The sequence below is a fragment of the Oncorhynchus mykiss genome, unplaced genomic scaffold, assembly GCF_013265735.2.
Source record: "Oncorhynchus mykiss isolate Arlee unplaced genomic scaffold, USDA_OmykA_1.1 un_scaffold_309, whole genome shotgun sequence".
NCBI lineage: Eukaryota > Metazoa > Chordata > Actinopteri > Salmoniformes > Salmonidae > Oncorhynchus > Oncorhynchus mykiss.
Window position 1 is genome coordinate 71,357 of NW_023493758.1, and position 72,089 is coordinate 143,445.

Here is a 72,089-nt window from a genome sequence, read left to right on the forward strand (position 1 = left end):
GTGCACCTGGTGATTGAAAACGGGCATCTGGTAACCCAAATTGCGGTTCTCGATGCGCTTACTGGTGTTACAGATATACATGTCCGATGATGGCGCACCCTACTACGGACCTTTTTCAATGGGGGCCGGCCTGAATTATTTATGGAAGGTATGATTACTTTCTTTTTCTCCGTGCAACTGGTGATTGAAAACGTGCATCTTGTAACCAAAAAATGATAAAATCGTTTTAAATACTTTTACCGGTCATTCTATTGATATAGCCCGCTAAGGGAGTAACCCACTACGGCCCTGTCTCGGTCAGGGCCGTCCTTGAGTGCTTTATAGACAGTTTAAGAAATTACGATGGATGCAGATTGTGATTGTTTTGCAAAAGACCTGTGTGCATCTGGTAACCCAAAAAGACCCGTGTGCATCTGGTAACCCAAAAATTATAAAACTGTTTTAAATACTTTTACCGGTCATTCTAATATTAAATCCCACTATGGAGCCCCACTACTGGGGAAAATTCACCGGAGGGCGCCAAAGGTAAATGGATTTTAGAATCCTCCATATATTGTAGCTTTGGCGCACTCCAGTGAATTTTTTAAAGTACTGGGGCTTCATAGTGGGAAGTAATATTAGGAGTCCAGGTAAATGTATTTTGAAACACATTTTTAATCATTTTAATGCATAAATGACACAAATACAAGGGTGAATTTCAAACAAATATGCTTTAATTAATCAGTTAATCATTTATTGATTTGTCCCTCAATCAGTGTCCGGGCCCGGCTGGCATTTTTGGGCAAATTATGGTACCGGTAGTGGCGTGCCTGCGTTTCCAGAGAGTGACACATATGGTCAGCCACAGTTCCTCGGTCTGTATCCGAGCCTTGGTTAAAGTTCAATGTGGCAACACTGCGTCGAATTGTACCGAAGGTCACTTTACTTCCAATGCCAAACTCTGCAAAGATTTGCCCCACATACTCACACAGATTACCGTAAGGTTGACCGCAGGATGTGAAAAAGAAGAGTTCTATTTCTGAGGTCATTCCACTCAGATGAGGCCTGATTTGATGGAATCGTTTAAGCCAAGTGTATTCCTCCTGACATAGAACAATTCTGCACTCCCCAAAGCTATAGTTTGTTTTGTGGCTAGCTACGCACATCTGATAACCCCCACCTTCCGGGGTTACTTCATTAAAATCACTCTCACTAAACATGGTGACTGGGGATCATCGAGTGCCATTAAATATGGCCAACCGGCTGGACATGAGAGCTGCAAACCTACGCCTGTCAGAGCAGGTGGCACGGACCTCCATCCTACTGAGAACTGAAGGAATGGCTTGATTGCTTAGCTCAACAAAGCGTTTTAACTCCGCAGCGCTGAGCACCTCGTCCCTGCAGCGTTGGCGGAATTTTGCCCTATGAGTTGCCTGGCTCTGCCGTGAGTCCCTGTCCATCTTCGCCAAGCAGAGTAACATCTTTCGAATTCCAACGACCTTAGCTTGCATACAATTTGGCCGGAACTGAATAAGATAATTCAGGAAACCTCGAACATCGGCCCGTTACATTTTTAACGTGGATGGTGTTAGGGTTAGGGTTTCTAGGGGGGTGTCTACCCGTAATATATTGTTCATATTGAGTCAAAATTGCATGACTCCAAACCTCCATTCTGGACGGGACGCCGCCGTCTTCATCACTCTCGCTCTCAGTGGAAGTCGCCACTACACAGCCTTGCTCCCTCGGATCCGAGCACAGTTCACTACCGACCTGACTGATTGGCTGCACCGCCGCCGACGCACCTGCCGTCTGATCACCCTCGTCCACAGGCTGCTGCTCCACGGACAACTCACTTTCAAAACACTCCAAAATCACAGGGTCCTCCGGCCGCGGTTCAACACCGTTGTCAGGCTGCATATACTGCCCTGATTCGGGCTGCTGTCTCTCACTCGAAAACCGGCTAAATTGCATAGCATTCGTCCACTCCATAGTACCGAACTTAAGTCCATGTACAGCCTTGAAATGTCGGTCTAGCCGCACGATATTCTGTTTACAACAAAGTCCCCAGTCGCGTCTTGGTCTGCTGCTCATAGCTTCTCTCTCCGGCCTTCCTCCGTGTGTCTTTGTTTGCTCCACCAAACAAACTAACCCTAACCCTAACCCCTTACCCTAACCCTAACCCTAACCCTAACCCTAACCCCTAAACCCTAACCCTAACCCTAACCCTAACCCTAACCCCTAACCCTAACCCCCTAACCCTAACCCTAACCCTAACCCTAACCCCCTAACCCTAACCCTAACCCTCTAACCCTAACCCTAACCCTAACCCTCCAACCCTAACCCTAACCCTAACCCCCTAACCCTAACCCCCTAACCCTAACCCTAACCCTCTAACCCTAACCCTAACCCCACGCCTAATCCTAACCTCTCCCCAAACCTCACGCCTAACCTTAACCTTTCCCTTAACCCCACACCTAACCTTAACCTTTCCCTTAACCCCATGCCTAACCTTAACCTCAACCTTTCCCCAAACCCCACGCCTAACCCTAATGTGTACCATTACCCTAACCAGGGTTCTCATCCTATCTCCCTCACTTACCCTAATCCTGACTCCCCTATGGAAAGTGATCTGCACCAATCACTAAACCGAAACACTTCCTCTGTCTCTTCTCCCTTGTCATCAATACTGAATCAACAGACAATTATCATCCCCCTAGTAACCACTTTTTCACATAGAATTAGATCCCTACATCAATCAATCAAACACAACTTCTCTACAGTTCAGCACACTTACATACCACTCAAACCATACAGAATCATTTCAGCATTTAGAAAGAACAAAAATGTAAAGGACCTCCTCACCAAAGCAAGATGCAGTAGTAAGCCATCACAAGACCTCAAACCTCACAATTTCCATTTTCGACAGATAAAGTTCATTACAAATATACACAGCCACACATCAGCACCAGTACAAGAATCCTATTCATTGAACACACATAACACCATTTATATCATTACATGTACACTTTGCAATAAACAATACATTGGAGAAACCAAACACACCATGGAAACCAGACTCAAACAACACCTGTATAACATTAAAAGGGCACACCTACAAACGGAACTCATAACCCACTTCCAGGAGCACCCCATCACTCACCTTACCATATCAGGGTTACAGTCACATATAGGCTGGACCTGTGGACAGTGAAAGAGGGTAGAACGGGAGTGGATCCAGCACCTACAGACAATAACGCCAAATGGCCTGAACGAGAGGTTTTAGAAAATGGGTTTTAACAGACAGGAAAATGGATGGAGAAGAACATGTTTTTTTTCATATTTTATTTATACTCTATATATTTATGTTTTGTTTGGTTTTAGTTTGGGACTTCCTTTTTTAGGTTTTTCCTTTCCTTTAACAAAACAATAAAACCAATTAAATGCAAAATATGGCGTTTATGTTCATATTTAACAACACTATGATTGAATGAATCTCTCACCACATCCACTTCTGCACTGCCACCCAGAAAAAGAGGCAATTTGGAATTTACCTCAGTTGAATTTATGATCCTAGGAGGACATCTATGGGCCTTTTTAAGAACTACACCTAATATATCAGATCATCAGAAATGGGAGGGATAAACAGGAGATAGGCCTGTGCACCGTAAAACTAACTAGTTGAAACGAAACACAATTATATTCAAAACCTAACCCCCTAACCCCTAACCCTAACCCAGAGGCGCCGCACGAGAGGTCTCTTGTCTAGCTGGAGGGTCCATTCGGAATGCCATCAACCGGGAAAAAAGAACCACAACCTCGGCCAGACCACTTGGGTCAGCCGGGTAGGTCCATTTTAAAGACAGGGTTTGAGAATATGTGTCTCTGGCGCCGATGCATTACAGGATTACCATCACCACATGCTTCGCAGCCTGAGTGTGTCACTCCCCGCACCGGAACACCAATGTAGGGCCACTGGGTCAGACGGTTCGGCTGGATCTCGCACGAACGGTGCGCGACTGGAGCGTATCGAAATAGGGGGTCAACCGTCTCCGAAAGGGGCTCCCCCGATAGAGGCAAATCCACGTGGGGCGGGAGGAAACATCCATCAGAACACCAGCCAAAGGCCGGCCGATAGAGGCCCTCCCAGGTGGAAAACAAATGAAAATCAGTCAGAGGAAATTAAACTGGCTGGACAACAGAGGAGAACCATGGAGACGCACCGTGAACCAAGAGTGGGACTGGACTGGAGAGCTAGCCCTCACCGGGGCTAAACAACCACCAATCGGTCGCTGAAGGGACGGGCACCTTCATTGGACCAGAACCATGGTCATTGATGAACCAAACCCACAAGGTAATAGCTGGGATAGAGCACCTGCCCAGGACAAAGGTCAATATCCCCCCACCACCAAGCTGGGAAACATGGATCAAAAGTTAGGACAAATCGGGCGCCGAAGGGGCTGGTCAAACCACTAAATCGGTCGCCGGCGGAAAAGGTCCAAAGTACCATGGTTCCGAGGGGCTCACATCCCTCAAATGTGTCCATTACTCATTTTCTATCCGGGCTGGGCAGTTTGGCAACACCCCTGTCTCTCTAGAGCATGGAAGTCTTGTTGTCAAAAACCAGGTTTCTGATTTCGCGCCGGTACCTGTCTGGTCCATCCACCACTGAGTGTCTCATTTACGGGCAGGCCAAATTATCGACCTAAGCCCTGAACCTCACAGGACTTCTGTGTGCCCCGCCATTGTAGGTCAAATTCCTTTACACCAAAACTTGAGTAACTCAAAAAGTACACCTCCAATCTGGATGAGTTTTTTTTGCACGAAAGGGCACACATAGACGAGCATTTCCATTGAATTAAAACCATTTTTGGATAAAACATTTTAATTGGAAATCGTGTTTTAAGGTTTGGAAAAAAGTGCATGTTACAGGGCGCATAGGTGCCTGTAAATGCAAACTTTTTTAAACATGGTGTAACTGTTGCTCATCACGAGAGAGAGTATGAGCCGAAATTTGGGACCTCTAGCCCTTCGGGATTTTTAATCATTTTTTGAAAATTACAGAAATCGTTCGGAAAAATGAGTTTCCACTTTTCACTGCCGTGCACCGGGTGATTGAAAATAGGCACCTGGTAACCTAAAATGAAACACGGTTCTAAATGCATTTACGGTGTTCCAGATCTCCATGCCCTCTATGGGAGCACCCTACTACGTCCCTTTATCAATTGTGGCCGGTCTGGGTGAGTTTTGGAAGGTTTAAGATATTTTTCGAAATGTGGATTAGTGTTAGCATGAATGCAACTGGTAATCCAAAACGAAAAATACGGTTTTTAAATGCATTTACCTGGGTTCCAGATCTCCATGTCCTTTATGGGAGTAGCCTACTACGGCCCTTTATCAATGGGGGCCGGCCTGAGTGATTTATGGAAGGTTTAACATATTTTTTAAAAAATGGATTAGTATTGACCTCTGTGCACCTGGTGATTGAAAATAGGAACCTGGTAACCCAAAAAGAGAAATCCGGTTCTAGATGCATTGACCTGGCTTCCTAATATTCATGCCTGCTATGGGAGAACTCCACTGCTGGGGAAAAGTCACTGGAGGGCGCCAAAGGTCAATTTATGGAGGTTTCAAAAAAAGTTCAGAAATACTTCTATGTCCACACATCTCAAAAATTGCACTATGTTTTATGTGCAATTGGTGATTGGATATCTGCACCTGGTAACCGAAAATGAATAGCATTTTGAATAATTTTTATGCATAATGACACAAATACAAGGGTGAATTTCAAACAAATATACCTCATTTAATCAGTTAATCATGGATTGATTTGTCCCTCAATCAGTGTCCGGGCCCGGCTGGCGTTTTGGGGCAAATTATGGTACCGGTAGTGCCGTGCCTGCGTTTCCAGAGAGTGACACATATGTTCAGCCACAGTTCCCCGGTCTGTAACCGACCCTTGGTTAAAGTTCAATGTGGCAACACTTCGTTGAATTGTACCGAAGGTCACTTTACTTCCAATTCCGAACTCTGCAAATATCTGGCCCACATACTCAGAGATTACCGTACGGTTGATCGCGGGATGTGAAAAAGAAGAGTTCTGTGTCTGAGGTCATTCCACTCAAATTTTGCCGTGTGATTTGCCTGGCTCTGCCGCGAATCCCTGTCCATCTTTGCCAAGCAGAGTAACATCTTTCGAATTCCACTGACCTTAGCTTGCAGACCATTTGGCCGGAACTGAATAAGATAATTCAGGAAACCTCGAACATCGGCCCGGTACATTTTTAATGTGGATGGTGCCAAACCACGGTCGTCACATTGGCCATACCACTCAGACACACGTCTGTAGTTATCCTTCATCGGCCTTGCCCTCTGACATAATGCGGAGGAATTCCCGTACTCGGGATAGACTGGTGTAACTATTGTCAATTCATTTAACTGAAGGGTTTCTACCCGTAATATAGTGCTCATATTGAGTCAAAATTGCATTACTCCAAACCTCAATTCTGGACGGCACGCCGCCGCCTTCATCACTCTCGCTCTCCGTGGAAGTCGCCACGACGCAGCCTTGCTCCCTCGGTTCCGAGCATGGTTCACTACCGACCTGACTGGTTGGCTGCACCACCGCCGCCGCACCCGCCGCCTGCTCACTCTCGTCCCCCAGCTGCAGATCCAACACCGCTGACTGCTCACCCTCGTCCACCAGCTGCTGATCCACCACCGCTGACTGCTCACCCTCGTCCACCAGCTGCTGATCCACCACCGCTGACTGCTCACCCTCTTCCACCAGCTGCTGCTCCACGGACAACTCACTTTCAAAACACTGCAAAATCCCAGGGTTATCCAGCCGCGGTTCAACACCGTTGAAGGCTGCATATACTGCCCTGATTCGGGCTGCTGTCTCAGTCGAAACCCGGCTAGATTGCATAGCATTCATTCATTCCATAGTACCGGACTTAAGTCCATGTACAGACTTGAAATGTCAGTCTAGCCGCGCGATATTCTGCTTGGAACAAAGCCCACAGTCGCATCTTTGTCTGCTGCTCATAGCTTCTCTCTCCTGCCTTCCTGCGTGTCTCTTTGTTTGCTCCACCAAACAACCTAACCCTAACCCTAACCCAAAACATTAAAACCAATTAAATGCACAATATGGCGTTTATGTTCATATTTAACAACACTATGGTTGAATGAATCTCACCACATCGACTTCTGCACTCAGTTTAATTTTTGATCCTAGGAGGACATCTACGGGCCTTTTTAAGTACTACACCTAATATATCAGATCATCAGAAATGGGAGGGATAAACAGGAGGTAGGCCTGTGCACCGTAAAACTAACTGGTTGAAACGAAACACAATTATATTCAAAACCTAACCCTAACCATTCGTCTGTCATTTATTGAACCTAACCTAGCCAGCGTCTGGCATTTTATACATTATTTGGGTTTCAAAAGACTTTGACTGGATTGTTTTAGTATGTTAATTGTTTTAATTTGTTTATCAAGTAGGTCACAATGATTGAACACCTACCCAAATTGGGACGGTTGATGGGAGGAGAATGGGGGGATGGGGGGGGGGGGGACTAAGCCATGCATATGTCTCGGGAAGAAGGGATCCGCCCCCTCAATTCCCCATATTAACACAGGTGTTGGTGACTACACATTACCTCTGAGGAAAGCTATGATGCTGAAATGTCAGGTCTCTGTTGTCTGTTTTAATTTCTGAAAGTTCCCTTGATAGATGTTTTGCTCTAACAAACTATACAACGATAGTACTATGGAATCTAGCACATGAAGGCCTCTTGGACTGCAAATTCACTCGAAAGGAAGCTCCAGTGAGAACAAACGCCTGGAAAAGGATTAAGGTGAAAGATCTTTTTAACCTTTTGAACATTGCTAAGAACATTGCTAATTCCATGGACAATCTCCTTTGGTTAGTGGATCATTACCAGAGAATGTTTGTGTAGGATAAACTCAAGGGAACCTCATGATTTTAATTGGTTTTATGTCTTGTTGTTTCTTGGTTTTATATCTTGTTTTATGAAAATGTAATTTTTTTCTTACACTATTCTTTTCTTCCCCTATGTCTTTGATTTTTTTTTTAAACAGCCTATGGTGTAGTGAAGACTCAGCTGGGATAACATTTTTGATTGTGGTCATTGTTTGTGGTGGCAGAAGATGACGCTTCCCAGAAGCAACAGGTTTGGGCCTCTGGCTCATTCTATAACTTTGGGGGAGAATACACCCACCTTAAGCTGAGACACTCTTAAAACCTCTTTCGACCCTAAATTGACTAAGCAGTATTTTCAATTATTACAAGGCATCTATCATGTGGAAATTTTAGCAGAATTACAAAGGACTAGGTCTTTCCCACCTGGCATGATGAAACAGGTTGTTAGACTTAAAGCTTTTATCAAACCTTCCTCACCTAACTCAAGCACTCTGGCACTGGTGAAGGAAAATACGGACCACTGGATGGACACCAATATGTGTATCTTGGTGGATCATTATGATTCAGTCCTGGCAGCGGGGTTACTGGAGATGGGGAGATTTGATACCAATTCCTTTGAGCGAGCTGTTGCTTGGGCAAGGACCAGATATAGACGCAAGTTTACTCAGTCATCAGTGGCAACATTAAAGGCTATGCTTCCCAAGGCCAGCACTGGTGCCAGTGAGGTGGTAGGCCCGGGCCAATTGACTATGGAGGACTTTCCGCCCTTGTCGGGGATCCTGTCTCCAGCTCCCAGCAATGTGGAAGGGGTGGGAAATAGCAGTCCGGCAAGTGGGTTAGTCCATGGTGGGCCTAAAAGTGGACCTAAGAGGAGCTCCCTTAGGCCGGGAGACCTCCTATCAGCTCTAGAGCTGGATCCAGTGAAACGGGTGGGGAAAACTATTTCAGTTATGGCTGAAACATATTCCCCTAGACCCCAAGTACTTGCTGGAGATCCATTGACCACAGAGTTAGCGCCAGGGGGGGTTGATATCTGGAAGCAAACACAGGCGAGGTCTGCTCTTGTTCATAGCCCTAAGAGGTCTTTATACAGTAATGTTGTCCTACAATGTAGTAATACTATTACCTCTTTATCTGACTCTGGCCAGGAGGACCCCGGAGTTGGAGGGGAGCGGGAACCGTGGGGGGCTGCCCTTGGGACCCGAGGGGGGGATGAACATATGATAAGTGGCGACAAAATTTAATTTTCCCTGATTACGCCCTTGTCTGAGCCCCCTGGGGGGTCCCGCATTGCTGCCGCTCCGGTCCTCCCGCTGCTACTCTCTTCAGGGACTCCGCCTCTTGGTCAAGGTAAGAGTAAAACAGTGGGATTAGCCCCAGCTGAGGTGCACCCGGGGGTCCCTTCTTCCATCCCAGTGATTAATCTACCTGTCAGGAAGCCTATATCCACCTGCTTTGAACCAGTTAGGCACCCAAATTCTATCAGGAAAATTTGGGATTGGGAACTTACAATTAGAAAACCAATTGTTATAATTGGAGATTCTAATATCTCACGGATACCTAGGTTTGTTGACCCCAGAGTGCAAGCAGATAGCTTCCCTGGGGCCACATTCCACCATCTAAAAGGGGTAGTAGAAAAATTAGAACAACACCCAACAGTGGAGAAGGTGGATCTATCGGGGGGTTTAAACAACTGCCTTTTGAAACAGCTGGCGTTGACCTCCTGGAAACAACTACAACAACTTTTGAAAATGCCGGAAAGTAAATTTCCCAATGCAATACTCTACGTGCCAATTATCAACTACTCAGATAGATTGGAAAAACAGCAACAGATACTCTTGGATCAACTTAATCAAAAGATCCTAGAGCAATGTAACTACTTACCTGAGATGAGCAAACTTAGCAAACTTATGGAACATACACTGCCACGTGGCCCAGTACACTGGACATCTGAAACAGGAAATATCATCTTTAACTATTGGCTGGATAATTTAAACATGTAAGGGGAGAACAGTGCCCTGATACAGCTCCACATTCAAATATCACTAATCTTTCACACTCATATAGGCTTTCTGAGACGGAAAGAAAGGTATTGGAACGGGGATTGTCTTTTATCCTCACCCCCCCGAATACTGGATAGGATGGAGTTTCGCAGGGACCTACACCTATACCATAGGAGACTAAAATTGTTGGATCACTTTAATTATGAAACTGACATTCCTTTTGTACCATTTACAGATCCCTCGCTTTGGGAACCTAGAGTACAATCTATATCTCCATCCATTCAAACATTGATCAGGAAGGATCTGGATGCATTTAGGACGTTCCCGACCTGGTCCAGTCACCAGGGGGAATATTACGCAATTGGAGCTAGATACTATTAAATCGTTTTGGTCCAATCAGAGTATAGTCATTAAACCTGCGGATAAAGGATCACAGATTGTAATCATGGACAGAGTACAGTATTTGTTGGAGGCTAACAGGCAATTGAATAATGTGAAAAATTATGTCCCATTAGACCACTATTCAATCTGAAACTCAAGAAATGATTAAGAGGATATTGGTGGAATTACTTGAAAAGAAGTGTATTACTTCCAAGCAATATACTTACCTGTTGGGCCCCGAGGTACCAAGACCGCGACAATTCTATCTTCTTCCAAAAATTCATAAACCTTTGGAAGAGTGGTCTGTGCCCTTTCAGATCCCTAGTGCCCGCAAAATTGTTAGTGACTGTGGATCAGAATCGTATCGAATTGCTGAATATATTGATTATTTTATTAATCCTTTATCCCAGAAGCATGCTTCTTATGTTAAGGATGCATATGATTTTGTTGACTAACTTAAAGGCCTCGAACTACCACTAGGGGCGTTCTTATTTTCAATAGATATTAACTCGTTATATACAAACATTGAAACCTCTTTGTGACTGCGGGCGATAAAACAGGGATTTGACAGGTTTCCTGACCCTCAGCGCCCGGACAAGGAAATCTTAGATCTGTTGGAGTTGAGTCTCTTAAGGAACGATTTCAATTATAATGATGAGTTTTATCTTCACATCTATGGTACTGCTATGGGTAAGAAATTTGCTCCTGCCTTTGCCAATTTATACATGTGTTTTTGGGAAGAGACAACTTTTCTTAAATGCCAGATCCTTCCTTTTCTATATCTCAGATATTTGGATGACATCTTTGGAATTTGGGTGAGTTCTATGCAGGACTTTGAGTGTTTCTTAGAAACCCTCAATACCATTACAACCTCCCACAATATACAAAGGGAAAAACTAGAGTTTTTGGACACTCAGGTCTTATTTGTACCTTCTGATGGGTTAATTAAATCATTGGCCACTAAAGCCTAACCCTTGCTACATAAGGCAAGTTATCATCCAAAACATACTTTCAGAGGGATTATTAAATCTCAGCTGATCTAGTTCAATAGAATCTGTACATTAGGTGAGCATGTGGAGGAGGCCATAACCATTATTTTTAGAGCCTTGGGGCCACAGGGATATTCCAAACGTTTCCTTAGGGGGATAAAGGCAGAGGTAGGTGAATTATTTGGCAGGGAAGGGGGTTACAATAAAACAGCGGAAACACACAATCTGATACCATTTGTTACAACATACTCTGGGAGTTTGGGTGGATTTAGTAGGAACTTGAGGTCTAATTTCAGGGAAGCTCAACAAGCGGTGGAAGGACTGGTAGATTGTAGAGTAATCTCAGCGTATAGGAGAAACAAAAACCTCGGGGACAGTTTAGTCCACTCTGCCTTCCAGATGAAAGATGCACCTAATAAATTGGATAAATATTTGGGGAGACCAAAGTATATTGTTAATGCCTTTCTCTGGGCTGGGGTCCCTCGTAAGACAGAGGATCGAATTGTCCACTGTAAACTTGATCTATGGAATTAAGTGCAAATTGTGCCAAAAGATTTACATAGGAGAAACAAAGAATGCACTACAGGTCAGACTGAAACAACATCTATACCATATGGCTAAAGGTAATAAGACTATAATACTGTATTTGCATTTTGGCATACATGCAGTGGACGGTTTGAGTATTTTTGGTTTGGAGACAAACGGGAGCTGGTCCAGGACACAACGACAGGGGATGGAAAGAAACCCCTCATGCCTAACCCTAAACCTCTAGACCCTCATACCTGATCTTAATTTATCTTAACTTAACCCTGACCTGTACTTTAATCCTGACCCTAACTATAACCCCAACCCCAACCCGAATTCTGACCTTAACCCCTAGCTTCCATCATTCCCAACCCTACCTTAAATCCCTAGACCCCCATACCTAAGCCGAATCCCTGATTCCCTATATCTGTTTCAACCCCTAGATCCTCATACCTAACCTTTCCTCCTAGACCACCGCTCTGACCTTGGCACCTGGCCTCTATTCTTAGTTGAGAATCTCTGGTTCTTAACCTAAGCCCTATTATAATTTTTGATTTTGGCTTTCTTTTATAGCCCTTTTTTAGTCATCTAAAGTATGTTATACACAAGTCTTACCATTTATCTTAAAGGGGTTGCCTGTGCCAGTGCACATCAGATTCGTCTGTCATTTATTGAACCTAACCCTGAAAAACAATCCTTCATACAGGGATAGACAAACTGAATACCGGCCCACTTGTTATGGGACCAGATACGGTGGGTTGAAACCAAGGAGCTACCCCTACTCCAGGTAACCCGCCACCCCATCACATCCACCGGACACTCCCAAACGCCATGTATACAGGGATGGACATCACACACCCGAAGCTTAACGTTTGGGGCACACGCCTTAAACCAATCTCCAGACACTCTACGGCTCGGACCCAACAAGCAGATCAGGTTGAGCAGCATACCCAACCCAGACTAATACCTTTACCCACACAGCACCATAGAACCGAAACCCCTATACTTGGCACCACTCCTATGAGTACTGAAAGCCTAGCAGAACAGCAGGTCACCATCCCGAACCGCTCGGACAACCTGGTCTCACCAACCAGTTACAAAACCGGGGAACCACAAATCCCCTCCAGCCTTAACACAACAGCACGGACACTCTCCAAGCTCATTAGAGCAAGACACCACCTGGAGACTATCAGCTTCTACCTCTCAGATAATGACCTACCTCCTGGTTACCTCCACAAGGCTAGAACACTCACGGCGGCCTTCACACCAGAAGGAGCATCCGATACCACACTGGCGGCACTCTGCATGGCATCCTCACTCTGGATAAAAATCAGCCATGAGATCCTACAACGGCACTACAGGGAGGAAGTATCCAAAAGATACGCCGCACTCTGCATCACACCATCATGCCCCGACTGGCAGGAAGCCTGGTACCTAGGCATCATTTGGCCCCAAAAGCTACTCAGCGAACCACTCCTGGACCGCCTCCTACAGGACATTAGGGACTCACTCCCCAACTTCTACGGTAATTGGCTAACAAGAGACAACGGCCAATTCAAGCCACCACTTACCCACTGCCAACCTTACAGCGAGGACGAGGATGATGCAGCCACACTAGCTATGCACACCAGGAGGACCTCTCCATCTCCACGGACCAACAGACGCCTTACATCGGAACGATACCCCCGAAGGAGGTTAATACCCTCTTCGGTTAATCCCCTCTTCGGGAATCATCACCCCACACCACTCCAGGGAAAAATATTTCCCCAACCCAACACAAAAAACCAAGGATACTTCCTACAAAAAGCGGCTTACCTCCACCACACCCAGGGACCCAGAGACCCAGCCATACCCTGACCAGGGTGGCACAGGCCCCCCCCCCCCCAGGAAACACAAACCCTCCTAACCCACCCCGAGATCATACCCTGACCAGGGTGATTGAGGGAAAGGAGCAGAGGGAAAGTGCTAAGGTGGCATCTGATCGAAAGATCCCATACCCAAACCAGGGAGGAATGTCATGAAAATCAGCAGGAGCGGGTTACAACTAAGCCACGGAAATCCTCGGCTAGCCACGTACCACACAGACAAGAACCATCCTCCCCAATCAGAGGGGATTAAAGAGACCATAAACAAATGGGCAGCTACGGACAAAAACTTCCCCACCTTCCAGATGCTTACCACCAATCCACCCGCACTCTCAGGACCACCACTCTCACCACTACCACCACCCCCACAGCACCTGTTGGAGATTAACATCATCGAGGACAAGGCACACAAATCAGAGGGTCTGCTGTCCGGACCTCTGGCAGTCTCTATGGGGGTGCCACAGGGTTCAATGCTTGGACCGACTCTCTTCTCTGTATACATCAATGATGTTGCTCTTGCTGCTGGTGAGTCTCTGATCCACCTCTACGCAGACGACACCATTCTGTATACTTCTAGCCCTTCTTTGGACACTGTTAACAACCCTCCAGGCGAGCTTCAATGCCATACAACTCTCCTTCCGTGGTCTCCAATTGCTCTTAAATACAAGTAAAACTAAATGCATGCTCTTCAACCGATTGCTGCCTGCACCTGCCCGCCTGTCCAACATCACTACTCTGGGCGGCTCTGACTTAGAATACCTGGACAACTACAGATACCTAGGTGTCTGGTTAGACTGTAAACTCTCCTTCCAAACCCACATCAAACATCTCCAATCCAAAGTTAAATCTAGAATTGGCTTCCTATTTCGCAACAAAGCATCCTTCACTCAAGCTGCCAAACATACCCTTGTAAAACTGACCATCCTACCAATCCTCGACTTCGGCAATGTCATTTACAAAATAGCCTCCAATAACCTACTCAACAAATTGGATGCAGTCTATCACAGTGCAATCCGTTTTGTCACCAAAGCCCCATATACTACCCACCATTGCAACCTGTACGCTCTCGTTAGCTGGCCTTCGCTTCATACTCGTCGCCAAACCCACTGGCTCCATGTCATCTACAAGATCCTGCTAGGTAAAGTCCCCCCTTATCTCAGCTCGCTGGTCACCATAGCATCACCCACCTGTAGCACGCGCTCCAGCAGGTATATCTCTCTGGTCACCCCCAAAACCAATTATTTATTTGGCCGCCTCTCCTTCCAGTTCTCTGCTGCCAATGACTGGAACGAACTAAAAAAATCTCAAACTGGAAACACTTATCTCACCTCATTTGCTCACATCGTATATAGACTTGTTTATACTGTATTATTGACTGTATGTTTGTTTTATTCTATGTGTAACTCTGTGTCGTTTTATGTGTCGAACTGCTTTGCTTTATCTTGGCCAGGTCGCAATTGAAAATGAGAACTTGTTCTCAACTTGCCTACCTGGTTAAATAAAGGTGAAATAAAATAAAACTTATGGATGCAGCATCTCAGGTGGAAAAACTCAACATCCTCGCAACCACCCCACACCAGAATAACACTCAGATCACTTCCGATCAACGAACCCTCCCACCCCTACAGACAGAGATTCCTTCTCTCCAAACCGCACCACAGGAAAATCCCATGGATTCCAGGGAAAAGACCCCACAAATCCTGCGACCCGATCAAACACGCGACGAAGATGATAAAACTCCTTCTACCCGAAGGATAATTTTGCACGCCCAATTTTTCAGTTTTTGATTTGTTAAAAAAGTTTGAAATATCCAATAAATGTCGTTCCACTTCATGATTGTGTCCCACTTGTTGTTGATTCTTCACAAAAAAATACAGTTTTATATCTTTATGTTTGAAGCCTGAAATGTGGCAAAAGGTCGCAAAGTTCAAGGGGGCCGAATACTTTCGCAAGGCACTGTATATGCTCAACCCCCCCAGCTCCACACAAACGGGACTCGCGTACGACTATCTAGACGACTATCTACCCCAGTTTAGAATTGGATTGGCATTATGTTCAGTAGCGCGTGGCTCTGCCTAGTGAGTTGGGGTACCTTTTGGGTCGGGCGCTGCGGCTGGAGTATCACCTCTGCCTTGTAATCCCTGGGGTGCCCAGATTATGTCTGGTTGAGAACTGGATCACACAGAACAAATTTTCACAAGGGGGACTCCTTACACCCCCGCACTAAGCCTGGACAACCGATCCACCTTTTTACCTGGACTACGAATAAATTCACTGTCTAGGGAGGATATACCTCTGGAAATGTTACGATCCTGGAAGGGAGTAGCTCCACTGGTCACTATCACCCGACCCACTGAATCACCTACGACCAATATGGTGGGGAAGGAACATGGCAATCGACTATGACTCCTGGCAGACGTACGATACAAAAGCCAAATGATGTTTGCCTGATCCTAAAAAAAAAAACGTACACCTACCGAAATGCAGGATGGACCTCCAAGGGCGGATGCATGACAGCCGTGAAGAGGGTTTGCCTTCTGGGTATTTGTCTGCTCAAACCTATGGCAGTTCAATGACTTACCACTCGACAGGGACACATGGCAACCAACTGAGGTCCGGACCTGCACAAGGTATGCAACTCGACGGTTTTGAGTATACCCATACAGACCAGCTGGATTCGACTAGATACTGGTTGATTCAGAGTTAGAATCCTGGAAGGGAATAACCCCTGAATTACACACATGATTGAAAACATCTAGGTCCTAAAGACTGATGTACACAGAAGTAAATACATAGACAACGTGGAGCTAAGAGAGAAGGATCCGATAAGGAATCAACTCCTAGGTTGCACTATGCTTTCCACATCCGTTGACAAGCGGACCCAGACATCACGACTATACCACTCGACAGGGACACATGGCAACCAACCTAGGGCCGGACCTGCACAAGGTATGCAACTCGACGGTTTTGAGTATACCCATACAGACCAGCTGCATTCTAAAAACTATACCTAACCCTAACCCTACGGACAGACGGTCAATAACCCAACCAACGGGTTAATCTAGAAGTTGGCAACCATGGGGTCTACTACTTTGGCTGGTTGCGCCCGGACCCATTCGGGCTGCGCGTATATGATGTGGAGTGCACCCCCTCCCTCCCCCCCTTCGGCTTCCATGTGTCAGAGATGGAAGTGGATCAACCGACTCAACTAGAAACCTAACCCTAACCCATTTAGAAAGCAATATTGTGCTGTTGTTTGTAGACAGCATTACTATGCTGTTGTCTTTCGACAGTAATATTCTGCTATTGTCTATAGACAGTAATATTCTGGTGTTATCTTTAGACTCCGATAATATTCTGCTGTTGTCTTTAGACTCCAGAAATATTCTGTTTTTGTATTTATACAGTCATATTCTGCTGTTGTCTATAGACAGTAATATTCTGATGTTGTCTATATACAGTCATATTCTGCTATTGTCTTTATACAGTCATATTCTGATGTTGTCTATAGACAGTAATATTATGTCTTTAGACAGTACTATTCTGCTGTTGTCTATATACAGTCATTCTGATGTCTATATACAGTCATATTCTGCTATTGTCTATATACAGTAATATTCTGCTGTTGTCTATAGACAGGCATATTCTGCTGTTGTCTATAGACAGGCATATTCTGCTGTTGTCTATAGACAGGCATATTCGGATGTTGTCTATAGACAGTCATATTCGGATGTTGTCTATAGACAGTAATTGTTACGGTTTTCTTCTGTCGAAGGAGAGGAGGACCAAAATGCAGCGTTGTTATCTTTATTAAAGATGATAACGAACAATTACAAAAACAATAAACGTAACGTGAAAAAATGAAACAGCCCTATCTGGTGCAACAAACACAGAGACAGGAACAATCACCCACGAAACACTCAAAGAATATGGCTGCCTAAATATGGTTCCCAATCAGAGACCACGATAAACACCTGCCTCTGATTGAGAACCACTCTAGGCAACCATAGACTTTCCTAGACAACTCCACTAACCACAATCCCATAACCTACAAAAAAAACCTAGACAAAACACACCCCACCACCACCCATGTCACACCCTGGCCTGACCAAAATAATAAAGAAAATATTAAGGCCAGGGCGTGACAGTAATATTGTGATGTCTTTAGACAGTAATATTCTGCTGTTGTGTCTATATACAGTCATATTCTGCTGTTGTGTCTATATACAGTCATATTCTGCTGTTTTCTATATACAGTCATATTCTGCTGTTGTCTATATACAGTCATATTCTGCTGTTGTCTATATACAGTCATATTCTGCTGTTGTGTCTATATACAGTCATATTCTGCTGTTGTGTCTATATACAGTCATATTCTGCTGTTGTGTCTATATACAGTCATATTCTGCTGTTGTGTCTATATACAGTCATATTCTGCTGTTGTCTATATAGAGTCATATTCTGATGTTGACTTTCGACAGTAATGTTCTGCTGTTTTTGACTCCAGTAATATTCTGATTGTGTCTTTAGACTCATTAATAGAGCTCTATCCTAACAAGGAGTGATGGGTAGGAAAGACCAGATAGCTACAGCTTTATTCATGCAGGGAGTGATGGGGAGGACAGACCAGAGAGCTACAACTCTATTCATGCAGGGAGTGATATGGAGGAAAGCTCAGAGATCTACTGGAATGACAACAAAGATTTTCAGGAGAATCATAATGACTTCCAGTAAACAATGCTCTTTAGTGACCAGATGGTCTGGTCTGAACATGAAGAAAAAGAGGCTTGGACTGGCATTCAATTCATAGCACAAAGACATTTTCCCTGACGTTCGTGGAGATTGCATTCACGATAAACATTGTGGAGGTCAGCTCAATCGGCTATTACCTTTTAATGTCAAGCACGCTATAACATATTTAACTAACGCAAATCATACTGAATCCTAGAAGAGGCTTGGTCATATTCAGTGGTAAAGTGGTAGATAAACAATGTCATAAAGAGATGGGGCAACACTAAACCATAGAATTGGGAGTCAAACTCATTACCACACACTTCAACCGTCTATCAGATCCCCTCACAAGAAACAGATGCCTCACAAGCCCTCAACTGGCAGCATCATTAAATAATACCCAACAAAACACTAGTCTCAACGTCAAGAGCAAAGAGGCGTCTCCGGGATGCTGACCTTCTAGGCAGAGCTGCTAAGAAAAAGACATATCTCAGACTGGCCAATAATTTTTTTTTATTTAGATGGGCAAAATAACACCGACACTGGACAGAGGAACTCTGCCTAGAAGGCCAGCATCCCAGAGTCGCCTCTTCACTGTTGACTTTGAGACTGGTGTTTTGAGCATACTATTTAATGACGCTGCCAGTTGAGGACTTGTGAGGTGTCTGTTTCTGAAACTAGACACTCTAATGTACTTGTCCTCTTGCTCAGATGTGCACCAGGGCCTCCCATTCCTCTTTCTATTCTGGTTAAAGCCAGTTTGTGCTGTTCTGTGAAGGGAGTAGTACACAGCGTTGTACGACATCTTCAGTTTCTTGGCAATTTCTCGCATGGAATAGCCTTCATTTCTCAGAACAAAAATAGACTGAGTTTTCAGCTGTGCTAACATAATTGCAAAACGGTTTTCTAATGATCAATTAGCCTTTTAAAATGATCAACTTGGATTAGCTAACACATCATGCCATTGGAACATAGGAGTGATGGTTGCTGATAATGAGCATCTGTACGCCTATGTAGATTTTACATAAAACATCTACAATAGTCATTTACAACATTAACAATGTCTACACTGTATTTCTGATCAATTTGATGTTATTTTTATGGACAAAAACAAGGACATTTCTACGTGACCCCAAACTTTTGAACGGTAGTGTACATGCTTTTCTTTTCCAAGTACACAACAGTTGATTCAAAACTCTTACGTGAAGGACTCAGCTAGGATACTGATATGCTTCCTTAGCGGGAGGAGGTGAGAACACTCCTCGATTCGCCTTCTAACTAATTGAATCTCTCCTCGACCATTTGACCACATTTCTGGGTCAGGGAGGAGAGAGGAGAGGACGTACTTTTGTAAAATTGAGAATCTCCCCATTGCTCCCACTAGAGATCCACTGAGACCTATAACCACACACTGTCTTCCGATGGAGTAAACCACTTATACACTAATGATGTTTGTATAATAATGCTCATTACTGTAATGTTGCTGTTGGTCCTGGGTGCCAGTCAGCCTGAGTGTCCCTACCTCCCCCTCCCTGGGATGTATAACTGTATAACAGTTGTCTCTCTGTAAGACTGAGTTGTAACTGAATTATCACTTTCCACAACAGAAAACTGGTTTCTCATTTCCTCTGTATCTGCTACTCCATGACCTAACATCCTCTAAGTACTGTAGCCAACACACAGCAACTCATTAAGAGGAAATGTCCTTCTGACCACTTGAATCCCGGCCAGAAGGTTGTGTTGTATTCGGACCAGGTCAGAAGGTTGTGTTGTACCCAGCCCAAGCCAGAAGGTTGTGTTGTACTCGGACCAGGTCAGAAGATTGTGTTGTACCCAGCCCAAGCCAGAAGGTTGTGTTGTACCCGGACCAGGTCAGAAGGTTGTGTTGTACCCAGCCCAAGCCAGAAGGTTGTGTTGTACTCGGACCAGGTCAGAAGGTTGTGTTGTACCCAGCCCAAGCCAGAAGGTTGTGTTGTACTCGGACCAGGTCAGAAGGTTGTGTTGTACCCAGCCCAAGCCAGAAGGTTGTGTTGTACTCGGACCAGGTCAGAAGGTTGTGTTGTACTCGGACCAGGTCAGAAGGTTGTGTTGTACCCAGCCCAAGCCAGAAGGTTGTGTTGTACCTGGACCAGGTCAAAAGCTAAGTAGGATAAATACCGGCTGAGCAGAACACCATGTCAACAACCTTACTGTGCTGCAAAGTGCAAAAACTGCCAATCTGTTTTAATGTCCTGTTGGTATTTAGTTTCCTGACACAAAAACAAGCCAGACAATCAGAATAAAAAATGTATCTTTGGCTGGACAGATTTCACAGTTAAATATTTTATGTATTTACTGCATTGCCTTTGTAGGGTAGTTAAGTTAAGTGGAGGACATACAGGGCAACATGCCAAAGACCTAATCATGAGAACACAATATGAGGAGATGTCCCATATCTGATCTGGATATTCAGTGTTGGAGTGTTCTCACCCCTCTGCCAAAGTTAGAACAAAATGTATGTTTAAGACGGCGTTTGCATTGAGATTGATAGTACCAGGATCAGTGTTGCAACATGTTGTGTGCAGCCAAGGGGTAACATGGTACCAGTGGCGCTACCAGGAGGTAATGTGGTACCAGTGGAGCTACCAGGAGGTAATGTGGTGCTACCAGGGGGTAATGTGGTGGCAGGAGGTAATGTGGTGCCAGTGGAGATATCAGGGGGTAATATGATGGAAATGGAGCTACCAGAGGTAATGTGGTGCCAGTGGAGCTACCAGGAGGTAATGTGGTAGCAGTGTAGCTACCAGGGGGTAATTTGTTAGCAGTGGAGCTACCAGGAGGTAATGTGGTAGCAGTGGAGCTACCAGGGGGTAATGTGGTGGCAGTGGAGCTACCAGGGGGTAATGTGGTGGCAGTGGAGTTACCAGGGGGTAATGTGGTGCCAGTGGTGGTACAAGGGGTTAATGTTGCTGCAGTGGTGCTACAAGGGGGGTAATGAGGTGGCAGTAGAGCTACCAGGGGGTAATGAGGTGGCAGTAGAGCTACCAGGGGGTAATGTGGTGCCAGTACAGTTACCAGGGGGTAATATGGTGGCAGTAGAGCTACCAGGGGGTAATGTGGTGCCAGTAGAGTTACCAGGGGGTGATGTGGTGCCAGTAGAGTTACCAGGGGGTGATGTTGTGCCAGGAGAGTTACCAGGGGGTAATGTGGTGCCAGTAGAGCTACCAGGGGGTAATGTGGTGCCAGTAGAGCTACCAGGGGGTGATGTGGTGCCAGTAGAGTTACCAGGGGGTGATGTTGTGCCAGTAGAGTTACCAGGGGGTAATGTGGTGCCAGTAGAGCTACCAGGGGGTAATGTGGTGCCAGTAGAGTTACCAGGGGGTAATGTGGTGCCAGTAGAGTTACCAGGGGGTGATGTGATGCCAGTAGAGTTACCAGGGGGTGATGTGGTGCCAGTAGAGTTACCAGGGGTTATGTGGTGGCAGTGTAGCTGAGAACACACCTGAGACCTGTTAACTACCATAACTAATGCCTAGGCTTTTTCTGAGTGGGCAGATGCAGTTTTGAGTTTCATGGATGACGTCGGTTCAATAGACAGACAGACAGACAGAATGAAGAAACGGGTTAATCTGGTTTAAATACATTACCATATGGTGTGAAGAGGCTGACTGGCTGCTTGACAGACTGACTGACTTTCTGACTGGCTGGCTGTCTTCTTTACTGACAGACTGGCTGACTGGATAGCTGGCTGCTTGAATGGCTGACTGGCTGACTGACTGGCTGCTTGACTCGCTAACTGGCTGGCTGCTTGACTGGTTGACTGACTGACTGGTTGACTGGCTGGCAAAGGGAGGGAGGGGACATCCATAAAGATATTTACAGTAAATTGATGATGCACTCACACACTGGACATCTTGTCTTTTCATTCTTCTTCTCTAGAAGTGTGTGTTGCAGGAGATTATTGACATGGGATTATCTGCTATAATAACAGATGCTGAGGTCATCATCAATTTACTGTAAAGAACTTTATTGATGTTACTGTGTGGTCTCGCTCCCTCCAACAGGCATCATCACTCAACATTATTACAACAAAAACACAGAGAGTCCGAGAAAACATGTGAGAGCGAAAGTGTGTGTGTGTGTGTGTGTGTGTGTGTGTGTGTGAGAGAGAGAGAGAGAGAGAGAGAGAGAGAGGAGTCTGAGTGTATCCCACAGCAGCAGTACTCAGAGGCTGAAGCAGAGCAGCAGGTTCTGTCATCTATCAGGCAATATTCTGCAGGTTACGGTAAGAAACTCTCTGTTTATATGAACAAACCTCTGTATACGGAATGGAATTAAATGAGTTACTTCATATTTACCATTGATTGAGCTGCCCTTCTTGAACAGACAGACAGACAGACAGACAGACAGACAGACAGACAGACAGACAGACAGACAGACAACAAAGATGTGTTCAGATGATGATATCTGATTGGTGGTTTTACAGCAGAGAGCATAACCCTGTTGATATCTAATTGGTGGTTATACAGCAATGTGGCAACGTGTCATTTTACTATCATATGTTGAACAATGTTGAACATACTTTTACTGTCTGTCTATAATGCTGAACTGTGGCCCTTCACACCTATGTACGATACCAAGACTTGTCTGTCTGTCTGTCTGTCTGTCTGTCTGTCTGTCTGTCTGTCTGTCTTATCCTCCCTTATTCTGCTGAACCTCTCTCTTTCTCTCTCTCTCAGCCTCTCTTATCCTCCCTTATTCTGCTGAACCTCTCTCTTTCTCTTTCTCTCTCTCATCCTCCCTTATTTTGCTGAACCTCTCTCTTTCTCTCTTTCTCTCTCTCTCTCTCAGCCTCCCTTATCCTGCTGGACCTCTCAAACTGAACCTCTCTTGAGGAGGGAGAAGAACCATCTTCAGTATTGTTTTGAAAATATAAATCCCTTGTACAACCGGGAAAGGTAGGTCATTGTTCAGGCCATAATGTTCCCTACATAATGATACAAACATGACATGTTCTCCTTGAAATAGAGATAAGTTATTCACAAAGGGGAAAATACACAGGGAGAGAAGATGTGTATTGGGTACGGTCTGCCAAATGCTAGGCATTTGGAATTGGCCTGGTCTTTCATGAGCACACGTCCATACACTAGTGAGCAGAACCCTGCTGATATCTGATTGGTGGTTTTACAGCAGAGAGCAAAACTCTGTTATCAGAGAGCTGGAGCTGAACTCAGACCTTAGAGTGGCAATCAGCAGTTGCTGCATCCATTTTTGGACATAAAAATTAATGATACTGTATATTCCCTTTGATTCTTGAAGAATATAACTTATAAGTGCCTCATGAGCTTAGTTCTACAATCGTACCTCATCAGAACCCAAAATATTAGCTTGTTTTACTCCAATGTTTATAAACAAAAGCAAATGTAAAGACATCTATATAGTCTCAACATATTGTTAAACCTATACTGTTGATATCATGGTCAGTCCTTGCATCCATACCTGTGTCTTTGAATTTGATAGTGATTCCATTTCTCCAGGCCCATCCCCCTGCTTTTTACTGAAACAGTGTTGGGGAGACGGCTTTGTTATTGTTTCAACTAATGATTGGCGCTTTAAGAATGTTACGAAAAATTGTTAGCTTTGCTAGTAAGGTGCTAGGGATCAAGCAGTCAGGTCTGGAGGACATTTATTTAGGTGCTAGGGGGTCAAGCAGTCAGGTCTGGAGGTCATTTATGAAGGTGCTAGGGGTCAAGCAGTCAGGTCTGGAGGTCATTTATGAAGGTGCTAGGGGTCAAACAGTCAGGTCTGGAGGGAATTTTTGATAGAAAAAGCCCACAAGGTATTGATGGAACCAAGACATTCTCTTTACCAGGAGTTGGAGCTAGTCCCTGTAGAGGAACATTCCAGGGTACCAGAGCATAAAATAAATAACATTAACATTGAAGTTAAACTACCAGGAGGACCAGTGCTCTGGACAATAGCTAACATTGTAGTTAAACTACCAGTTGGACCAGTGTTCTGGACTACAGCTAACATTGTAGTTAAACTACCAGGAAGACCAGTGTTCTGGACTACAGCTAACATTGTAGTTAAACTACCAGGAGGACCAGTGTTCTGGACGACAGCTAACATTATAGTTAAACTACCAGGAGGACCAGTGTTCTGGACAATAGATAATATTGTAGTTAAACTACCAGGAAGACCAGTGTTCTGAACTACAGCTAACATTGTAGTTAAACTACCAGTTGGACCAGTGTTCTGGACTACAGCTAACATTGTAGTTAAACTACCAGGAGGACCAGTGTTCTGGACTACAGCTAACATTGTAGTTAAACTACCAGGAGGACCAGTGTTCTGGACTACAGCTAACATTGTAGGTAAACTACCAGGAGAACCAGTGTTCTGGACAACAGCTAACATTGTAGTTAAACTACCAGTTGGACCAGTGTTCTGGACAATAGCTAATATTGTAGTGAAACTACCAGGAAGACCAGTGTTCTGAACTACAGCTAACATTGTAGTTAAACTACCAGTTGGACCAGTGTTCTGGACTACAGCTAACATTGTAGTTAAACTACCAGGAGGACCAGTGTTCTGGACTACAGCTAACATTGTAGTTAAACTACCAGGAGGACCAGTGTTCTGGACTACAGCTAACATTGCAGTTAAACTACCAGGAGAACCATTGTTCTGGACAACAGCTAACATTGTAGTTAAACTACCAGTTGGACCAGTGTTCTGGACTACAGACACATTGTAGTTAAACTACCAGTTGGACCAGTGTTCTGGACTACAGCTAACATTGTAGTTAAACTACCAGGAGGACCAGTGTTCTGGCCTACGGCTAACATTGTAGTTAAACTACCAGAAGGACCAGTGTTCTGGACTACAGACACATTGTAGTTAAACTACCAGGAGGACCAGTGTTCTGGACTACAGCTAACATTGTAGTTAAACTACCAGGAGGACCAGTGTTCTGGACTACAGCTAACATTGCAGTTAAACTACCAGGAGAACCATTGTTCTGGACAACAGCTAACATTGTAGTTAAACTACCAGTTGGACCAGTGTTCTGGACTACAGCTAACATTGTAGTTAAACTACCAGGATGACCAGTGTTCTGGACTCCAGCTAACATTGTAGTTAAACTACCAGTTGGACCAGTGTTCTGGCCTCCAGCTAACATCGTAGTTAAACTACCAGAAGGACCAGTGTTCTGGACTACAGACACATTGTAGTTAAACTACCAGGAGGACCAGTGTTCTGGACTACAGCTAACATTGTAGTTAAACTACCAGGAGGACCAGTGTTCTGGCCTACGGCTAACATTGTAGTTAAACTACCAGAAGGACCAGTGTTCTGGACTACAGACACATTGTAGTTAAACTACCAGGAGGACCAGTGTTCTGGACTACAGCTAACATTGTAGTTGAACTACCAGGAGGACCAGTGTTCTGGACTACAGCTAACATTGAAGTTGACAGTGTTCTGTCGTGTATAGTTCATGTAGTGGACAGATGATCATTGATCTCTCAGTACACTTTCTACAAGTTTTTACAATATTTGTCTTATTATCTTATTTTGTTATTATTATGTTATTATGTTTTCCCTATGAACCCTTGTCAACTGCAACGACTTGGGGAATATTTACAGGGGAGAGGAAGGATAATGAATGAGACAGTTGTAAGCTGGTGATGATTAGGTAGCCATGATCGTATGCGGGCCAGTTTGGGAATTTAGCTAGTACACCAGGGTTAACGCCTCTACTCTTACAATACGTGCCATGGGATCTTTAGTGACCACAGAGAGTCTGGACAACCGCTTAACGCCCATCCGAAAGACTGCACCCTACACAGGGCAATGTCCCCAATCACTGCCCTAGGATATGTTTCTTTAGACCAGAAATAGTACCTCCTACTGGCCCTTCAACACCACTTCCAGCAGCTTCTGGTCTCCCATCTAGAAACTGGCCCTCCAACACCACTTCCAGAAGCTTCTGGTCTCTCATCTAGAAATTGGCGCTCCAACACCACTTCTAGCAGCTTCTGGTCTCTCATCTAGAAATTGGCGCTCCAGCACCACTTCTAGCAGCTTCTGGTCTCCCATCTAGAGACTGGCCCTCCAACACCACTTCCAGAAGCTTCTGGTCTCCCATCTAGAAACGGGCCCTCCAACACCACTTCCAAAAGCTTCTGGTCTCCCATCTAGAAACTGGCCCTCCAACACCACTTCCAGAAGCTTCTGGTCTCCCATCTAGAGTCTGGCCCTCCAACACCACTTCCAGAAGCTTCTGGTCTCCCATCTTGAAACTGGCCCTCCAACACCACTTTCAGCAGCATCTGGTTTCCCATCTAGAGACTGGCCTTCCAACACCACTACCAGCAGCATCTGGTTTCCCATCTAGAGACTGGCCCTTCAACACCACTACCATCAGCATCCGGTCTCCCATCTAGAGACTGTGGTGGAAATATATAGTCAATCATATTTCTCAAATACTGGAGCCTGTGAGTTCAAATAGACTTTTATTACAGCATAATAAAAGTCGAGCTGGTTCAGTCTTGGCACGTACTTGTTATACATTCTTCCTCGTTACGTCACACCAATAGTAACTCCTCTTAATGACTCCTCCCCTCTGGCATTTAGCCACCGTTATCTTATTGCCTTGCATTCATTTTAGTTTGGTTTCATATTAGGGCATGGAAACTGTAGAGCCACACCATTAGTTCAAAAATACAGACATGTACTCGCCTTAAGACAGCTTCATGCATGTAGGACCATAGCAACAGTCCAAATTAGGCCATAACACCATTACAGGAATAACCAGTCGTGTCCACACCCCAGACAGGTGCATGTCTAATGGTGTCTAATGACCCAGAGCACATATAGAGTGCACCCATCTTACTAGCTCTTCTACAATTAATAATTAACATACATGGTCTGGACAATTCTCAATAAGACTGACCAGGACCAAGCCAGCAGTGGTATGGGTGGTATGCTGCTGGGGATAGGGTGCAGATCTAAATACTTGAAGCACTTTCACTTCTCTGACCTGCTGGATATTTGTATAACTTCACTTGGTAACCTTTTTGGCAGAAACTTCAGTCACGAGACGTCATGTTCATACACATATTAGACACACACGCATGGGCGCACACACACACAAACAGGATGTTTGTCAGTGTCTTATATTTCCCAGCCAGTTAGTGACAAGCTTAACTGTAATCTTAGAGGTGAAATCAATTGAAAAGTGAAGTGATGTGTTTGACATAGCTACTAGCAGGATGTTTTTCAGCTGGTACTGACAGAACAGTCCTGACCCAATAACTGATATTGACAGAACGTAAAAGTTCTGACGCAATAGCTGGTACTGTCAGAACAGTCCTGACCCAATAGCTGGTACTGACAGAACAGTCCTGACCCAATAGCTGGTACTGTCAGAACAGTCCTGACCCAATACCTTGTACTGTCAGAACAGTCCTGACCAATAGCTGGTACTGTCAGAACAGTCCTGAACCAATAGCTGGTACTGTCAGAACAGTCCTAACCAATAGCTGGTACTGACAGAACATACAGTTCTGACCCAAATGCTGGTACTGTGAGAACAGTCCTGACCCAATAGCTGGTACTGACAGAACATAACAGTTCTGAACTAATAGCTGGTACTGACAGAACATAACAGTCCTGACCCAATAGCTGGTACTGTCAGAACAGTCCTGACCCAATAGCTGGTACTGACAGAACAGTCCTGACCCAATAGCTGGTACTGCCAGAACAGTCCTGACCCAATAGTTGGTACTGACAGAACAGTCCTGACCCAATAGCTGGTACTGACAGAACATAACAGTTCTGAACCAATAGCTGGTACTGACAGAACATAACAGTCCTGACCCAATAGCTGGTACTAACAGAACATAACAGTCCTGACCCAGTAGCTGGTACTGTCAGAACAGTCCTGACCAATAGCTGGTACTGTCAGAACAGTCCTGAACCAATAGCTGGTACTGTCAGAACAGTCCTAACCAATAGCTGGTACTGACAGAACATACAGTTCTGACCCAAATGCTGGTACTGTGAGAACAGTCCTGACCCAATAGCTGGTACTGACAGAACATAACAGTTCTGAACCAATAGCTGGTACTGACAGAACATAACAGTCCTGACCCAATAGCTGGTTCTGACAGAACATAACAGTCCTGACCCAATAGCTGGTACTAACAGAACATAACAGTCCTGACCCAGTAGCTGGTACTGTCAGAACAGTCCTGACCAATAGCTGGTACTGTCAGAACAGTCCTGAACCAATAGCTGGTACTGTCAGAACAGTCCTAACCAATAGCTGGTACTGACAGAACATACAGTTCTGACCCAAATGCTGGTACTGTGAGAACAGTCCTGACCCAATAGCTGGTACTGACAGAACATAACAGTTCTGAACCAATAGCTGGTACTGACAGAACATAACAGTCCTGACCCAATAGCTGGTTCTGACAGAACATAACAGTCCTGACCCAATAGCTGGTACTGACAGAACATAACAGTCCTGACCCAATAGCTGGTACTGTCAGAACAGTCCTGACCCAATAGCTGGTACTGACAGAACAGTCCTGACCCAATAGCTGGTACTGCCAGAACAGTCCTGACCCAATAGCTGGTACTGACAGAACATAACAGTTCTGAACCAATAGCTGGTACTGACAGAACATAACAGTCCTGACCCAATAGCTGGTTCTGACAGAACATAACAGTCCTGACCCAATAGCTGGTACTAACAGAACATAACAGTCCTGACCCAGTAGCTGGTACTGTCAGAACAGTCCTGACCAATAGCTGGTACTGTCAGAACAGTCCTGAACCAATAGCTGGTATTGTCAGAACAGTCCTAACCAATAGCTGGTACTGACAGAACATACAGTTCTGACCCAAATGCTGGTACTGTGAGAACAGTCCTGACCCAATAGCTGGTACTGACAGAACATAACAGTTCTGAACCAATAGCTGGTACTGACAGAACATAACAGTCCTGACCCAATAGCTGGTTCTGACAGAACATAACAGTCCTGACCCAATAGCTGGTACTAACAGAACATAACAGTCCTGACCCAATTACTGGGACTGTCAGAACAGTCCTGACCCAATAACTGTTATCTTATTGTCTGCAGCAGGGAGGGTTAGGATGTTCTGTGGTATTCTCTGCAGCAGGGAGAGTTAAAGCCAATTTATGCTTTATCCCGGAGCGTAGTTTCAGTGGCTAGGTGTGGATTGTGTGACGCAATTGCGAAGGCCCCAGAGTCATCCTGAGGCTAAATCCAGCTCCATACCGCATCGCCGAGTGCCTCTAAAATTTTGTAACAATGTGGAGGGCTCTGTTGGTGTTCTGTGGAATCTCTTCTCCTGAGAACGGAAGGAAAATCAACAGAAAATTATCAGATTAGTATCTGCTTCATAAACAGCAAAGCTTTACGACAAACAAAGCTTAGATAACACATGTTTTGTAGGTTGCCATCAAAGCAAAAATAAAACTACTCTGTATTACTGTAGTACTGGAAGGCTTCCTGGTTCTGCCCTAGTACGGGATTCCTTGAAAACTCCTCCAATGTTCTTTTCTTTCATGCAGGGGCGTACCTGAACTCTGTAGAAAAGTGTTTTCTTTCATGTAGTGCAGAGGCGTACCTGAACTCTGTAGAAATGTGTTTTCTTCTCTTCTCATACTTTCTGGCTGTTTTCCTCTCTTTTTATACTGTCTGTCTGTCTTCCTCTCTTTTTATACTGTCTGTCTGTGTGTTCCAGACATGCATCTAGCGGAGTTTGACAACGTGACTCTGAGGGACAACACTACCAACTGTCTGTCTATCGATGACTTCCGTAACCAGGTAACCATATCTGTCTGTCTGCCTGCCTGTCTGCCCCCCGCTCCCCCTTTCGTCCATGCATCACGCAAAGGGTGGATGCCCGCTCATTGATATACTTCTATGCTATGGGAAAGCTGTGCAATGAGAGAGATTGATTGGTTAGTGGTATCTAACAGAAGCAGTGTGTTACAAGGTACAGCATAGTACAGGGAGAGCTCTGCAGTGCTGATTTATGACATCTGAATGTGCGTCAAATGGCAACAAGATCATATTGTACAGCAATTTCAACAGGTAACATGTTTGAAGTAACCCTGGATCAACCCTGGATTGTAAACTGTCATGGTCAAAACATATTGATACAACAGTAGCTAAAATGGGGAGAAGTCTGTCCATAATAAAGCGTTGCTATACCTTCTTAACAGCACAATACACACGGTAGGTCCTACAGGCCCTAGTTTTGTCTCACCTGGACTACTGTTCAGTCGTGTGGTCAGGTGCCTCAAAGAGGGACTTAGGAAAACTGCAATTTGCTCAGAACAGGGCAGCTAGGCTGGCCCTTGGATGTACACAGAGAGCTAATATTAATAATATGCATGTCAATTTCTCCTGGCTCAAAGTGGAGGAGAGATTGACTTCATCACTACTTGTATTTATGAGAGGTATTGACATGTTGAATGCACCAAGCTGTCTGTTTGAGCTGCTGGCGTACAGCTTGGACACCCATGCATACCCCACAAGACATGTCACCAGAGGTCTCTTCACAGTCCCCAAGTCCAGAACAGACTATGGGAGGTGCACAGTACTACATAGAGCCATGACTACATGGAACTCTATTCCACATCAAATAACTGATGCAAGCAGTAGAATCAGATTTTAAAAAACAGATACAAATACCTTCTGAACAGCAGGGACTGTGAAGAAACACAAACGTAGGCACAGACACATGTATACACACACACGATAACATATGCACTATACACACATGTACACACAGATTTTGTTGTGTAGATATGTGGTAGTGGTGGAGTAGGAGCCTGAGGACACACAGTGTGTTATGAAATCTGTGAATGTACTGTAATGTTTTGGAAAAACAACTTTAATTTTGCTGGACCCCAGGAAGAGTAATGGGGATCTTATGGGGATCCATAATAAAATCAAATACAAATTAAGCCGGTGACTGATGTGGTAAACTCCTCAATGCCTTCGGATGAATCCCGGAACATATTAAAGTCTGTACTAGCGAAACAGTCCTGTAGCTTAGCATCCGCTTATTCAGATTACTTCCTTATTGTGCGCGTCACTGGAATTTCCTGTTTGAGTCTTTGGTTGTGAGCGGGAATAAGGAGTATAGAGCTATAGACAGATTTTCCAAATGCAGAGCTTTGTATGCATTTTATTTATTTTTATTTTTTAACTTCACCTTTATTTAACCAGGTAGGCTAGTTGAGAACAAGTTCTCATTTGCAACTGCGACCTGGCCAAGATAAAGCATAGCAGTGTGAACAGACAACAACACAGAGTTACACATGGAGTAAACAATAAACAAGTCAATAACACAGTAGGAAAAAAAAGAGTCTATATACATTGTGTGCAAAAGGCATGAGGAGGTAGGCGAATAATTACAATTTAGCAGATTAATACCGGAGTGATAAATGATCAGATGGTCATGTGCAGGTAGAGATACTGGTGTGCAAAAGAGCAGAAAAGTAAATAAATAAAAACAGTATGGGGATGAGGTAGGTAAATTGGGTGGGCTATATACCGATGGACTATGTACAGCTGCAGCGATCGGTTAGCTGCTCAGATAGCAGATGTTTAAAGTTGGTGAGGGAGATAAAAGTCTCCAACTTCAGCGATTTTTGCAATTCGTTCCAGTCACAGGCAGCAGAGAGAAAGGAAGGCGGCCACATGAGGTGTTGGCTTTGGGGATGATCAGTGAGATACACCTGCTGGAGCTCGAGCTACGGGTGGGTGTTGCCATCGTGACCAGTGAACTGAGATAAAAAACCGAGGCTGCTGAGTCTGGTGATAAGAATATGGTGATTGACTGAGTGAAAAGCCTTGGCCAGGTCGATGAAGACGGCTGCACAGTACTGTTGAGTGTGGTCTTAGTGCCAGCGTCGGTTAGTGGTGGTAAATAAATAGCTATGAAAAATATAGATAACTTTCTTGCTAAATAATATGATCTACATCTTTTCATGAGTTATTCTGACTCAGGCGAGGAGATCCTTGAGACTTCTTTAATTTTAGAGATTGTGCACCAACTGTTGGTAACAAGATACGCACCCCCCCCCCCCCCCCTTGAGCCCGAGGCTTCCATTCGGTCCAGCTAGATGTATATTATCCATGTCATTGATCAGCCACGACTCCGAGAAATATATCAGTTCTTCAGGTACCATTGATAGGAATGGATCTCATCCAGTTTGTTCTCCAGTGATTTGTACGTTCACCAATAGAAAGGAGGGTAGAGGAGGTTTATTTACTCACCGAAGTCCAGTACCAGTCAACAGTGGGGACACACCTACTCATTGAATGGTTTTTCTTTATTTTTACTATTGTAGAATAATAGTGAAGACATCAAAAGTTACCTTTGCTGCAGAGGATAAGTTCATTATAGTTATTAACTGCACCTCAGATTTCAGCCCAAATAAATGTTTCGCAGAGTTGAAGTAACAGACACATCTCAACATCAGCTGTTCAGAGGAGACTGCGTGAATCAGGCCTTCATGGTTGAATTGCTGCAAAGAAACCACTACTAAAGGACACTAATAATAAGAAGAGACTTTCTTGGGCCAAGAAACACAAACAATGGACAGTGTAAATCTGTCCTTTGGTCTGATGAGTCCAAATTTGAGATTTTTGGTTCCAACTGTCGTGTCTTTGTGAGACGCAGAGTGGGTGAATGGATGATCTCAACAGGAGTGGATCCCACCATGAAGCACAGAGTAGGAGGTGTGATGGTGCTTTGCTGGTGACACTTGGTGATTTATTTAGAATTCTAGGCACACTTAATCAGCATGACTACCACAGCATTTTGCAGTGATACGCCATCCCATCTGATTTGCGCTTAGTGGGACTGTCATTTGTTTTTCAACAGGACGATAACCCAAAACACACCTCTAGGCTCTGTAAAGTTGGAGACTTTTATCTCCCTCACCAACTTTAAACATCTGCTATCTGAGCAGTTAACCGATCGCTGCAGCTGTACATAGTCCATCGGTATATAGCCCACCCAATTTACCTCATCCCCATACTGTTTTTATTTATTTACTTTTCTGCTCTTTTGCACACCAGTATCTCTACCTGCACATGTTCATCTGATCATTTATCTCTCCAGTGTTAATCTCTTGAAACTAAGGGGCACTATTTTCATTTTTGAAAACCCTAACCCGTTCCCAAAGTAAACGGGCTATTTTGTCAGGACAAGATGCTAGAATATGCATATCATAGACAGCTTAGGATAGAAAACACTCTAAAGTTTCCAAAACTGTAAAAATATTGTCTGTGAGTCTAACAGAACCGATATTGCAGGCGAAAGCCTGAGAAAAATCCAATCAGGAAGTGACTCATGTTTTGAAAGCTCTGCATTCCGATGCGTCCCTATTGAGCAGTGAATGGGCTATCAACCAGATTCGTTTTTCTACGTATTCCCCAATGTGTCTACAGCATTTTGACGTAGTTTCACGCCTTTATGTTCAAGAATGAGCGTAAACGACTACATTATGTATGTATTATTATGTGAGGGCTCTCAGTGTAATTATTGTGTAATAGACAGAGGTAGCTATTTTTCCTCCCGGTCTTACTGAAAATACAGCTGTCCCGGGTGATATATTATTGAATAGATATTTGAAAAACACCTTGAGGATTGATTATAAACAACGTTTGCCATGTTTCTGTCGATATTATGGAGCTAATTTGGAATCTTTTTCGACGTTGTTGTGACTGCAATTTCCGGTCGAATTCTCAGCCAAACGTGAAGTACTAACGGAGTTATTTCGGCTACAAAAATAATCTTTATGGAACAAAGGAACATTTGCTATCTAACTGGGAGTCTCGTGAGTGAAAACATCCGAAGCTCATCCAAGGTAAACGATTTAATTTGATTGCTTTTCTGATTTTCGTGACCAGGTTGCCTGCTGCTAGCTAGGCATAATGCTATGCTAGGCTATCGATAAACTTACACAAATGCTTGTCTTGCTTTGGCTGTAAAGCATAATTTCAAAATTTGAGATGACAGGGTGATTAACAAAAGGCTAAGCTGTGTTTCAATATATTTCACTTGTGATTTCATGAATATGAATATTTTCTAGTAATATTTTTTGTCCGTTGCATTATGCTAATTAGTGTCAGTTGATGACAATTCTCCCGGATCCGGGAGAGGGAGTTTCTGCTATATTGTAATTATTCACTCCTATGGCCTATTTATTGCCTACCTCCTCATGCCTTTTACACACAATGTATATAGATTATTTTTTTCTACTATGTTATTGACTTGTTTATTGTTTATTGTTTACTCCATGTGTAACTCTGTGTTGTTGTCTGTTCACACTGCTATGCTTTATCTTGGCCAGGTCGCAGTTGCAAATGAGAACTTGTTCTCAACTAGCCTACCTGGTTAAACAAAGGTGAAATAAAAATAAAAAATAAATAAAAAGGCTATTTGACCAAGAAGGAGAGTGATGGAGTGCTGAATCAGATGACCTGGCCTCCACAATCACCCGACCTCAACCCAATTGAAATGGTTTTGCAATGATTTGGACCGCAGAGTGCTCAGCATGTGGAATGGTTAGACCAGATGCTGCTGGAAGTGGTCTCGGAGGGCCAGTAGTAGGTACTCTTTCCTCTGGTCTAAAGAAACAGTGGTCTAAGTGCAGCTGTGCCTCTAGAGATTCAGGGTTCGAGTACAGGCTCTGTCGCAGTCGGTCGTGCCTGGGAGACCCATGGGGCGGCGCACAATTGGTCCAGTGTAGTCTGGGTTAGGGAAGGTTTTGGCCGGAAGAGATGTCCTTGTCCCATCACGCACTAGCGACTCCTGTGGGTGGCCGGGCGCAGTGCATGCTGACACGGTCGCCATGTGTACGGTGTTTCCTCTGACACATTGATGCGGCTGGCATTGTGTCAAGAAGCAGAGCGGCTTGGTTGGGTTGTATTTCGGAGGAAACGCGGCTCTCAACCGTTGTCTCTCCCGAGTCTGTACGGGACAGGTAAACAGGTAAATCTACTGTATGTGTTACCAGGTGTATTCAAATCCAAATTGTATTAGTCACATGTGCCGTATATGACAGGTAAACGCTTACAGTGAAATGCTTACCTACGAGACCCTAACCAAAAATGCAGTTAAAAAAATAAGAATAAGAATAAGAAATCAAGTAATTAAAGAGCAGCAGTAAAATAACAATGTACAGGGGGTACCGGTACATAGTCAATGTGCGGGGACACCAGTTAGTTGAGGTAATATGTACATGTGGGTAGAGTGACTATGCATAGATGATAACAACAGAGAGTAGCAGCAGTGTAAAAGAGGGGAAGCAATGCAAATAGTCTGAGTAGCCATTTGATTAGATGTTCAGGAGCCTTATTGCTCTGAGGTAGAAGCTTTTTCGAAGGCTTGGCGCTCCGGTATCGCTTGCCATGCGGTAGCAGAGAGAACAGTCTATGACTAGGGTGGCTGGAGTATTTGACAATATTGAGGGCCTTCTTCTGACACCGCCTGGTGTAGAGGTCCTGGATGAGAGGAAGCTTGGCCTCAGTGATGTACTGGGCCGTACGCACTACCCTCTGTTGTGCCTTGTGGTCGGAGGCCGAGCAGTTGCCATACCAGGCAGTGATGCAACCAGTCAGGATGCTCTCGATGGTGCAGCTGTAGAACCTTTTGCGGATCTGAGGACCCATGCTAAATCTTTTCAGTCTCCTGAGGGTGAATAGGTTTTTTCGTGCCCTCTTCAAGACTGTCTTGGTGTGATTTGACCAAATATATTTATTTAAAAAAAAAAGTTTTTATGTCTGTTGTCCCCAGCCGCTAACTCAGGCTCTGTGTGTAGTTAACCGACCCTCTCTGCCCATTCATCCCCATTTGACCTGTTGTTGTTTTAGCTGATTAGCTGTTGTTGTCTCACCCGTTGCTGTCTTAGCTAGCTCTCCAAATCAACACCTGTGGTTACTTTATGCCTTGCTGTATGTCTCTCTCATATGTCAATATGCCTTGTATACTGTTGTTTAGGTTAGTTATCATTGTTTTAGTTTACAATGGAGCCCCTAGTCCCACTCATTATACATCGGATACCTCCTTTGTCCCATCTCCCACACATGCGGTGACCTCACCCATTATAACCAGCTGATCCAGAGATACAACCTCTCTTATCATCACTCAGTGCCTGGGCTTACCTCCGCTGTACCCGCACCCCACCATACCCCTGTCTGCACATTATGCCCTGAATATATTCTACCATGCCCAGAAATATGCACCTTTTATTCTTTGTCCCCAACGCTCTAGGCAACCAGTTTTGATAGCCTTTAGCCGTACCCTCATCCTACTCCTCCTATGTTCCTCGGGTGATGTGGAGGTAAACCCAGGCCCTGCGTGTCCCCAGGCACCCTCATTTGTTGACTTCTGTGATAAAAAAAACCTTGATTTCATGCATGTCAACATCAGAAGCCTCCTCCCTAAGTTTGTTTTACTCACTGCTTTAGCACACTCCGCCAACCCTGATGTCCTTGCCGTGTCTGAATCCTGGCTTAGGAAGGCCACCAACAATTCTGAGATTTCCATACCCAGCTACAACATTTTCCATCAAGATAGAACAGCCAAAGGAGGAGGAGTTGCAATCTACTGCAGAGATAGCCTGCAAAGTTCTGTCATACTTTCCAGGTCTATACCCAAACAGTTTGAACTTCTAATTTTAAAAATTAACCCTCTCCAGAAATAAGTCTCTCACTGTTGCCGCTTATTATAGACCCCCCTCCGCACCCAGCTGTGCCCTGGACACCATTTGTGAATTGATCACCCCCCATCTAGCTTCAGAGTTTGTTCTGTTAGGCGACCTAAACTGGGATATGCTTAACACTCCGGCAGTCCTACAATCTAAGCTAGATGCCCTCAATCTCACACAAATCATCAAGGAACCCACCAGGTACAACCCTAAATCCATAAACATGGGCACCCTCATAGATATTATCCTGACCAACTTGCCCTCCAAATACACCTCCGCTGTTTTCAATCAAGATCTCAGCGATCACTGCCTCATTGGCTGTGTCCGCTATGGGGCGGTCAAACGATCACCCCTCATCACTGTCAAACGCTCCCTAAAACACTTCTGCAAGCAGGCCTTTCCAATCGACCTGGTATCCTGGAAGGAAATTGACCTCATGCCGTCAGTCGAGGATGCCTGGTCATTCTTTAAAAGTAATTTCCTCACCATCTTAGATAAGCATGCCCCGTTCAAAAAATGCAGGACCAAGAAAAGATATAGCCCTTGGTTCACTCCAGACCTGACTGCCCTTGACCAGCACAAAAGCATCCTGTGGTAGACTGCAATAGCATCGAATAGTCCCCAAAATATGCAACTGTTCAGGGAAGTCAGGAACCAATACACGCAGTTAGTCAGGAAAGCAAACGCTAGCTTTTTCAAGCAGGGTCCTGTGGCTCTACCTCCAAAAAGTTTTGGGACACTGTAAAGTCCATGGAGAACAAGAGCAGCTCCTCCCAGCTGCCAACTGCACTGAGGCTAGATAACACTGTCACCACTGATAAATTCATGATAATCGAACATTTCAATAAGCATTTCTCAACGGCTGGCCATGCCTTCCTCCTGGCTACTCCAACCCCGGCCAACAGCTACGTCTCCCCTGCAGCTATTCGCCCAAGCCTTCCCAGCTTCTCCTTCACCCAAATATTAGAAAAGATTCTTGCCAGTTAGTCAGCTCATGCTCGGAGTTCACGTCCTGGTATTCCGTCTGGCCTTGTGAATGTTGACCTGTTTAAAGGTCTTACATCGGCTGCGGAGAGCGCGATCACATAGTCTTCCGGAACAGCTGGTGCTCTCATGCATGTTTCAGTGTTATATGCCTCGAAGCGAGCGTAGAGCTAGTTTAGTTTGTCTGGTAGGCTTGTGTGACTGGGCAGCTCTCGCCTGTGCTTCCCTTTGTAATCTGCAATGGTTTGCAAGCCCTGCCACATTCTACGTTCTGTCTGTAACCAGGTGTATCTACTGTATGTGTTACCAGGTGTTTTCTACTGTCTGTCTGTAACCAGGTGTATCTATGTGTTACCAGGTGTATTCTACTGTCTGTCTGTAACCAAGTGTATCTGTGTGTTACCAGGTGTACTCTGTCTGTAACCAGGTATCTATGTTTTAACAGGTGCATTCTACTGTCTGTAACCAGGTGTTTGTCTCTCCAGGTGTACTCTACGGTGTACTCTATCATCACGGTGTTCGGCCTGGCCGGTAATGGTTTCGCCCTGTTGGTTCTGGTTAAAACGTTCCGTCAGCGTTCTGCGTTCCACATCTACATGTTGAACCTGGCCGTGTCCGACCTGCTGTGTGTCTCCACGCTGCCGCTACGGGTCCTCTACTACGTTAATAAGGTAGGACTATTTCTACTTCTTGTTTTTTGGGGGGTTGTGCTCTGTAACATCGTTTTGGACGAACTCAGTCAAAGGTGAGTTGTCGACAAGCGCATTTCACTTGACTTTTACAGATAATTTACTTCGGGAGAAATTGCCTTTTAAAAGGCACATTGCCGACAAAGCACCTTTGAATGAATCCAGGTCTTTGAGATGCTATTAAAATAGATTTGTTGTTTTTGACCTTCTCCCTCAGGGTCAGTGGAACCTGGGAGACTTCCTGTGCAGGGTTTCGTCCTATGCCCTCTACGTGAACCTCTACTGCAGTGTGTTCTTCATGACCGCCATGTCCGTCACACGCTTCCTCGCCATCGTGTTTCCCGTGCAGAACCTGCGCCTGGTCTCAGAGCGTCGCGCCCGTCTGGTGTGTGTCTGTATCTGGGTGTTCATCTGCACTGTCTCCTCCCCCTTCCTCATGACTGGTCAGCACCTTGACCCAGCCACCAATAAGACCAAGTGCTTCGAGCCTCCAGAGCGCAGCACAGGGGGCGGGCTTAGCAAGCTCATCATGCTCAACTACTTCTCATTGGTCGTGGGCTTCGTGCTTCCTTTCTTGGTCATCCTGCTGTGCTATGCCGGGATTATCCGGGCTCTGCTGTCACGGCAACACACTGCGCAGCGCCAGAAGGGGGCAGGGTCTAAGGCCATCAGAATGATTGTCATAGTGATGCTAGCATTCCTGCTGTGCTTCATGCCATACCACGTCCAACGCTCCGTCCACCTCAGCTTCCTGTCCCAGACTGCCACTTCCTGTTCGGAGCTGGTGTACATGCAGAAGAGTGTGGTGGTGACACTCTGTCTGGCTGCCTCCAACTCCTGCTTCGACCCCTTGCTCTACTTCTTCTCTGGAGAGGGCTTCAGACGACGCCTGTCAACCTTCAGGTCCACTAGCAGGACACAGAGACAACCGGCCACAGAGACAGGGGCACAGCCACCGTTAGGGAGGGGAACACGCTTTGAGTGAGTGAGTGAGTGAGAGGGGCACACGAGCCTAAGATCACGATGCACAATGTCAAGCTCTGTTTTTCATGGTTTGGGCTATGCCCCTTAGTTCTAGTAAAGGGAAATCTTAACGCTACAGCATACAATGACATTCTAGACAATTCTGTAGTTCCAACTTCGTGGCAACAGTTTGGGGAAGGCCTTTTCCTGTTTCAGCATGACAATGCCCCTATGCACAATGCATATGGAGTTGGTACCCCTTTGCTGCAATATTGACCTCAACTCTTCTGGGAAATCTTTCCACTAGAACATTGCTTGCTTGCTTCCATTCAGCCACAAGAGCATTAGTGAGGTTTGGCACTGATGTTGGGCTATTAGGCCTGGCTCGCAGTCGGCGTTCTAATTCATCCCAAAGATGTTCGATGGGGTTGAGGTCAGGACTCTGTGCAGGCCAGTCAAGTTCTTCCACACTGATCTCGACAAACCATTTCTTTATGGGCGTAGCTTTGTGCACCGGGGCATTGTCATGCTGAAACAGGGAATGGCCTTCCCCAAACTAAGTTGGAAGCACAGAATTGTCTAGAATGTAATTGTATGCTGTAGCATTAAGATTTCCATCTCTGGAACTAAGTGGTCTAGCTCGAACCATGAAAAACAACAAATTATTCCTCCTCCCCCAAACTTTACAGTTGGCACTATGCATTGGGGCAGGTAGCGTTCTCCTGGCACCCGCCAAACCCTGATTCATCCGTCGGACTGCCAGATGGTGAAGCGTGTTTTCTTGCGCCTACCTAGGTCAAATTCTAGATGGCAGATTAAAACAAGGCTATACCCTCCATAAAGTGACCATTGGACTTAAAAAATGGCTGATTGACTAACAGTTTTTGTTAAATTTATAATTTCAAATCGGCCTCACGTGCACATTTCTGTCCGTTAAGAAACAACGATGTGCTACCTTTTGGTAGCATTTCGGACAATGCTAAACTATTTTTTAGCTGAAACTCAGAGTTCTAACACTGGGTCAGTTGCTTTTAACAACACCATGCTGCCAGTCATAAGAAGTGTATGGAACAAACCAAGAGTATTGTATATAGATAGCTTCGATACCACCATATAGCTGAGGTTAATCAATACATTTAAAGAGATATTTTGATTAGCTAGGTAGCTAAATAGCTAATGCTACCTAGCTAGCATTAGCTTGCTTGTACAAAGTCCAGCAGCTAGCCTCTGTAGCTAGCTATCACCAGTCAGCAGAACGCTAGCTAGCAAACAAAGAGGCAAATAAATGTAGCTAGCCAATGAATGTGCTAGCTAACATAATGTTATACCAGTCAAGTGAGAGCTAACATTGGCTAGGTAGTTAACCAATAAGTAGGGAACGCTAGCTAGCAAGCTATATTTTGCCAATAAGATTTTTCACATAATGCTGAAATCATCTTGTGTAAACTGCTGATCTAGACACTTACATGTAACCAGAGCACAAACAAAGATGCACAAATAAATTAGCTAATGTCCTTGGCTGCTATTATAGCCAATTAACTTTAGCTAGCTAAGTAACCTTAGCCAATGTAAGACTTAACATTAGCTAACTTGTATGGCCAGTTCTTGCACGACAATATATCATACTTTCTTAGACAAAACATTACTATTTAGTTAATGTTAGTTACGTTAAGTCTAAAACCACCAAACTTTGGGAAACTACCATACTTATAGCCAGCAGCATACCACCCTGCATACCACTGCTGGCTTGCTTCTTAAGCTAAGCAGGTTTGGTCCTGGTCAGTCCCTGGATGGGAGACCAGATGCTGCTGGAAGTGGTGTTGGAGGGCCAGTAGGAGGCACTCTTTCCTCTGGTCTAAAAATGTCTCAATTCCTGAGGGGGTGCTGTCTTTCAGATGGGATGTTAAACGGGTCTCCTGACTCTACGCTCATTAAAGAGCCCATAGCACTTATCGTAAGAGTAGGGGTGTTAACCCTGGTGTCCTGGCTAAATTCCCAATCTGGCCATCACAGTCACCCAGTTTTAAATTGTCTCATTCATCCCCCTCCACTCCACTGTAACTATTTCCCAGGTTGTTGCTGCAAATGAGAATGTGTTCTGAGACATCTTACCTGGTAAAATAACAGATAAATAAAAATACTCATCATGTTTATTTGCATTGCGCATTGCACTGATCAAGCTATGGTAATGTCAGACAGGACTAACATTGCCGAACCTCATGCCACATTTCTTAAGAAGAACCAAGACCACAACACAAACCATAGCCAAGAAAACAAATGGGTTTGTTGAGATATAGTAAGTTAGCTGCATAAAATTAAGAACCCCAAACGCACATGTAAACCGAACCTCAGTTGTGCATGCTTACCAGACTGACAGCATTGCTGTTTCAAACATTTGTCGAATAAATGACAGCTCCGGCATAAACTCCCTCTCCTGCCGTCTATACATTTATAATCCAAATGTGTGCTGACTGATCAATTTAGGTGTCAAATTCCTTTTCAGTGTGTTCACAGAAAATCTGAAATCGCTACCCGCAAGTAAAACATAGTCAGGGGACTCCACACACTGCACCAGGTTAAAATAACAATATCAGAATCATTGCTTGGTGACTTGCTGTCTACCAGCCTGATCTCATAGACTAGACGTAATATAGTAAACATAGTCAGGGGGCTCCACACACTGCACCAGGTTAAAACATCAGAATCATTGCTTGGTGACTTGCTGTGTACCAGCCTGGTCTCCTCCCACTGGAACATCCAACTCCTCCACTGTGTGATGTCAGAGTTGACCACCGTTCTCTCTGAGAACATTCTGATGACTACCTCCAAATCAGCTCTCATCTGACGCACCAGGGCTGTCCCCTTTGTGTGGCCCAAGTAATTTCCACCGAGTTTGATGAATATGACATACTCACAGTCACATTTTGCCTTGGCGAGAAATAATATTTCAGAACTCTTCCATTGAACAGCTAATCCACATTTCTCGCTCCTGTAGTCATCCAGCCAGATACATTGTGTAATCTCTCCTGTAGTCATCTAGTCAGCCACATTGTGTAATCACATAGTAAACATTCACTTCAGTTTGTGTTTCCTTGCTCTCGCCAATTTGCTTCAAGCAATGATCAAATCAAATCAAATGTATTTATATAGAGCTTCGTACATCAGTTGATATCTCAAAGTGCTGTACAGAACCCAAGCCTAAAACCCCAAACAGCAAGCAATGCAGGTGTAGAAGCAGGGTGGCTAGGAAAAACTCCCTAGAAAGGCCAAAACCTAGGAAGAAACCTAGAGAGGAACCAGGCTATGAGGGGTGGCCAGTCCTCTTCTGGCTGTGCCGTGTGGAGATTATAACAGAACATGACCAAGATGTTCAAATGTTCATAAATGACCAGCATGGTCAAATAATAATAATCACAGTAGTGGTCGAGGGTGCAGCAAGTCAGTACCTCAGGAGTAAATGTCAGTTGGCTTTTCATAGCCGATCATTCAGAGTATCTCTGCCGCTCCTGCTGTCTCTAGAGAGTTGAAAACAGCAGGTCTGGGACAGGCAGCACGTCCGGTGAACAGGCCAGGGTTCCATAGTCGCAGGCAGAACAGTTAAAACTGGAGCAGCAGCACGGCCAGGGATACTGGGGACAGCAAGGAGTCATCATGCCAGGTAGTCCTGAGGCATGGTCCTAGGGCTCAGGTCCTACGAGAGAGAGAAAGAAAGAGGGAAAGAAAGAGAATTGGAGAGAGCATACTTAAATTCACACAGAACACTGAATAAGACAGGAGAAGTACTCCAGATATAACAAACTGACCCTACCCCCTGACACATAAACTACTGCAGCATAAATACTGGAGGCTGAGAGAGGAGGGGTCAGGAGACACTGTGTCCCCATCCAATGATACCCCCGACAGGGCCAAACAGGAAGGATATAACCCCACCCACTTTGCCAAAGCACAGTCCCCACACCACTAGATATATATATATATGTCTGTCATTTGGCTGTATGTATTTTTAGATATACGCGTATTGTAAATATGTGTTAATGTTGCAACACCATCTTTGTTGCAAAAATAAATACAAGTACAAACATAACTTTAAGCTACATATTATTTTGACAGAGGAAATAAACTGTCCATTGTTCAACACAGCAATTGATAAAACAGGACCATGTTTGAAACACAAGTGGTTCTGAGTTTGTCAATATTACACAGGTAATCTAACAGTTACAGAAATCAGGAATGCAGACAGGCTCTATCTATCTGAGCTACTGTGTCCAACACAACATCACCTGCTATGTTGGGCAACTACTAACCAAAAAAGGAATTAAAAAAATGTAATGACATGTTTTCCTAAAGTAAAGGTTTAAGGAAATACAGGCAGGCACCACATTACTACAAGAGAAATCAAACCTGATGGTCTTGTAAGTATAAAAGGAAAGCTTGCTTTCATTTAATACAAAAAGCATGAAAAGAGAGCATAATGGGATAATGTCTTACTCTGGTGTGTGAAGAATCCAATACTTTATCTTGCACAAGGTAAAAAACACATTATTGTGGGCACACCTCTCAGACTATGAATTAGTCTGTTTGAGAATATTTGAATCCTAAGCAACCTACCTACACATAGTTTGACGTACAATACCAACATAGCTACTGTAGTAGGTCAAAGCTGTGTGCTGGAAAACCTTGGTAGAGCATGGGTGGAGTTGGCAATGTGGTGCTCATGTGAATTTCCTATCTTCTTTGGATTCATACCAATGCCTATTCTCACTTAAAACCTAGTTTTTTTGTTTTATATATATATATAAAAAAAATATTTTTAATTCATCCTTTTCCTTGACAGCTTTGCACACTCTTGGCATTCTTTCATGGGGCGTTGGTTACTACATGAATCCATGGGTTATTTCATAGGTTTGATGTCTTCACTATTATTCTGCAATGTAGAAAACAGTAAAATATAGAAAAACCCTTGAATGAGTAGATGTGTCCAAAATGTTTGACTGGAATATATAGCGGCCAGGTTATTAGGTACACTCATCTAGTACTGGGTTTGCTCCAGAACAGCCTGAATTATTAGGGGCATGGATTCTTCAAGATGTCTCGTTAAAATGTTGCTCAGTTTGTATCGAGGGACCTAACATGTGCCAGGAAAACATTTCCCACACTATTACACCACCGCCACCAGGCTGTACCATTGACACCAGGCAGGATGGAGCCATGGACTCATGCTGCTTATTTTTATTTATTTATTTATTTTACCTTTATTTAACCAGGTAGGCAAGTTGAGAACAAGTTCTCATTTACAATTGCGACCTGGCCAAGATAAAGCAAAGCAGTTCGACAGATACAACAACACAGAGTTACACATGGAGTAAAACAAACATACAGTCAATAATAAAGTATAAACAAGTCTATATACAATGTGAGCAAATGAGGTGAGAAGGGAGGTAAAGGCAAAAAGGCCATGGTGGCAAGGTAAATACAATATAGCAAGTAAAACACTGGAATGGTAGTTTTGCAATGGAAGAATGTGCAAAGTAGAAATAAAAATAATGGGGTGCAAAGGAGCAAAATAAATAAATAAATAAAATACAGTTGGGAAAGAGGTAGTTGATAGGGCTAAATTATAGGTGGGCTATGTACAGGTGCAGTAATCTGTGAGCTGCTCTGACAGTTGGTGCTTAAAGCTAGTGAGGGAGATAAGTGTTTCCAGTTTCAGAGATTTTTGTAGTTCGTTCCAGTCATTGGCAGCAGAGAACTGGAAAGAGAGGCGGCCAAAGAAAGAATTGGTTTTGGGGGTGACTAGAGAGATATACCTGCTGGAGCGTGTGCTACAGGTGGGAGATGCTATGGTGACCAGCGAGCTGAGATAAGGGGGGACTTTACCTAGCAGGGTCTTGTAGATGACATGGAGCCAGTGGGTTTGGCGACGAGTATGAAGCGAAGGCCAGCCAACGAGAGCGTACAGGTCGCAATGGTGGGTAGTATATGGGGCTTTGGTGACAAAACGGATTGCACTGTGATAGACTGCATCCAATTTGTTGAGTAGGGTATTGGAGGCTATTTTGTAAATTACATCGCCAAAGTCGAGGATTGGTAGGATGGTCAGTTTTAGAAGGGTATGTTTGACAGCATGAGTGAAGGATGCTTTGTTGCGAAATAGGCAGCCAATTCTAGATTTAACTTTGGATTGGAGATGTTTGATATGGGTCTGGAAGGAGAGTTTACAGTCTAACCAGACACCTAAGTATTTGTAGTTGTCCACGTATTCTAAGTCAGAGCCGTCCAGAGTAGTGATGTTGGACAGGCGGGTAGGTGCAGGTAGCGATCGGTTGAAGAGCATGCATTTAGTTTTACTTGTATTTAAGAGCAATTGGAGGCCACGGAAGGAGAGTTGTATGGCATTGAAGCTTGCCTGGAGGGTTGTTAACAGTGTCCAAAGAAGGGCTAGAAGTATACAGAATGGTGTCGTCTGCGTAGAGGTGGATCAGAGACTCACCAGCAGCAAGAGCGACCTCATTGATGTATACAGAGAAGAGAGTCGGTCCAAGAATTGAACCCTGTGGCACCCCCATAGAGACTGCCAGAGGTCCGGACAACAGACCCTCCGATTTGACACACTGAACTCTATCAGAGAAGTAGTTGGTGAACCAGGCGAGGCAATCATTTGAGAAACCAAGGCTGTTGAGTCTGCCGATGAGGATGTGGTGATTGACAGAGTCGAAAGCCTTGGCCAGATCAATGAATACAGCTGCACAGTAATGTTTCTTATCGATGGCGGTTAAGATATCGTTTAGGACCTTGAGCGTGGCTGAGGTGCACCCATGACCAGCTCTGAAACCAGATTGCATAGCAGAGAAGGTATGGTGAGATTCAAAATGGTCGGTAATCTGTTTGTTGACTTGGCTTTCGAAGACCTTAGAAATATGCCAAATCCTGACAACAGAAACTGTGATTCGTCATATCAGGCAATGTTTTTTCACTCCTCAATTGTCCAGTTTTGATGATCGTGTGCCTACTGGAGCCTCTTCTTCTTCTTTTTAGCTGATTGGAGTGGAACCTGGTCTGGTCATCTGCTGCAATAGCCCATCCGTGACAAGGACTGAAGAGATGTGCTTTCCAAGATGCCGTTCTGCACACCATTGCTGTACTGCACCGTGCTGCTTTGATGTACAGCATTTGATGTACAGCTGACAAGGTACAAATCTGTCGTTCTGCCCCTGAACAGGCAGTTAACCCACTGTTCCCAGGCCGTCATTGAAAATAAGAATGTGTTCTTAACTGACTTGCCTGGTTAAATAAAGGTTAAAAAAAATAAAAAAATAAAAAAATGCCTTTTTGTGGCCCACCTGTTAGCTTGCACGGTTTTTGCCATTCTCCTTCAACCACTCTCATCAACGAGCTGTTTTTGTCCACGGGATTTCCGATGACTGGATGTTATTTGTTAGTAACACTATTCTCAGTAAACCCAAGACACTGTCGTATGTGAAAATCCCAGGAGGCTGGCTGTTTCTGGGAAACTGGAACCGGCGCACCGACGATCACACCACGCTCAAAGTTACTTAGGTCACTAGTTTTTCCCATTCTATTGTTCAATCAAACAGTAACTGAATGCCACATCGCCTGTCTGCCTGCTTTATATAGTAAGCCACGGCCATGTGACTAACTTTATATAGCAAGCCACGGCCATGTGACTAAATTGATCTGTGAGAATCTAAAAAAGTCAAGGTACAGACACAGAACCCCTCCACTGGTTTCTTGGGTTCAGCGCAAGTGAATAACACTCAACCTGTCTTCACCATCAGGGAGGTTTCTGAGTCAGAGGTGAACAAGGTGATTAGCTCACTAAAGAACTCAAAAGCCAAATATGTGTTTGGGCTGGACTCTACCTTTCTTAAAAACTACAGAGTCACTCATGGGCCCCATTAGTAAGGTCACCAACACATCTATTGGTCAGGGGGTGTTTCCAAGGGTCTAGAAGTCGGCCATAATAACGGCCATCTTTAATTCAGGTGACCCTGCTGACATGAGTAACTACAGGCCCATTAGTATACTACCTGTGGTGTCAAAGGTTGTTGAAAAGTTTGTAGCAGAACAACTGATTGCCCACCTCAACAACAGCCCCTTCACATTACACTCCATGCAGTTTGGCTTCAGACGAAACACTCCACAGGAACGGCCAACTGCTTTCTTCTGGAAAATGTGAAGTCCAAGATGGACAAAAGGGGCGTTGTTGGGGCTGTGTTTCTGGACCTTTGGAAGGCTTTTGATACTGTTAACCATGAGGTTCTCAACACAAAACTGTCCATGTTCATCTTTTCCCCAATGTCTTGAGATCGATGGAATCATACCTTGAAGGCAGAACCCAGTGTGTCAGAGTGGGCAATGAGCTGTCGCCCACTCTCAGCTATGATGTGGGCCTGCCCCAAGGGTCAATACTGGGGCCCCTCCTGTTCAGCCTGTACATTAATGATCTGCCTTCTGTCTGTACTGGATATGAAGTTCAGCCTGTACGTTAATTATCTGTCTTCTGTCTGAATTTCAAATGTATGCAAATAATACAGTGATATATGTGCATGCAAAGAGTAAACAACAAGCTGCACAAGAACTCACTACTGTAATGGTCCAGGTTACAAAGTGGCTCAGTGACTAATGTTTGCATCTCAATATGAAATAAAACAGTCTGCATGTTCTTCACAAAGAGGGCAACTGATGCTACTGAGCCAGATGTCTATGTGTCAGGGGAGAAGCTCCAGGTGGTATCTGATGCTACTGAGCCAGATGTTTATGTGTCAGGGGAGAAGCTCCAGGTGGTATCTGATTTTAAGTATTTTGGCATCATACTTGATTCCAACCTGTCTTTTAAAAAGCAGGTAAAAAAGGTAACTCAAATAACCAAATTCAACCTAGCGATTCCGCCAAAATTGTTTGACTACAGAGCTAGCAAAACTGTACTTTAATGCTATGACACTCCCCCACTTAACATACGGCTTGACTAGTTGTACAACAATGAAACCCATTCAGTCTGCCTACAAACAGGCTTTGAGCCTGTTGCTTGATAGGAAGCCCAATAGCCATCATCACTGTTATATCCTCAGAAAGCATGAGCTCCTGTGCAATACACCAATTCATGTCTTGTATTCCAGATCATAAATGGCCTGGCTCCCCCTCCACTTAGTATTTTTGTTAAACAGAAATCCCAAACATATGGCAGCAGATCTGTCAAGGTCTGCCATGAGAGATGACTGAATAGTTCCTTTAAGGAAAAACACCATTAGTCAATCTGCTTTCTCTGTAAGAGCTTCCCATGTCTGGAATACACTGCTATCAGACACACAAGTGTACCACCTATCCCACCTTCACAAAAAACATGAAGACACGGCAAAAGGCCAATCAGACTAGTAAACATAAAGACATGGCTAAAGGAAAAATCAGAATAGTAAACATAAAGAACAATCAGACTAGTGAACATAAAGACATGGACAAAGGCCAATCAGACTAGTGAACATGAAGACACGGCAAAAGGCCAAATCAGACTAGTAAACATAAAGACCAATCAGACTAGTTAACATAAAGACATGGACAAAGGCCAATCAGACTAGTGAACATGACTAAAGACCAATCAGACTAGTGAACATAAAGACATGGCTAAAGGCCAAATCAGACTAGTGAACATAAAGACACGGCTAAAGACCAATCAGACTAGTGAACATAAAGACCAATCAGACAAGTGAACATAAAGACCAATCAGACTAGTGAACATAAAGACATGGCTAAAGGCCAAATCAGACTAGTGAACATGACTAAAGATCAATCAGACTAGTGAACAAAAAGACATGGCTAAAGGCCAAATCAGACAAGTAAACATAAAGACATGGCTAAAGACCAATCAGACTAGTGAACATAAAGACAGGGCTAAAGGCCAAATCAGACTAGTGAACATAAAGACATGGACAAAGGCCAAAAAGACTAGTGAACATAAAGACACGGCTAAAGGCAAATCAGTCTAGGGAACATGACTAAAGACCAATCAGACTAGTGAACATAAAGACACGGCTAAAGGCCAATCAGACAAGTGAACATAAAGACATGGACAAAGGCCAATCAGACTAGTTAACATAATGACCAATCAGACTAGTGAACATAAAGACATGGCTAAAGGCCAAATCAGACAAGTAAACATAAAGACATGGCTAAAGGCCAAATCAGACCAGTGAACATGACTAAAGACCAATCAGACTAGTGAACATAAAGACATGGCTGAAGACCAAATCAGACTAGTGAACATAAAGACACGGCTAAAGATCAATCAGACTAGTGAACATAAAGACCAATCAGACAAGTGAACATAAAGACCAATCAGACTAGTGAACATAAAGACATGGCTAAAGGCCAAATCAGACTAGTGAACATGACTAAAGATCAATCAGACTAGTGAACATAAAGACATGGCTATAGGCCAAATCAGACTAGTGAACATAAAGACACGGCTAAAGAACAATCAGACTAGTGAACAAAAAGACATGACTAAAGGCCAAATCAGACAAGTAAACATAAAGACATGGAAAAAGGCCAATCAGACTAGTGAACATAAAGATATGGACAAAGACCAATCAGACTAGTGAACATAAAGACATGGACAAAGACCAATCAGACTAGTGAACATAAAGACAGGGCTAAAGGCCAAATCAGACTAGTGAACCTAAAGACATGGACAAAGGCCAATCAGACTAGTGAACATAAAGACACGGCTAAAGGCCAATCAGACTAGTGAACATAAAGACCAATCAGACTAGTGAACATAAAGACACGGCTAAAGGCATATCAGTCTAGGGAACATGACTAAAGACCAATCAGACAAGTGAACATAAAGACATGGACAAAGGCCAATCAGACTAGTTAACATAAAGACCAATCAGACTAGTGAACATAAAGACATGGCTAAAGGCCAAATAAGAGAAGTAAACATAAAGACATGGCTAAAGGCCAAATCAGACCAGTGAACATGACTAAAGACCAATCAGACTAGTGAACATAAAGACACGGCTAAAGGCCAAATTGGACTGGTGAACATAAAGACATGGCTAAAGGCCAAATCAGACAAGTAAACATAAAGACATGGCTAAAGACCAATCAGACTAGTGAACATAAAGACACGGCTAAAGGCCAAATCAGACTAGTGAACATAAAGACATGGCCAAAGGCCAAATCAGACTGGTGAACATAAAGACACAGCTAAAGGCCAATCGGACTAGTGAACGTAAAGACCAATCAGACTAGTGAACATAAAGACCAATTAGACTAGTGAACATAAAGACCAATCAGACTAGTGAACATAAAGACAAATCAGACTAGTGAACATAAAGACCAATCAGACTAGTGAACATAAAGACCAATCAGTCTAGTGAACAAAAAGACACGGCTAAAGGCCAAATCAGTCTAGGGAACATGACCAAAGACCAATCAGACTAGTGAACATAAAGACACAGCTAAAGGCCAATCAGACTAGTGAACATAAAGACACGGCTAAAGGCCAATCGGACTAGTGAACATAAAGACCAATCAGACTAGTGAACATAAAGACATGGACAAAGACCAATCAGACTAGTGAACATAAAGACACGGCTATAGGCCAATCAGACTAGTGAACATGCAGACCAATCAGACTAGTGAACATAAAGACACGGCTAAAGGCCAATCAGACAAGTGAACATAAAGACATGGACAAAGGCCAATCAGACTAGTTAACATAAAGACCAATCAGACTAGGGAACAAAACGACATGGCTAAAGGCCAAATCAGACAAGTAAACATAAAGACATGGACAAAGGCCAATCAGACTAGTGAACATAAAGATATGGACAAAGACCAATCAGACTAGTGAACATAAAGACATGGACAAAGACCAATCAGACTAGTGAACATAAAGACAGGGCTAAAGGCCAATCAGACTAGTGAACATAAAGACATTGACAAAGGCCAATCAGACTAGTGAACATAAAGACACGGCTAAAGGCCAATCAGACTAGTGAACATAAAGACCAATCAGACTAGTGAACATAAAGACACGGCTAAAGGCCAATCAGACAAGTGAACATAAAGACATGGACAAAGGCCAATCAGACTAGTTAACATAAAGACCAATCAGACTGGTGAACATAAAGACACTGCTAAAGGCCAATTAGACTAGTGGACATAAAGACACGGCTAAAGGCCAAATCAGAATAGTAAACATAAAGACACGGCTAAAGGCCAATCAGACAAGTGAACATAAAGACACAGCTAAAGGCCAATCAGACTAGTGAACATAAAGACACGGCTAAAGGCCATTCGGACTAGTGAACATAAAGACCAATCAGACTAGTGAACATGAAGACCAATCAGACTAGTGAACATAAAGACACGGCTAAAGGGCAAATACGACTAGTGAACATAAAGACACGGCTAAAGGCCAATCGGACTAGTGAACGTAAAGACCAATCAGACTAGTGAACATAAAGACCAATCAGTCTAGTGAACAAAAAGACATGGCTAAAGGCCAAATCAGTCTAGGGAACATGACTAAAGAACAATCAGACTAGTGAACATGAAGACAAATCAGACTAGTGAACATAAATACACATCTAAAGGCCAATTAGACTAGTGAACATAAAGACACGGCTAAATGCCAATTAGACTAGTGAACATAAAATCACTGCCAATGGCCAAATCAGACTAGTGAACATGACTAAAGGCCAATCGGACTAGGGAACATAAAAACCAATCAGACTAGTGAACATAAAGACCAATCAGACTAGTGAACATAAAGACATGGCTAAAGGCCAAATCAGACTAGTGAACATGACTAAAGAACAATCAGACTAGTGAACATAAAGACAGGGCTGAAGGCCAAATCAGACTAGTGAACATGACTAAAGATCAATCAGACTAGTGAACATAAAGACATGGCTATAGGCCAAATCAGACTAGTGAACATAAAGACACGGCTAAAGACCAATCAGACTAGTGAACAAAAGACATGACTAAAGGCCAAATCAGACAAGTAAACATAAAAACATGGACAAAGGCCAATCAGACTAGTGAACATAAAGATATGGACAAAGACCAATCAGACTAGTGAACATAAAGACATGGACAAAGACCAATCAGACTAGTGAACATAAAGACAGGGCTAAAGGCCAAATCAGACTAGTGAACATAAAGACATTGACAAAGGCCAATCAGACTAGTGAACATAAAGACACGGCTAAAGGCCAATCAGACTAGTGAACATAAAGACCAATCAGACTAGTGAACATAAAGACACGGCTAAAGGCCAAATCAGACAAGTAAACATAAAGACACGGCTAAAGGCCAAATCAGAATAGTGAACATAAAGACATGGCCAAAGGCCAAATCAGACTGGTGAACATAAAGACACTGCTAAAGGCCAATTAGACTAGTGGACATGAAGACACGGCTAAAGGCCAAATCAGACTAGTGAACATAAAGACATGGACAAAGGCCAATCAGACTAGTGAACATAAAGACACGGCTAAAGGCCAATCAGACTAGTGAACATAAAGACCAATCAGACTAGTGAACATAAAGACACGGCTAAAGGCAAATCAGTCTAGGGAACATGACTAAAGACCAATCAGACTAGTGAACATAAAGACACGGCTAAAGGCCAATCAGACAAGTGAACATAAAGACATGGACAAAGGCCAATCAGACTAGTTAACATAAAGACCAATCAGACTGGTGAACATAAAGACACTGCTAAAGGCCAATCAGACTGGTGAACATAAAGACACTGCTAAAGGCCAATTAGACTAGTGGACATAAAAACACGGCTAAAGGCCAAATCAGAATAGTAAACATAAAGACACGGCTAAAGGCCAATCAGACAAGTGAACATAAAGACACAGCTAAAGGCCAATCAGACTAGTGAACATAAAGACACGGCTAAAGGCCATTCGGACTAGTGAACATAAAGACCAATCAGACTAGTGAACATGAAGACCAATCAGACTAGTGAACATAAAGACACGGCTAAAGGGCAAATACGACTAGTGAACATAAAGACACGGCTAAAGGCCAATCGGACTAGTGAACATAAAAACCAATCAGACTAGTGAACATAAAGACCAATCAGTCTAGTGAACAAAAAGACATGGCTGAAGGCCAAATCAGTCTAGGGAACATGACTAAAGACCAATCAGACTAGTGAACATAAAGACACATCTAAAGGCCAATCAGACTAGTGAACATAAAGACACGGCTAAAGTCCAAATCAGACTAGTGAACATGACTAAAGAACAATCAGACTAGTGAACATAAAGACATGGCTAAAGTCCAAATCAGACTAGTGAACATGACTAAAGAACAATCAGACTAGTGAACATAAAGACAGGGCTAAAGGCCAAATCAGACTAGTGAACATGACTAAAGATCAATCAGACTAGTGAACATAAAGACATGGCTATAGGCCAAATCAGACTAGTGAACATAAAGACACGGCTAAAGACCAATCAGACTAGTGAACAAAAAGACATGACTAAAGGCCAAATCAGACAAGTAAACATAAAGACATGGACAAAGGCCAATCAGACTAGTGAACATAAAGATATGGACAAAGACCAATCAGACTAGTGAACATAAAGACATGGACAAAGACCAATCAGACTAGTGAACATAAAGACAGGGCTAAAGGCCAAATCAGACTAGTGAACATAAAGACATTGACAAAGGCCAATCAGACTAGTGAACATAAAGACACGGCTAAAGGCCAATCAGACTAGTGAACATAAAGACCAATCAGACTAGTGAACATAAAGACACGGCTAAAGGCCAATCAGACAAGTGCACATAAAGACATGGACAAAGGCCAATCAGACTAGTTAACATAAAGACCAATCAGACTGGTGAACATAAAGACACTGCTAAAGGCCAATTAGACTAGTGGACATAAAGACACGGCTAAAGGCCAAATCAGACTAGTAAACATAAAGACACGGCTAAAGGCCAATCAGACAAGTGAACATAAAGACACAGCTAAAGGCCAATCAGACTAGTGAACATAAAGACACGGCTAAAGGCCATTCGGACTAGTGAACATAAAGACCAATCAGACTAGTGAACATGAAGACCAATCAGACTAGTGAACATAAAGACACGGCTAAAGGGCAAATACGACTAGTGAACATAAAGACACGGCTAAAGGCCAATCGGACTAGTGAACATAAAGACCAATCAGACTAGTGAACATAAAGATCAATCAGTCTAGTGAACAAAAAGACATGGCTAAAGGCCAAATCAGTCTAGGGAACATGACTAAAGACCAATCAGACTAGTGACATAAAGACACATCTAAAGGCCAATCAGACTAGTGAACATAAAGACACGGCTAAATGCCAATTAGACTAGTGAACATAAAATCACTGCCAATGGCCAAATCAGACTAGTGAACATGACTAAAGGCCAATCGGACAAGGGAACATAAAAACCAATCAGACTAGTGAACATAAAGACCAATCAGACTAGTGAACATAAAGACATGGCTAAAGGCCAAATCAGACTAGTGAACATGACTAAAGAACAATCAGACTAGTGAACATAAAGACAGGACTAAAGGCCAAATCAGACAAGTAAACATAAAGACACGGCTAAAGGCCAAATCAGAATAGTGAACATAAAGACATGGCCAAAGGCCAAATCAGACTGGTGAACATAAAGACACTGCTAAAGGCCAATTAGACTAGTGGACATGAAGACACGGCTAAAGGCCAAATCAGACTAGTGAACATAAAGACATGGACAAAGGCCAATCAGACTAGTGAACATAAAGACACGGCTAAATGCCAATCAGACTAGTGAACATAAAGACCAATCAGACTGGTGAACATAAAGACACTGCTAAAGGCCAATTAGACTAGTGGACATAAAGACATGGCTAAAGGCCAAATCAGACTAGTAAACATAAAGACACGGCTAAAGGCCAATCAGACAAGTGAACATAAAGACACAGCTAAAGGCCAATCAGACTAGTGAACATAAAGACACGGCTAAAGGCCATTCGGACTAGTGAACATAAAGACAATCAGACTAGTGAACATGAAGACCAATCAGACTAGTGAACATAAAGACACGGCTAAAGGGCAAATACGACTAGTGAACATAAAGACACGGCTAAAGGCCAATCGGACTAGTGAACATAAAGACCAATCAGACTAGTGAACATAAAGACCAATCAGTCTAGTGAACAAAAAGACATGGCTAAAGGCCAAATCAGTCTAGGGAACATGACTAAAGACCAATCAGACTAGTGACATAAAGACACATCTAAAGGCCAATCAGACTAGTGAACATAAAGACACGGCTAAATGCCAATTAGACTAGTGAACATAAAATCACTGCCAATGGCCAAATCAGACTAGTGAACATGACTAAAGGCCAATCGGACTAGGGAACATAAAAACCAATCAGACTAGTGAACATAAAGACCAATCAGACTAGTGAACATAAAGACATGGCTAAAGGCCAAATCAGACTAGTGAACATGACTAAAGAACAATCAGACTAGTGAACATAAAGACAGGGCTAAAGGCCAAATCAGAATAGTGAACATAAAGACATGGCCAAAGGCCAAATCAGACTGGTGAACATAAAGACACTGCTAAAGGCCAATTAGACTAGGGGACATGAAGACACGGCTAAAGGCCAAATCAGACTAGTGAACATAAAGACATTGACAAAGGCCAATCAGACTAGTGAACATAAAGACACGGCTAAATGCCAATCAGACTAGTGAACATAAAGACCAATCAGACTAGTGAACATAAAGACACGGACAAAGGCCAATCAGACAATTTAACATAAAGACATGGACAAAGGCCAATCAGACTAGTTAACATAAAGACCAATCAGACTAGTGAACATAAAGACATGGATAAAGGCTGAATCGGACAAGTAAACATAAAGACATGGCTAAAGGCCAAATCAGACTAGTGAACATGAAGACCAATCAGACAAGTGAACATAAAGACCAATCAGACTAGTGAATTTAAATACCAATCAGACTAGTGAAAATAAAGACAGGGCTAAAGGGCAAATCAGACTAGAGAACATGACTAAAGAACAATCAGACTAGTGAACATAAAGACCAATCAGACAAGTGAACATAAAGACCAATCAGACTAGTGAACATAAATACCAATCAGACTAGTGAAAATAAAGACAGGGCTAAAGGGCAAATCAGACTAGAGAACATAAAGACACGGCTAAAGGCCAAATCAGACTAGTGAACATGACTAAAGAACAATCAGACTAGTGAACATAAAGACAGGGCTAAAGGCCAAATCAGACAAGTAAACATAAAGACACGGCTAAAGGCCAAATCAGAATAGTGAACATAAAGACATGGCCAAAGGCCAAATCAGACTGGTGAACATAAAGACACTGCTAAAGGCCAATTAGACTAGTGGACATGAAGACACGGCTAAAGGCCAAATCAGACTAGTGAACATAAAGACATGGACAAAGGCCAATCAGACTAGTGAACATAAAGACACGGCTAAATGCCAATCAGACTAGTGAACATAAAGACCAATCAGACTAGTGAACATAAAGACACGGCTAAAGGCCAATCAGACAATTTAACATAAAGACATGGACAAAGGCCAATCAGACTAGTTAACATAAAGACCAATCAGACTAGTGAACATAAAGACATGGATAAAGGCAGAATCAGACTAGTGAACATGACTAAAGACCAATCAGACTAGTGAACATAAAGACACGGCTAAAGGCCAAATCAGACTAGTGAACATAAAAACATGGCCAAAGGCCAAATCAGACTGGTGAACATAAAGACACTGCTAAAGGCCAATTAGACTAGTGGACATAAAGACCAATCAGACTAGTGAACATAAAGACCAATCAGACTAGTGAACAAAAAGACATGGCTAAAGGCCAAATCAGACTAGTGAACATGACTAAAGAACAATCAGACTAATGAGCATAAAGACACGGCTAAAGGCCAAATCAGACAAGTAAACATAAAGAGAAATCAGACTAGTGAACATGAAGACCAATCAGACAAGTGAACATAAAGACCAATCAGACTAGTGAAAATAAAGACAGGGCTAAAGGGCAAATCAGACTAGAGAACATGACTAAAGAACAATCAGACTAGTGAACATAAAGACCAATCAGACAAGTGAACATAAAGACCAATCAGACTAGTGAACATAAAGACCAATCAGACTAGTGAACATAAAGACACGGCTAAAGGCCAAATCAGACTAGTGAACATAAAGACATGGACCAAGACCAATAAGACTAGTGAACATAAAGACACGGCTAAAGGCCAATCAGACTAGTGAACATAAAGACACGGCTAAAGGCCAAATAAGACTAGTGAACATAAAGACATGGACAAAGACCAATAAGACTAGTGAACATAAAGACACGGCTAAAGGCCAAATCAGACTAGTGAACAAGAAGACACGGCTAAAGGCCAAGTCAGACTAGTGAACATAAAGACACGGCTAAAGGCCAAATCAGACTAGTGAACATGAAGACAAATCAGACTAGTGAACATGAAGACCAATCAGACAAGTGAACATAAAGACCAATCAGACTAGTGAAAATAAAGACAGGGCTAAAGGGCAAATCAGACTAGAGGACATGACTAAAGAACAATCAGACTAGTGAACATAAAGACCAATCAGACAAGTGAACATAAAGACCAATCAGACTAGTGAACATAAAGACCAATCAGACTAGTGAACATAAAGACACGGCTAAAGGCCAAATCAGACTAGTGAACATAAAGACATGGACAAAGACCAATAAGACTAGTGAACATAAAGACACGGCTGAAGGCCAATCAGACTAGTGAACATAAAGACACGGCTAAAGGCCAATCAGTCAAGTGAATATAAAAACATTGCTAAAGGCCAATCAGACAAGTGTACATATAAAACATTGCTAAAGGCCAATCAGACTAGTGAACATGAAGACACGGCTAAAGGCCAAGTCAGACTATTGAACTTAAAGACACGGCTAAAGACCAATCAGACTAGTGAACATAAAGACCAATCAGACTAGTGAACATAAAGACACGGCTAAAGGCCAAATCAGACAAGTTAACATATAGACACGGCTTAAGGCCAATCAGACAAGTGAACAAGAAGACACGGCTAAAGGCCAAGTCAGACTAGTGAACATAAAGACACGGCTAAAGGCCAAATCAGACTAGTGAACATAAAGACATGGGCAAAGGCCAAATCAGACAAGTGAAAAGAAAGACATGGACAAAGGCCAATCAGACAAGTGAACATAGAGACACGGCTTAAGGCCAATCAGACTAGTGAACTTAAAGACACGGCTAGAGGCCAATTCAGACTAGTGAACATAAAGACACGGCTAAAGGCCAAGTCAGACTAGTGAACATAAAGACACAGCTAAAGGTCAAATCAGACTAGTGAACATAAAGACATGGACAAAGGCCAATTCAGAGAAGTGAAAATAAAGACATGGACAAAGGCCAATCAGACAAGTGAACATAGAGACACAGCTAAAGGCCAATCAGACTAGTGAACATAAAGACACGGCTAAAGGCCAATCAGACTAGTGAACATAACCACAGCTAAAGTCCAATCAGACAAGTAAACATATAGACACGGCTAAAGGCCAATCAGACTAGTGAACATAAAGACACGGCTAAAGGCCAATTCAGACTAGTGAAAATAAAGACACGGCTAAAGGCCAATCAGACTAGTGAACATGAAGACACGGCTAAAGGCCAATTCAGACTAGTGAACATAAAGACACGGCTAAAGGCCAAATAAGACTAGTGAACATAAAGACACGGCTAAAGGCCAAATCAGACTAGTGAACATGACGAAAGACCAATTAAACTAGTGAACATAAAGACTCGGCTAAACGCCAATCAGACTAGTGAAAATCAAGACATGGACAAAGGCCAATCAGACTAGTGAACATAAAAACATGGATAAAGGCCAATCAGACTAGTGAACACAAAAACATAGCTAAAGACCAATCAGACTAGTGAACATAAAGACACGGCTAAAGGCCAAATCAGACAAGTGAACATAAAGACATGGACAAAGGCCAATCAGACTAGTGAACATGAAGACAAATCAGACTAGTGAACATGAAGACCAATCAGACAAGTGAACATAAAGACCAATCAGACTAGTGAAAATAAAGACAGGGCTAAAGGGCAAATCAGACTAGAGAACATGACTAAAGAACAATCAGACTAGTGAACATAAAGACCAATCAGACAAGTGAACATAAAGACCAATCAGACTAGTGAACATAAAGACCAATCAGACTAGTGAACATAAAGACACGGCTAAAGGCCAAATCAGACTAGTGAACATAAAGACATGGACAAAGACCAATAAGACTAGTGAACATAAAGACACGGCTGAAGGCCAATCAGACTAGTGAACATAAAGACACGGCTAAAGGCCAATCAGTCAAGTGAATATAAAAACATTGCTAAAGGCCAATCAGACAAGTGTACATATAAAACATTGCTAAAGGCCAATCAGACTAGTGAACATGAAGACACGGCTAAAGGCCAAGTCAGACTATTGAACTTAAAGACACGGCTAAAGACCAATCAGACTAGTGAACATAAAGACCAATCAGACTAGTGAACATAAAGACACGGCTAAAGGCCAAATCAGACAAGTTAACATATAGACACGGCTTAAGGCCAATCAGACAAGTGAACAAGAAGACACGGCTAAAGGCCAAGTCAGACTAGTGAACATAAAGACACGGCTAAAGGCCAAATCAGACTAGTGAACATAAAGACATGGGCAAAGGCCAAATCAGACAAGTGAAAAGAAAGACATGGACAAAGGCCAATCAGACAAGTGAACATAGAGACACGGCTTAAGGCCAATCAGACTAGTGAACTTAAAGACACGGCTAGAGGCCAATTCAGACTAGTGAACATAAAGACACGGCTAAAGGCCAAGTCAGACTAGTGAACATAAAGACACAGCTAAAGGTCAAATCAGACTAGTGAACATAAAGACATGGACAAAGGCCAATTCAGAGAAGTGAAAATAAAGACATGGACAAAGGCCAATAAGACAAGTGAACATAGAGACACAGCTAAAGGCCAATCAGACTAGTGAACATAAACACAGCTAAAGTCCAATCAGACAAGTAAACATATAGACACGGCTAAAGGCCAATAAGACTAGTGAACATAAAGACACGGCTAAAGGCCAATTCAGACTAGTGAAAATAAAGACACGGCTAAAGGCCAATCAGACTAGTGAACATGAAGACACGGCTAAAGGCCAATTCAGACTAGTGAACATAAAGACACGGCTAAAGGCCAAATCAGACTAGTGAACATGACTAAAGACCAATTAAACTAGTGAACATAAAGACTCGGCTAAACGCCAATCAGACTAGTGAAAATCAAGACATGGACAAAGGCCAATCAGACTAGTGAACATAAAAACATGGATAAAGGCCAATCAGACTAGTGAACACAAAAACATAGCTAAAGACCAATCAGACTAGTGAACATAAAGACACGGCTAAAGGCCAAATCAGACAAGTGAACATAAAGACATGGACAAAGGCCAATCAGACTAGTCAACATAAAGACACTGCTAAAGTTCCAATCAGACTAGTGAACACAAAGACACGGCAAAAGGCCAATCAGACTAGTGAACATAAAGACATGGACAAAGACCAATCAGACTAGTGAACATAAAAACATGGATAAAGGCCAATCAGACTAGTGAACACAAAAACATAGCTAAAGACCAATCAGACTAGCGAACATAAAGACACGGCTAAAGGCCAAATCAGACTAGTGAACATAAAGACACGGTTAAAGGCCAAATCAGACTAGGGATCATGACTAAAGGCCAATCAGACTAGTGAACATAAAGACACGGCTAAAGGCTAAATCAGACTAGTGAACATGAAGACACGGCTAAAGGCTAAATCAGACTAGTGAACATAAAGACATGGCTAAAGGCCAAATCAGACAAGTGAACATAAAGACACGGCTAAAGGCCAAATCAGACTAATGAACATAAATACACGGCTAAACGCCAATCAGATTAGTGAACATAAAGACATGGACAAAGACCAATAAGACTAGTGAACATAAAGACACGGCTAAAGGCCAATCAGACTAGTGAACATGAAGACACGGCTAAATGCCAAGTCAGACTAGTGAACATAAAGACATGGCTAAAGGCCAAATCAGACTAGTGAACATAAAGACACGACTAAAGGCCAAATCAGACTAGTGAACATGACTAAAGACCAATCAGACTAGTTAACATAAAGACACGGCTAAAGGCCAATCAGACTAGGGAACATGAATACACGGCTAAAGGCCAATCAGACAAGTGTACATAAAAACATTGTTAAAGGCCAATCAGACTAGTGAACATAAAGACACGGCTAAAGGCCAATCAGACAAGTAAACATAAAGACACGGCTAAAGACCAATCAGACTAGTGAACATAAAGACCAATCAGACTAGTGAACATAAAGACACGGCTAAAGACCAATCAGACTAGTGAACATAAAGGCCAATCAGACAAGTGAACATAAAAAGTTGACTAAAGGACAAATCAGACTAGTGAACATGACTAAAGACCAATCAGACTAGTGAACATAAAGACACGGCTAAAGACCAATCAGACTAGTGAACATAAAGGCCAAATCAGACTAGTGAACAAAAGACATGGACAAAGGCCAAATCAGACAAGTGAAAATATTGCCATGGACAAAGGCCAATCAGACAAGTGAACATAAAGACACGACTAACGGCCAATCAGACTAGTGAACATAAAGACACGACTAACGGCCAATCAGACTAGTGAACATAAAGAAACGGCTAAAGGCCAATCAGACTAGTGAACATAAAGACACGGCTAAAGGCCAAGTCAGAATAGTTAACATAAAGACACGGCTAAAGGCCAATCAGACTAGGGAACATAAAGACACGGCTAAAGGCCAAATCAGACTAGTGAACATAAAGACACGGCTAAAGGCCAAATCAGACTAGTGAACATAAAGACACGGCTAAATGCCAAATCAGACTCGTGAACATAAAGACCCGGTTAAAGGCCAAATCAGACTAGTGAACTTGACTAAAGACCAATTAAACTAGTGAACATAAAGACACGGCTAAACGCCAATCAGACTAGTGAAAATCAAGACACGTCTAAAGGCCAATCAGACTAGTGAACATAAAGACACGGCTAAAGGCCAATAAGACTAGTGAACATAAAGACACGACTAAAGGCCAATCAGACTAGTGAACATAAAGACACGGCTAAAGGCCAAATCAGACAAGTGAACATATAGACACGGCTTAAGGCCAATCAGACTAGTGAACATAAAGACACGGCTAGGGGCCAATTCAGACTAGTGAACATAAAGACACGGCTAAAGGCAAATCAGACTAGTGAACATGAAGACACGGCTAAAGGCCAAGTCAGACTAGTGAACATAAAGACACGGCTAAAGACCAATCAGACTAGTGAACATAAAGACCAATCAGACTAGTGAACATGAAGACACGGCTAAAGGCCAAATCAGACAAGTGAACATATAGACACGGCTTATGGCCAATCAGACTAGTGAACATAAAGACACGACTAGAGGCCAATTCAGACTAGTGAACATAAAGACACGGCTAAAGGCCAATCAGACTAGTGAACATAAAGACACGGCTAAAGGCCAAATCAGACTAGTGAACATGAATTAAGTCCAATCAGACTAGTCAACATAAAGTCACGGCTAAAGTTCCAATCAGACTAGTGAACATAAAGACACGGCTAAAGGCCAATCAGACTAGTGAACACAAAAACATAGCTAAAGACCAATCAGACTAGTGAACATAAAGACACGGCTAAAGGCCAAATCAGACAAGTGAAAATAAAGACTTGGACAATTTCCAATCAGACTAGTGAACATAAAGACACGGCTAACGGCCAATCAGACTAGTGAACATAAAGACACGGCTAAAGGCCAAATCAGACTAGTGAGCAATACTAAATACCAATCAGACTAGTGAACATAAAGACACGGCTAAAGGCCAAATCAGACTAGGGAACATGACTAAAGGCCAATCAGACTAGTGAACATAAAGACACGGCTAAAGGCTAAATCAGACTAGTGAACATAAAGACATGGCTAAAGGCCAAATCAGACAAGTGAACATAAAGACACGGCTAAAGGCCAAATCAGACTAATGAACATAAATACACGGCTAAACGCCAATCAGATTAGTGAACATAAAGACATGGACAAAGACCAATAAGACTAGTGAACATAAAGACACGGCTAAAGGCCAATCAGACTAGTGAACATGAAGACACGGCTAAATGCCAAGTCAGACTAGTGAACATAAAGACATGGCTAAAGGCCAAATCAGACTAGTGAACATAAAGACACGGCTAAAGGCCAAATCAGACTAGTGAACATGACTAAAGACCAATCAGACTAGTTAACATAAAGACACGGCTAAAGGCCAATCAGACTAGGGAACATGAAGACACGGCTAAAGGCCAATCAGACAAGTGTACATAAAAACATTGTTAAAGGCCAATCAGACTAGTGAACATAAAGACACGGCTAAAGGTAAATCAGACAAGTGAACATAAAAAGTTGACTAAAGGACAAATCAGACTAGTGAACATGACTAAAGACCAATCAGACTAGTGAACATAAAGACACGGCTAAAGGCCAAATCAGACTAGTGAACAAAAGACATGGACAAAGGCCAAATCAGAAAAGTGAAAATATAGCCATGGAAAAAGGCCAATCAGACAAGTGAACATAAAGACACAGCTAAAGGCCAATCAGACTAGTGAACATAAAGACACGGCTAAAGGCCAAATCAGACAAGTGAACATATAGACACGGCTTAAGGCCAATCAGACTAGTGAACATAAAGACACGGCTAGAGGCCAATTCAGACTAGTGAACATAAAGACACGGCTAAAGGCCAATCAGACTAGTGAACATAAAGACACGACTAAAGGCCAAGTCAGACTAGTGAACATAAAGACACGGCTAAAGGCCAAATCAGACTAGTGAACATGACTAAAGACCAATCAGACTAGTTAACATAAAGACACGGCGAAAAGGCCAATCAGACTAGGGAACATAAAGACACGGCTAAAGGCCAATTCAGACTAGTGAACATAAAGACACGGCTAAAGGCCAAATCAGATTAGTGAACATAAAGACACGGCTAAAGGCCAAATCAGACTAGTGAACATGACTAAAGACCAATTAAACTAGTGAACATAAAGACACGGCTAAACGCCAATCAGACTAGTGAAAATAAAGACATGGACAAAGTCCAATCAGACTAGTCAACATAAAGACACGGCTAAAGTTCCAATCAGACTAGTGAACATAAAGACATGGCTAAAGGCCAATCAGACTAGTGAACATAAAGACACGGCTAAAGGCCAATCAGACAAGTGAACATAAAAAGATGACTAAAGGACAAATCAGACTAGTGAACATGACTAAAGACCAATCAGACTAGTGAACATAAAGACACGGCTAAAGACCATTCAGACTAGTGAACATAAAGACACGGCTAAAGGCCAAATAAGACTAGTGAACATAAAGACACGGCTAAAGGCCAATTCAGACTAGTGAACATATAGACACGGCTAAAGGCCAAATCAGACTAGTGAACATAAAGACACGGTTAAAGGCCAAATCAGACTAGTGAACATGACTAAAGACCAATTAAACTAGTGAACATAAAGACACGGCTAAACGCCAATCAGACTAGTGAAAATAAAGACATGGACAAATTCCAATCAGACTAGTGAACATAAAGACACGGCTAAAGACCAATCAGACTAGTGAACATAAAGACACGGCTAAAGGCCAAATCAGACTAGTGAACATAAAGACACGGCTAAAGGCCAATCAGACTAGTGAACATAAAGACACGTCTAAAGGCCAATCAGACTAGTGAACATAAAGACACGGCTAAAGGCCAAATCAGACTAGTGAACATAAAGACACGGCTAAAGGCCAAATCAGACTAGTGAACATAAAGACACGGCTAAAGGCCAAATCAGACTAGTGAACATAAAGACACGGCTAAAGGCCAAATCAGACTAGTGAACATAAAGACACGGTTAAAGGCCAAATTAGACTAGTGAACATGACTAAAGACCAATTAAACTAGTGAACATATAGACACGGCTAAACGTCAATCAGACTAGTGAACATAAAGACACAGCTAAAGGCCAATCAGACTAGTGAACATAAAGACACGGCTAAAGGCCAAATCAGACAAGTGAACATATAGACACGGCTTAAGGCCAATCAGACTAGTGAACATAAAGACACGGCTAGAGGCCAATTCAGACTAGTGAACATAAAGACACGGCTAAAGGCCAATCAGACTAGTGAACAAAAGACATGGACAAAGGCCAAATCAGAAAAGTGAAAATATAGCCATGGAAAAAGGCCAATCAGACAAGTGAACATAAAGACACAGCTAAAGGCCAATCAGACTAGTGAACATAAAGACACGGCTAAAGGCCAAATCAGACAAGTAAACATATAGACACGGCTTAAGGCCAATCAGACTAGTGAACATAAAGACACGGCTAGAGGCCAATTCAGACTAGTGAACATAAAGACACGGCTAAAGGCCAATCAGACTAGTGAACATAAAGACACGACTAAAGGCCAAGTCAGACTAGTGAACATAAAGACACGGCTAAAGGCCAAATCAGACTAGTGAACATGACTAAAGACCAATCAGACTAGTTAACATAAAGACACGGCGAAAAGGCCAATCAGACTAGGGAACATAAAGACACGGCTAAAGGCCAATTCAGACTAGTGAACATAAAGACACGGCTAAAGGCCAAATCAGATTAGTGAACATAAAGACACGGCTAAAGGCCAAATCAGACTAGTGAACATGACTAAAGACCAATTAAACTAGTGAACATAAAGACACGGCTAAACGCCAATCAGACTAGTGAAAATAAAGACATGGACAAAGTCCAATCAGACTAGTCAACATAAAGACACGGCTAAAGTTCCAATCAGACTAGTGAACATAAAGACATGGCTAAAGGCCAATCAGACTAGTGAACATAAAGACACGGCTAAAGGCCAATCAGACAAGTGAACATAAAAAGATGACTAAAGGACAAATCAGACTAGTGAACATGACTAAAGACCAATCAGACTAGTGAACATAAAGACACGGCTAAAGGCCAATCAGACTAGGGAACATGAAGACACGGCTAAAGGCCAATCAGACAAGTGTACATAAAAACATTGTTAAAGGCCAATCAGACTAGTGAACATAAAGACACGGCTAAAGGTAAATCAGACAAGTGAACATAAAAAGTTGACTAAAGGACAAATCAGACTAGTGAACATGACTAAAGACCAATCAGACTAGTGAACATAAAGACACGGCTAAAGGCCAAATCAGACTAGTGAACAAAAGACATGGACAAAGGCCAAATCAGAAAAGTGAAAATATAGCCATGGAAAAAGGCCAATCAGACAAGTGAACATAAAGACACAGCTAAAGGCCAATCAGACTAGTGAACATAAAGACACGGCTAAAGGCCAAATCAGACAAGTGAACATATAGACACGGCTTAAGGCCAATCAGACTAGTGAACATAAAGACACGGCTAGAGGCCAATTCAGACTAGTGAACATAAAGACACGGCTAAAGGCCAATCAGACTAGTGAACATGAAGACACGGTTAAAGGCCAAATTAGACTAGTGAACATGACTAAAGACCAATTAAACTAGTGAACATATAGACACGGCTAAACGTCAATCAGACTAGTGAACATAAAGACACAGCTAAAGGCCAATCAGACTAGTGAACATAAAGACACGGCGAAAAGGCCAATCAGACTAGGGAACATAAAGACACGGCTAAAGGCCAATTCAGACTAGTGAACATAAAGACACGGCTAAAGGCCAAATCAGATTAGTGAACATAAAGACACGGCTAAAGGCCAAATCAGACTAGTGAACATGACTAAAGACCAATTAAACTAGTGAACATAAAGACACGGCTAAACGCCAATCAGACTAGTGAAAATAAAGACATGGACAAAGTCCAATCAGACTAGTCAACATAAAGACACGGCTAAAGTTCCAATCAGACTAGTGAACATAAAGACATGGCTAAAGGCCAATCAGACTAGTGAACATAAAGACACGGCTAAAGGCCAATCAGACAAGTGAACATAAAAAGATGACTAAAGGACAAATCAGACTAGTGAACATGACTAAAGACCAATCAGACTAGTGAACATAAAGACACGGCTAAAGACCATTCAGACTAGTGAACATAAAGACACGGCTAAAGGCCAAATCAGACTAGTGAACATAAAGACACGGCTAAAGGCCAATTCAGACTAGTGAACATATAGACACGGCTAAAGGCCAAATCAGACTAGTGAACATAAAGACACGGCTAAAGGCCAAATCAGACTAGTGAACATAAAGACACGGTTAAAGGCCAAATCAGACTAGTGAACATGACTAAAGACCAATTAAACTAGTGAACATAAAGACACGGCTAAACGCCAATCAGACTAGTGAAAATAAAGACATGGACAAATTCCAATCAGACTAGTGAACATAAAGACACGGCTAAAGACCAATCAGACTAGTGAACACTGCTTTTAATCAGGGCAAGGTGTCTGGTAACATGACCGAATACAAACAGTGCAGCTATTCCCTCCGCAAGGCTATCAAACAAGCTAAGCGCCAGTACAGAGACAAAGTAGAATCTCAATTCAACGGCTCAGACACAAGAGGCATGTGGCAGGGTCTACAGTCAATCACGGACTACAGGAAGAAACCCAGCCCAGTCACGGACCAGGATGTCTTGCTCCCAGGCAGACTAAATAACTTTTTTGCCCGCTTTGAGGACAATACAGTGCCACTGACACGGCCTGCAACGAAAACATGCGGTCTCTCCTTCACTGCAGCTGAGGTGAGTAAGACATTTAAACGTGTTAACCCTCGCAAGGCTGCAGGCCCAGATGGCATCCCCAGCCGCGCCCTCAGAGCATGCGCAGACCAGCTGGCCGGTGTGTTTACGGACATATTCAATCAATCCCTATACCAGTCTGCTGTTCCCACATGCTTCAAGAGGGCCACCATTGTTCCTGTTCCCAAGAAAGCTAAGGTAACTGAGCTAAATGACTACCGCCCCGTAGCACTCACATCCGTCATCATGAAGTGCTTTGAGAGACTAGTCAAGGACCATATCACCTCCACCCTACCTGACACCCTAGACCCACTCCAATTTGCTTACCGCCCAAATAGGTCCACAGACGATGCAATCTCAACCACACTGCACACTGCCCTAACCCATCTGGACAAGAGGAATACCTATGTGAGAATGCTGTTCATCGACTACAGCTCGGCATTCAACACCATAGTACCCTCCAAGCTCGTCATCAAGCTCGAGACCCTGGGTCTCGATCCCGCCCTGTGCAACTGGGTACTGGACTTCCTGACGGGCCGCCCCCAGGTGGTGAGGGTAGGCAACAACATCTCCTCCCCGCTGATCCTCAACACTGGGGCCCCACAAGGTTGCGTTCTGAGCCCTCTCCTGTACTCCCTGTTCACCCACGACTGCGTGGCCACGCACGCCTCCAACTCAATCATCAAGTTTGCGGACGACACAACAGTGGTAGGCTTGATTACCAACAACGATGAGACGGCCTACAGGGAGGAGGTGAGGGCCCTCGGAGTGTGGTGTCAGGAAAACAACCTCACACTCAACGTCAACAAAACTAAGGAGATGATTGTGGACTTCAGGAAACAGCAGAGGGAACACCCCCCTATCCACATCGATGGAACAGTAGTGGAGAGGGTAGCAAGTTTTAAGTTCCTCGGCATACACATCACAGACAAACTGAATTGGTCCACTCACACAGACAGCATCGTGAAGAAGGCGCAGCAGCGCCTCTTCAACCTCAGGAGGCTGAAGAAATTCGGCTTGTCACCAAAAGCACTCACAAACTTCTACAGATGCACAATCGAGAGCATCCTGGCGGGCTGTATCACCGCCTGGTATGGCAACTGCACCGCCCTCAACCGTAAGGCTCTCCAGAGGGTAGTGAGGTCTGCACAACGCATCACCGGGGGCAAACTACCTGCCCTCCAGGACACCTACACCACCCGATGTCACAGGAAGGCCATAAAGATCATCAAGGACATCAACCACCCGAGCCACTGCCTGTTCACCCCGCTATCATCCAGAAGGCGAGGTCAGTACAGGTGCATCAAAGCTGGGACCGAGAGACTGAAAAACAGCTTCTATCTCAAGGCCATCAGACTGTTAAACAGCCACCACTAACACTGAGTGGCTGCTGCCAACACACTGACACTGACTCAACTCCAGCCACTTTAATAATGGGAATTGATGGGAAATGATGTAAATATATCACTAGCCACTTTAAACAATGCTACCTTATATAAATGTTACTTACCCTACATTATTCATCTCATATGCATACGTATATACTGTACTCTATATCATCGACGGTATCCTTATGTAATACATGTATCACTAGCCACTTTATACTATACTATGCCACTTTGTTTACATACTCATCTCATTTGTACATACTGTACCCGATACCATCTACTGTATCTTGCCTATGCTGCTCTGTACCATCACTCATTCATATATCCTTATGTACATATTCTTTATCCCCTTACACTGTGTACAAGACAGTAGTTTTGGAATTGTTAGTTAGATTACTTGTTATTACTGCATTGTCGGAACTAGAAGCACAAGCATTTCGCTACACTCGCACTAACATCTGCTAACCATGTGTATGTGACAAATAAAATTTGATTTGATTTGATTTGATTTGAACATAAAGACACGGCTAAAGGCCAAATCAGACTAGTGAACATAAAGACACGGCTAAAGGCCAATCAGACTAGTGAACATAAAGACACGTCTAAAGGCCAATCAGACTAGTGAACATAAAGACACGGCTAAAGGCCAAATCAGACTAGTGAACATAAAGACACGGCTAAAGGCCAAATCAGACTAGTGAACATAAAGACACGGCTAAAGGCCAAATCAGACTAGTGAACATAAAGACACGGCTAAAGGCCAAATCAGACTAGTGAACATAAAGACACAGCTAAAGGCCAATCAGACTAGTGAACATAAAGACACGGCTAAAGGCCAATCAGACTAGTGAACATAAAGACATGGACAAAGACCAATCAGACTAGTGAACATAAAGACACCGCTAAAGACCAAATCAGACTAGTGAACGTAAATACAAATCAGACTAGTGAACATAAAGACACGGCTAAAGGCCAAATCAAACTAGTGAATATAAAGACCAATCAGACTAGTGAACATAAAGACACGCCTAAAGGCCAATCAGACTAGTGATCATAAAGACATAGCTGTGCATTGCAGCTTTCTATGTGTTCTGTAGCTGGTGAGGTGTGTATTGTCTCTCCATGTTGTCTGTAGCTGGTGGGGTGTGTATTGTCTCTCCATGTCTTCTGTAGCTGGTGAGGTGTGTTTTGTCTCTCCATGTTGTCTGTAGCTGGTGAGGTGTGTTTTGTCTCTCCATGTTATCTGTAGCTGGTGAGGTGTGTATTGTCTCTCCATGTTGTCTGTAGCTGGTGAGGTGTGTTTTGTTTCTCCATGTTGTCTGTAGCTGGTGAGGTGTGTATTGTCTCTCCATGTTATCTGTAGTTGGTGAGGTGTGTATTGTCTCCCCATGTTGTCTGTAGCTGTTGAGGTGTGGAAACACTTGCTTTTATGGATTTAGTTTTGTTGCTTTTTGTGCTATTTTTCTGTCTGCATGCTACGTGTGGCTTGTTCTATGTTGCTCTGTCTGTCTGCATGCTACGTGTTGATTGTCCTATGTTTCTCTGTCTGTCTGCATGCTACGTGTTGCTTGTACTATGTTTCTCTGTCTGCTTGTTACGTGTTGTTGGTCTTATATTGCTCAGTCTTTCTGCATGCTAAGTGTGGCTTGTTCTATGTTGCTCTGTCTGTCTGCATGCTAAGTGTGGATTGTTCTATGTTGCTCTGTCTATCTGCATGCCACGTGTTGCTTGTCCTATGTTGATCTGTCTGTCTGCATGCTACGTGTTGCTTGTACTATGTTTCTCTGTCTGCTTGTTACGTGTTGTTGGTCTTATATTGCTCAGTCTTTCTGCATGCTAAGTGTGGCTTGTTCTATGTTGCTCTG

The 72,089-nt window shown here is 43.3% G+C and overlaps 1 protein-coding gene across 2 annotated transcripts; it reads left to right on the plus strand.

Moving 5' to 3' along the window:
• Positions 1-22,589: 22,589 nt before the first annotated feature.
• LOC110513618 (cysteinyl leukotriene receptor 1) lies at positions 22,590-40,197 on the plus strand. 2 transcript variants are annotated; one of them, XM_021593386.2, is made up of 5 exons: positions 22,590-22,683; positions 23,250-23,356; positions 30,186-30,268; positions 38,646-38,831; positions 39,067-40,197. In XM_021593386.2, exons 3-5 carry the CDS (start codon positions 30,188-30,190, stop codon positions 39,832-39,834), a joined length of 1,035 nt encoding a protein of 344 aa, XP_021449061.1. In that variant the 5' UTR covers positions 22,590-22,683; positions 23,250-23,356; positions 30,186-30,187; the 3' UTR covers positions 39,835-40,197. The 2 variants fall into 2 exon arrangements, with proteins under 2 accessions (XP_021449061.1, XP_021449063.1); XM_021593388.2 differs by lacking the exon at positions 22,590-22,683 and having other exon boundaries at positions 23,143-23,356.
• Positions 40,198-72,089: the final 31,892 nt, after the last annotated feature.

Coding starts and splice junctions, on each gene's coding strand:
- LOC110513618 (XM_021593386.2), top strand. CDS start 30,188: ATGCATCTAGCGGAGTTTGACAACGTGACTCTGAGGGACAACACTACC. Junction 30,269..38,645: donor TCGATGACTTCCGTAACCAG/GTAACCATATCT, acceptor TTGTCTCTCCAG/GTGTACTCTACGGTGTACTC. Junction 38,832..39,066: donor TCCTCTACTACGTTAATAAG/GTAGGACTATTT, acceptor CTTCTCCCTCAG/GGTCAGTGGAACCTGGGAGA.